Source organism: Oratosquilla oratoria, chromosome 9 (assembly GCF_046742065.1).
Source record: "Oratosquilla oratoria isolate Oo_2021 chromosome 9, ASM4674206v1, whole genome shotgun sequence".
Taxonomy (NCBI): Eukaryota; Metazoa; Arthropoda; class Malacostraca; order Stomatopoda; family Squillidae; genus Oratosquilla; species Oratosquilla oratoria.
In genome coordinates, this window is record NC_134785.1 from 78,870,665 (window position 1) to 78,942,753 (window position 72,089).

The 72,089-nt window shown below is 40.7% G+C and overlaps 2 protein-coding genes across 3 annotated transcripts in view; one reads left to right on the forward strand and one right to left on the reverse strand.

Moving 5' to 3' along the window:
- The first annotated feature begins 717 nt into the window (after positions 1–717).
- LOC143028636 (UPF0046 protein T07D4.2) lies at positions 718–45,086 on the forward strand. The gene is made up of 7 exons (XM_076191048.1): positions 718–1,514; positions 6,516–6,643; positions 13,059–13,203; positions 13,902–14,015; positions 22,385–22,544; positions 35,026–35,252; positions 37,104–45,086. Exons 1-7 carry the CDS (start codon positions 1,505–1,507, stop codon positions 37,226–37,228), a joined length of 909 nt encoding a protein of 302 aa, XP_076047163.1. The 5' UTR covers positions 718–1,504; the 3' UTR covers positions 37,229–45,086.
- A 26,272-nt stretch (positions 45,087–71,358) lies between these two features.
- LOC143028637 (integrin alpha-IIb-like) overlaps positions 71,359–72,089 on the reverse strand; it is a 641,228-nt gene continuing 640,497 nt past the window's right edge. For both annotated transcript variants that reach the window (XM_076191051.1, XM_076191050.1), the window contains exon 26: positions 71,359–72,089. This exon is cut by the window's right edge and continues 1,034 nt beyond it. The gene's annotated coding sequence lies outside the window, so the exon portion shown is untranslated.

A 72,089-nucleotide genomic window follows, 5' to 3' on the forward strand; every position in this document is an offset into this window, starting at 1 on the left:
CTTCCCCTTCTACAACTACCAATCCCGCGCGATCGGGTGGTCTGTCCTAGGTAGTCCATAGTTTAATAGAACAGTTTCTTCACCAGCAACAACAATAACTCGTTTAACTCCAAGACCTTCTCTCTCCTAGCTTCGGATGGAGGACCTACAAGCCCAAAACCTTCTCTCTCTCCCAACATCGGATTGAAGACCTCCAGCTCCAGACTTCAGGCTCGCCACATTCTCACCTGACTCAACCAATAAAGAGAAAGACACTGTTTTTATTTCATTCCTTGGTTGCCCTCCATCAGTAACGTGCACACACATTGCAAGGGGCAGGTAATTTGGGCTGGAAATTGGGCACTTCACTCTTTTGTATTATTCGTATTTGGCAACTATCCGGTAGGGTGCAACACCATTTTCCACATAGTAATTTCAGAATGGTGAGAAAATGGAAAAAGCCTGTGAGAAATAATTTTTCATTCATTTTTATATATTTTTGTGAAGGGCACTTTTGAGGCACAGGGCAAAGGGGTAGGTGCTCGGGCAGCCCCAGCACCCCCCCTCCCTCCCTCTGCACGGGCCTGCTCTCCACACCAGAACACACGTGTTTTTCTAAATTTGCCACAGTTAAAGTGTCGGCTCCTACATGCTATTGATTTTTGTGTTAGATTGAATTGGAAATGGGTTTAACAGAAAGTATAATTATGACAAATACCACACATAAAAAACGCACCAAGATATTTTGGCCAGTAGTGAAATATAACGCAGTCGAATGCAAAAAGCGAAATAACGAACAGGTTGTTAGAAGGTAAATGATAAACCAGTGAAAATTACATAACAATGCGACGTATGATCCAGGCGACGTACCATGACTGCCGAGAACTCCGAAAATAAAAACGCACAGAAAACGTATTGACCGCATAAAAATAAGTAATAAATTGCATACGCAGGGTTACCCCGTTGGAAAGGGTGGGGGGACTCGTTAGCTGTGTAAGGTATTTCCTTCAGCTTAATATACATGCATAGATATTTAGTTATACATTATTGACAAAGGAATAAGTATAGTAGGCATGAATAACAGTGGCATATTTAACGAGGATACGTTAGTATCCTACTAGGGGCTTCTCGTCGAGATGGAAATACTCAGCGGCAGCCACAACAAATGAAAAAGATTAAGTTAATTCTAATATCCCAGCAAGTTATGCAATTATTCAAATACAACACTATTACAAGAATGAGTAGCAGTTGTTCTGTTTATATCTTTATTGTTTACAATAACTAATCGATTTTTTCTTGTTCTTTAATACGCGGCTTCAAGATGCACTGATTTTTGCAGGAACTATCACGATCTAAATGAATGGATCTGATGAAAATGCTTACACTAGTACAATGATATAACGACAGCATCAGTTCATTCACAGATGTCATCCTACTAACTCGTGACGTCATTGCTGCAAGCTTGCAGCGTCCAGGACTGGTTAGAGGTTCCGGGCCGCCTGACAGCACACAATTCAAACTTAAAATGAGTGGAAGTAAGCATTAGATTTTTTCATTGTTATATTTCGACACTTGAGTTGCGGAATTATTGTATAGGACCTGGTTTGCTCCAGCATATAGACATTGCTTAGAAATTTAGGAGTTGAAGTGATGCAAAGACTGACATTAAGACCAACTATTTACTATTACATTGACTATTTGTCATAAATGATTCTAAACTTCCTCATAAATGTGTGGGCTTTTTCACTGTATGCATGTAAAGTGTTTTGGGTTCTTATTCGTCACTTGACTATATCCAACTGATTCAATTACATAACCTAATCTAAATAATAGATTATGATTATCCCTGCCCCTGGCTTTATCTAGTTACTTATATTTTGAAATGAAAGGTCCTGGTGGAAATAAACCAGAGACATATATATGTATCATAGAAGATTATGGGTGTTAGACAGTAGGCCTAATTTGGTTGTATATTTAGTGATACTAGAGGTTGGTGTTAATGACTTAGCATGAGATGTTGGATTTACACATCCATCAAATACCTCATATTTTACCTTCTGATATGATTGAGTAAAAATCTCTAAAGCACATGCTCAACAGATAAACTAGGGTGTTCGGTATAATGTAAATTGATAATCAAATTGGAAAATATGAGTAGTGAGAGTGATGCTGTGCCTGTGGTCACTTGCAGTCAGATTATTATAATTATTACTTATTACCATTTCACTCCCATCCACCACCCTTTCCTCCCTGTCATCCATGAGGAGCTCAGATGAAAGGGAGGAAAGGATGGTGGATGGGAGTAGGGGATAAAGCCCTTGGTATATAGATAGATTATTAGTGATTGTGTAAGTATGCCTAGTAACTAGTTATCCCCAATAGTGAGAAAATTACTCTTTCCATGTGTGATTCATCATGGTAATAAATTTTGGTGTGTGAAACATGTTTCTAGCCAAAGCATAGCCAAATATGATTCTAGATGTGAGGAACAGTTTAAAAGAATTTGGGCTATATGCTGTAATGAAAATGGTATCCAACACTGTATCAGATGACTACATGCTCAGAGGAAGCACAGCCATTATATGATTATTCACAATGGTGTATCAATTTGAATACTGCATTTTCATTAGTGCAAATACTGTAGTAGCAAGTCCAGTATAAGGCTGTGTACAGTAGCCAGTTTCATTTATTTTATTTTTGTTTTTTAAGAGCTAATATTTTTTCTAAGAAAATTATTTTCACTAACAAATTATCAGAAGTGACCAATATCATGACTCTTATCAAGTTTCTAAGTTCATTAAATTGATAACTTAACCACTGTTTATTCTTGAGACAGTAGTCAGTTTTACCTTTTTTCCTTGTTTGCCCCTAAGAGATTTATTTATTACAAGGAAATTATTATTAATAAGAATTGTTGAAAATTATAACAACATTATTAATTAATTTGTTTATTTATTTTTCAACAAAAATGGTAAAACTTTGGCATTTAACAGCTTGGGTATTTTTCTTCATGTTTATGCTTATACAAGACTTTCCTCCATTTCTCTAAATAAAGTTAGGATGAAAATAGGTGCTACTCTACAGAAGAGAATGGTATACAGCATAATCTAGAGTATATGCCAGTCAGGGCCATATCTAGGTTTGTGGGGGCCCTAGGCAAGATGCTGTTTGGGGGGCCCTAGATAGATAGGTATGTAGGGACTTCATTTATCCCTGAGGGGTTTGTCAAACATTGATGAAGTGATTCCTAGCCCTTTAGATGGTCTACTAAGATGCAAGAAACTATTACATTTTACATTTATTTATTTTACATCTATTTCAAAGTGCAAAGATAATATAAAAAAACACTTAAAATAATGCTTAATCAACATCACAGTCACACACAAGAAAAACAACTAATAATTCACATTATTCACAGTAACATTGTATTGTCCTCAAAATGTGTGCTTCCTGGATTTTTTACTTGCAAAGTCATCAATGATGTCCTCATATGACACCTGCTTGCCCACCTCTTGGTTGATGCCGATTGTTGCAAAACCAGTGAGTCGATCCTGTCCTGTGGAAGACCTTAGATAGGTCTTGATGAGCTTCGAGAAGCTCCTCTCTGCTGAGGCCACAGTCACAGGGAGAGTGCAGGTGATTCTCAGGGCAACTCACAGATTGGGATACAGTTCCTCCAAATGTTTTTTGTGAATAAAGGTGAAGAGCTCCAGCAGTCATGTCATCTGAGGGTAAGCTTGGCAAGTTTTTGCCTTCCACAGCCAGTTCCTTTCCATCAATGTCACTTACATTTCCAGTGCTTAATGTCATGGGGAGGTTGTCATGCTGGTTACTCAATGCCTGATTGTCCAGTTTTTGGAAATTGAGCAGCACTCCAAATCTGTCTCTCACTTCACCCAGTGTTTCAAACCTATCAGTTATGGATTGAATGGCTGTGTCAATAACAACAATAAAGAATGTGGTGCCTAGCCTCTTCATGGCATCTGCAATGGGCTCATCTGGGGCTTCATAAGAAAAGTATTTTTTTTTTTTATTCTTAATCTTTTCTCTGAGTACAGCCTCTACATTCATTTCCTCACACATTTCTTTAGCAGAGGCCTGAGCTGAAGTGAAGCCAGTTCTTCTGTAGTTAGTCAAAGATGTTTTTGCTTTAGTGAGAAGGTCAACTGCCACATCAAGCTGCATTTTAGGAGACTGCAGGAGCTTGCTGTAGAATGTCATACCATACGACTGTGCAAATGAGAAATTCATATGACCCCACCACTTCTGCCAAACTTTGGGCTTCAACCTTGATTAGAGGATCCATTACTTCCCTGGTCTTCAGCAAAACTTTCCTTATATTAGAGGCCTGGTACCACACAGGCTCTATGCTGTTAATACAGCTCTCCCACTTTGTGTCACTCCAAGTCTTGAGTGCAACAGTGACATGATCCCGTAGGATTGCCCATCTTTGTGGTGATGCTGAAAAAAGCCTGTACAGTTTCTGTACATTGCTGAAATAGCTGGTGGCATCTTTTGAGCTGTTGCTGCATTAGATGCCATCAAGTTTAGGGAATGTGCCCCACATGGAACATAAAGTGCATGAGGGTTATTCTCAATAAGTCTGGCTTGAACTCCTTTGTTCCTCCCTCTCATGTTGGCACCATTATCATATGATTGCCCTCTGCAATGATGAAAGGGAATATTCACCTTCATCAGTTTCTTCAAAATCAATGATGACAAACCAAGACCTGTTGTTTCAGAAGCTACAAGAAATCTCATAAAATGTTCTTTGATTTCTGGTGTTTTGTCCATTTTGACAGTCCTTATGATGACTGATATCTGTTCTTGGTGGCTTACATGGGGAGTACAGTCCAAAATGACTGAATAATATTTGGACTTGTTAATATCAATCACTGCTGTGTCCAATATTTTCCCACTGATTGAGGTAATAAGTTCATTTTGGATGATATTTCCAAGATAGCTGGAATGACTGAACTGGCCACTCTCAACAAGCTCAATGTGCTGCTTCATGACAGGATCAAATTTAGCAAGCAGCTCTACCTCTTTTAAAAAATTCCCATTATTTTGCTGGTGTAACGTGTTTGATAAACCTCTAAATGCAAGATTTCTCCCAGCTAGAGATTGGATGATGGAGATTAAGCGAGTCAGGACATCTCACCAGCGCCTCTTTTCAGCCTCCAGTAGTGTCCTTTCTGCCTGGTCTATTGTCTTTCCTGTTTGCAAATGGAGCTGTAAATCTTTCCAAGTCACCATGTATGATGTGTGTTCTGGACTGCTTTCATGACTTTTCAAAAGTGCACCTAAGTTTTTCCAGTCTGTCAGTCCTTCTGTCACTGATTTGTGTTTGTTTGTTGAAAATAATTTACAACAAAAGCAGTAGAGGGCATTTTTTGTTTTTGAGTAGATAAGCCAAGTCCGCTTTATCTTTTCCCCATTAACCAATGTTCTGTGAAAATAATGATGATGAAAACTTCTGTCGTCTTCTTTTTTGGGGAATGTGAAATCAGAACTAATCTGAAATGACCCTCTGCCTACTGCATCAGTCCTGAATGAATCGGACAGAATTGGTGCTCAGTCAGCTGGATCTACTGGCTTAGAAAAACAGGCAGCTGAATATGTAAATGTGCAGATGATACTTCATGAGGTATGTGATGGTCCTAGAGCTTCCTTGATAAAAGGAGGTTCTGAAGAAAGCCTCTTGGTCAGGAAGTTCATAAGATCCCTCTGGCTCAATGTCTGGAGCTCCAAAATATTTTAGAATTGCTCCTGCAAAGACAAACTTTATTAGGCTATCAAGCAAAAATAGATCATGAGTGCATATTCCTATTTGACCATTACAGTGATGTTGCAGACTGCAGTTATACAGAAAATTGCAATTGATTTGTTTTTATGTTAAACTTTTTTTTTTATTTTTTTATACAGGTTTTCTTTAAAGCTTGAATCAGTCACAAAGTTGTCACTTTTAAAAGTTTTCTGCATTAGTAAATACATTACACTATTTAAAGTAATAAAACTAAGCTAAATGATCCATTACCACAATAGTCTAAAATAATCAACACCATTCCAAATATTCAGAAACCATATAGAAAGCAAATGTTTAAAATATTTCTTTAAATTATAAAATAAATGATTTACCTTTAACATTTGACCATTTTTCTTTGTCAGTTTTCTTTTTCTTTCATTTTTCTGTGCTGCTGGGATTTGCTCTGTTTAATCCTCTTTTTAACAAGAATCATGGGTCTAACTTGGCTGTATGATTCACTGTGTTCGACTTGTGTAGTTTCAGCTAACCCAATTCAACTGAACCACAATTTTCAAATAGAAATTTCAACTTTTTATCAGGGCCCCTGGTAGACTGGGAATTAAATTTCTTCCAAGCTACTCCGGGGGCCCCTGGTTGTCTGGGGGCCCAAGGCAATTGCCTAGCCTGCCTACAGCTAGAAATGGCCCTGACGGTAGTTCAAGAATTTTTCTCATTTAATTTGGAATTGCAACTTGAATTGCAGTTTTCAAATTTATTAATTTTAATTCAGCAGGTATGGTGATCCCTCTCCATCCCATGACCAGTGATCCTACCTTAGCATGGGAGGAGTTACGACAAAAGCAGAGAGTCATTAAACTCAATGTTAAGTCACCCACAGAACCTGTCAAACCTGACATGGCAAGTATTATTACAATTTTCATTGTATCCATGTTTTATGTGAGTGTAAACCATTTTATTCATTCAGTGATTGTTTTGTGCTAGATGGTGCTTATTTTACCTTTACTAATAACTTTTCAGTAATCTATTTTATTGTAAATATGAAAGGTAACAAACTAGTGACAGAAGTAGCTTGGAGGTAATGGTGAAACTAATGTGATCTTTAGTAAAGTTCAACCTTTTGCTGGTAATAGTGACATGAAGAACCAGACCTAGTCTCTCATACTTCATCTCACTTATTGACTTTTTTACTTGGTTTGTTGTTGGGAATGGATGCTAAGAGGAGACTATATGAAGGAGTGATTGTGCCAACAGCACTGTATGGGGCAGAAACATGGAACATAAGAGAGGAAGAGAGAAGGAGTTTGAATGTGTTTGAGATGAGGTGTCTGAGAAGTATGATGGGGGTTACTAGGCTGGATAGAGTGAGAAATGAGGAGGTGAGGAGGAGAACAGGGGTGGAAAGGGAGTTGGGAGAGACAGTTGATGAAAGAGTATTAGGATGGTTTGGACACATGGAAAGAATGAGTGAAGAAAGACTAGTAAAAGAGGTATGGAAGGCAGATGTGGAGGGAGTGAACATGAAGGGACATCCTAGGATGAGATGGATGGATGGGGTGAAGGGGGCTTTGGGGAAGAGGGGAATGTCTGTTGAGGAAGGACAGGAGAGGACAGAAGACATGGGTGAATGGAGAATGGTTGTATATGGATGATGTGATGCATGAGGTGGAAGGGGCAGGTGGATGGGGGGTGAGGTAGTATGTGTGAGCAAATTTTGACGCAGCCCGAAGGGATTTCTCCCCGTCTTCTCTATGCATGGGGAGATGGAGAAGGGGGATTGCTGATTTAATGAAGCGGCTTTGCTGTGGATGTGCTGTGTCTTGCGGCACTGCTTCTGACCCAGGGCAGTGGACAAGGTGCAGGGATGACCCATCATCCAGGAGGTGCTAAGATGAGAGGGAGGGTGGAGAGGTGTGGAGTGTATTCAGGGATGGAATGGGTGGGAATGATTTTATGCCTTTTCCTTTTTGGCTACCTTCCTTGTAAGGGGGAAAAAGCCTTGGTATATGTATGTATGTTATTGTGTCTACTGTATGAAGACTAATCTGGCATGCTCTTTTTCTATCAACACATAATGCATATTTAACATATTGCTTACTCTTTTAATGCCCTTCTAAGGCCTTTCTAGCACAGTAATGTGTGAGACTTTTTTATAGTTTTTTAATAATCTGTAGGTCCAATGACAGGTATGTGTTTGTGGTTGTCCTGTAACACAGAAATTAGGTGGAATTATTTCCCTGTTACTTGTCTTCAAAACCTGTCAATAATCAATTCAGTCCAGAGATGCAGCCCCAAGGGACTGACACTTGGCCTCTGCATTGGGCCAAAGATATCTATCAAAGCTGCAGTGGTGACAATGAAACCTTAGAAATTTTACTCAATTGTACATACATGTACCAAAGGCTTTTTTCCCTCTTACACAGGAGGTAGCCAAAAGATAAAGGCATTGAAACTACTCCCACTCATTCCATCCCCTATATACTCCACTCCCCTCTACCCTCCCACTTATCTTGGCACCTCCTGGATGATGGGTCATCCCTGCATCTTGCCCACTGCCCTGGGTCAGAAGCAGTGTTGTAAGACACAGCACATGCACAGCAAGGCTGTTTCATTAATTCAGCAGCTCCCCCTCTCTGTCCACTCATGCAGAAAAGGAGAAGATAGGGAGAAATCCCTTCGGGCTGTGTCAATTTATTTGTCATACATACTACCTCACCCCCCATCCCCCACCCAGTCCCCCTCTTGCATTACAGCATCATCCATACATAACTATTCAACCATTCTCCATTTACTCCTATCTTGTGTCCTTTCCTGTCCTTCCTCAACAGACATTCCTCTCTTTTGTGATGCCCCTTTTACCCCATCCATCCATCTCATCCTAGGTCACCCCCTCATGTTCATTCCTTCCACCTCTGCCTTCCACACCTCTTACTAATCTTTCTTCACTCATTCTTTCCACATGTCCAAACCATCCCAATACTCTTTCATCAGTCGTATCTCCCAACTCCCTTTCCACTCCTGTTCTCCTCCTCTTCTCATTTCTCACTGTGTCTAGCCTAGTAACCCCTATCATACTTCTCAGGCATTTCATCTCGAACACATGTAAACTCCTTCTCTCTTCCTCTCTTACAATTTTTATGCATGGCAAACATGTGTTAGGGCCAAAAGTAGTTGGCAAAGCAATGGTGAATACATATAGCAAATTAAAGTCTAATGTCACCTTATTTTCCATGCAAAAAAAAATTTATTTTTATTTTAAGCCATTGGTACTCTTCATTCAAAGATGAGGAAATTAACAGAAATACATAAATATACCAAGGTTTCTTCCCCCTTACAAGGGGGGTAGCCAAAAAGAAAAAGGCATAAAATCATTCCCACCCATTCCATCCCTGAATACACTCCACACCCCTCCACCCTCCCTCTTATCTTAGCACCTCCTGAATGACGGGTCATCCCTGCACCTTGTCCACTGCCCTGGGTCAGAAGCAGTGTCGCAAGACACAGCACATCCACAGCAAGGCCGCTTCATTAAATCGGCGACCCCCCCTCTCCATTCCCCCATTGCATAAAATGAGAGGACGGGGAGAAATCCCTTCGGGCTGCGTCAAATTTTGCTCACACATACTATCTCACCCCCCATCCACCCACCCATTCCACCTCATGCTATCACAACATCATCCATATACAACTATCCATTCACCCGTCTTCTGTCCTCTCCCGTTCTTCCTCAACAGACATTCCCCTCTTCCCCAAAGCCCCCTTCACCCCATCCATCCACCTCATCCTAGGATGCCCCCTCATGTTCACTCCCTCCACATCTGCCTTCCATACCTCTTTTACTAGTCTTTCTTCACTCATTCTTTCCATGTGTGCAAACCATCCTAATACTCTTTCATTAACCCTATCTCCCAACTCCCTTTCTACCCCCATTCTCCTCCTCACCTCCTCATTTCTCACTCTATCTAGCCTAGTAACCCCCATCATACTTCTCAGACACCTCATCTCAAACACATTCAAACTCCTCTCTTCCTCTTATGTTCCATGTTTCTGCCTTCATATAGTCTCCTCTTAGCATCCATTCCCAAATGTCTATTCCTTATTACACTTTTTAATCCACCAAGGCATTTACTCGCTTCTCTCAATCTACATTCTACCTCCACTTTCACTCCACCTTTCCCTGCCACATTTGCACCCAAATATCTAAAACTATCCACTTCCTCCAGTCGCTCGCCCTTAATGCTCACTTCCAGTCTACTGCCACTTTCACCCCTTGTACATCTCATCACCTTACTTTTACCCACATTTATCTTTAACTTTCTTCTATCACATACTCTCCCAAACTCTGCCACCAACTTCCTCAATCCCTCCTCCGATCCTGCCACAAGCGCAGTGTTGTCCGCAAACAACTGGCTCACCTCCCACTTTTCTCCATTTTCTTTAACCATCTCCAATCCCTTGCCCACTACCCTTGCATTTACCTCTCGCACCACCCCATCCATGTATAAGTTGAACAGCCAGGGCGACATAACACATCCTTGACGAAGTCCCACCTTTACCACGAACCACTCACTCTCCATTTCCAATCCTGACACAAGCTCTACTACTCTCATAAAAACTCTTGACAGCTCCTAGAAGCTTTCCTCCTATCCCATATATCTTCCTAACCTCCCATAGTGCCTTTCTGTCTACCCTATCATAAGCCTTTTCCAGATCCATAAAAGCCCAAAAAAACATCCTTCCCCTTTCCTATAGCTTTCTCACATATCTGTCTTACCACAAAGATCTGATCTACACAACCTCTACCCATCCTAAATCCACACTGTTCCTCACCAATTACTCCTTCTGTTCCTCTCCTAATCCTCTCAACCAAGATCCTCCCATAAGCCTTCCCAACTACATTCAACAAGCTAATCCCTCTGAAACTACTACATTCACACTTGTTCCCCTTTTACCTTGTAAAGAGGAACTATACAGGCACTCCTCCAGTCCTCCGGCACTCTACCCTCTCTCCAACAAATATTAAATAACCTCACCAACCAGTCCACCATCACTGTACCTCCCTTTTTCAGACATTCTGCATGGCATCCATCCAGACCAGGTGCCTTACCTGCTTTCATCATCTTAACAACTGCCTTCACCTCATCCTTCCTTATTTCTCCTCCATTCTCCTCATTCATCACTCTCATTTTCTTCGCACTTCCCACTGCAGCAATCTTTCCTTCCCTATCCTCCTTCACATTAAGCAACTCCCTAAAATATTCTGCCCATCTTCCCCTTACTGCCTTCTCTTCCATTATCATCTCTCCATCTGCACCTTTTACCTTTTCTTCTCTACTTGATTCGCCTCCTCTTCCTCTCTTAATTTCTTTCCAAAACATCTTTTTATTACTTTAAAATTTTTTCTGTCAAACTCTTACCCCATTTCACATCTGCTCTCCTCTTTCCAACCTTTACCTTTTGCTTTACTTCTCTTTTCTTTTCTTTGTACCTCTCATATGACTCCCTCGTCCTATTTTGTAACCAACCTGTGAAAGCTCGCTTCTTCTCTTCTACAACCTTTTTTGTTTCCTCATCCCACCATTCACTACCCTTTCTTCTATTTCCCCCTGTCCTTCTTGTTCCACACACCATCCTTGCACACTTTATGACTCCCTCCTTGAACCATCCCCATTCCTCCTCCACACCCAGCTCTCCTCTCTACCCTTTACTCCCTCCCACTCCTCCTTCAGCTTCTTTCCGTACTCCTTCTCCTTTTCCTTCTCATTCAAAGAGTTCACTCTAAGAACCTCCCTACCTTCTGTCCCTTTCCTCTTCCTCCATCTATCCTCCACTTTCAGTTTACCTTCCACAAAAAAATGATCTGATATTCCCCCACCCTCTCCCCTTAGCACATGTACATCCTTAACTCCTCCTATCATAATCCTATTTACCACTACATAATCCATTAGCATTCTATCTACCACCCTTCCCTCCACCACCCTCTCCCATGTGTACTTATGCTTGACTTTCTTCCGAAACACTGTATTTGCTATCATCAACTCTCTTTCTTGACACATTTCCACCATCAACTCTCCACTACGATTCTTTCCTGGAACTCCACATTTCCCAACCACTCCATCGATTGGACCATTTCCCACCCTAGCATTAAGGTCTCCCATTACTATCACATTGACATTTCTTCCCAAATCCTCTATGCACTCATTTAGATCTATCCAAAAGGCCTCCCTTTCTTCTACACTCTTCTCACTGCTAGGTCCATATGCACTTACAAAGACCCACATCTCCTTCCCCAGTTTCACCTTCATCCACATTATCCTTGAGGAAACCTCCTTCCACTCCACTACCCGTTTACCTATCTCTTCACTTACTAGAATGGCCACACCTTCCCTCCCTCGCCCTCTCTTCACTTCTGATAACCTCCCACTTACACTCACCCTTCCCTTTCAACTTTTAGTTTCACTCAAAGCCAACACATCCATCTTTCTTCTCACAAACATACTACCTATCTCTTCCCTTTTACTCTCATCTGTACCACATCCACGCACATTAAAAGACCCAAACCTTAGGGTGCTGGTCTGAGGCTTTCCAGCCCCTCTTATGCCTTCTTTTCTTTTTTTAGGAATTTCCCCTGTGGGGCTACAAGGAGAAGGATGCCTAGTCCCAATCCCTGTCCCTTTCTTCTCGCCTCTTATGATCCAAGTGGGAATACTTGGTGGCAGTATTCTTTTCCCCTATCACAGAAAAGTAATACTCAGAGAAATGGTACAGGAAGCAACAAGGGGTTGGAGGACAGCATAACGGAGGGACAGTCATAGTATAAAAGTGTCATCATTTCTCTATGAACAGAGTTTTCCTCTATCATAGACAAAATGATGTGTGGCTCTGGTCTGTAGGGGCGCCCCATATAGACCCTAAAGTATCAACCGCATGCTACTTTGCCACAATAACAAGCAGCCAATACCCCAGATGGACATAACAAGCAGCCAATATGGTCTTTGTATTTTTTCATATGCATTATGCAGGACTGATTTTCATTATATGCAAGAATATTAAGGGTATGATTTATTTTAAGGCATGTCTCTTAAAGTATGTAGTAGGTCTGATCTCTTTAATTTCCTCTTCAAACATTTGTCACATTTATTTCTTAACATAGAGACTGTTAGGAAACAAACTCCTCATAACCATGTTAGTTGAAGGATGGGAACACATTTTGTTTCTTTTTACTTACACAATAGTATATTGAGTTGTGTTGTGTATGGATGAATGTGTGTTTGTATTGATTTGTCTGTTGGTGATATGTTTTTGGTCTTCACAGTTGCGGTTTGTGTGCATGAGTGACACCCACAGCCTCACTTCACATCTACAAATGGAAATACCTGATGGGGATGTCTTCATTCATGCAGGCGACTTTACGAGATGCGGGAACACAGCTGAAGTTGAGGAGTTTAATAGTTGGATAGGTACTCTGAAGTAGGGATAGCTATGTTTATTCATTATTTTTTAATCCCCTTCCTTTTCTGTATGCTTTTGATTATATCATCCCCTGACTTGGTGTGGTAGGAATGTCTAGGCATGCACAGAATAGTGGGTTTGATCCCCCCTCACCTTGAAATTGTATTGATGACTACAGGATTTATCTATCTCTTCAATTTCCTTTGCTTTATTAATACTTTTGTTTTGAACTTATTTATTTATTTATTATTACTTTTTTTTTTTTTTTTTTTTTTTTTTACAACACTTTGATCGTATGGTCCTTACATCTTCATAAGTTGCACACATGAGCCATTGGATTAACTATAGACAGCTAGTACCTTCTTTCAGTAGTTGAAAGTTTGAACGAGTTATATCATATCCCTTTTAACTAACTAAACTTATGATTAACCCAATGATGACCATGTAAACCTGGTGTGTAGATTGCTGAAGGTTAGAAGCACTATATATATTTTATCCATTTCTTGATTTATTTATATATTTATTATTATTTTTTTAAGCAACTCAAATGAGATTAGAGAAGGTATCAAGCTAGATAGCAAGAATGTTTAAGTAATCTGTTTGAATGCTGATGCTAAGGTTAAGGATTTGATGTTTAATTAAGAGTAGATATTGTGTTGCATAACTTTGATAGCATTACTATAATTGATCAATTATTTAATTTCAGGGTCATTACCACACAAGCATAAAATAATCATAGCAGGAAATCATGAACTCAGTTTTGACTCACGTTTTACTTGCAAAACTGTATCTCCTCATCAGCACAAAGCAGCTCACACAGGTAAGTAATGATTTGTTTATATGGTATATAGGATAGAGGGGTATTCATATAGAACCACAGCCTGACTGCTGTATTATAAGAAAAAAAAAAAACAAGACATGGATGTAATCACATTCATAAGACCTGAAACATATAGGTCTACAGGGTCTAACAGATAAATCCGTACAAAATTTGAAGAGGTTTTAAGCACTTAAAAAGTAACATATGGCAATTCTGATTGTTTCCAGATACTTCCATTTGTCTAATAATTTAGCCAGTTGTATACTAGCACCGGTGCAATAAACACTAAGCAATGGAACAAGCCAAACGTTCAGCCATATGCGAACTTCGTCGCGCGGGTCACACTCCTAGCGCCATAATAAGGATGCTAAAATACTCCAGACAAACTGTTTATGATGTTTGTAAACGTTTTGATGAGACCGGCGAAGACCAACGAGCGGCTCACAAGCCCAGAAGGGGCAGAATTCTAACACCTCGCTTTTTAGCTGGTCTCAAGAGAAGTGTCAATGCAAATCCAGCCTTACCATTATCGACATTGGCAAAGAAGAGAGGTGTCAGCACAATGACAATTCACAGAGCATTAAAGAAATTGGGATTAACCTCATTCTCACAAGGAAAAAGACATCTTTTGACACGAAAAATGAAAGAAATCCGCTTGACCAGGTGCCAAAAGCTGTTGAACTGGATGAAGTCGAATGGCTCAGTCATCAAGTTTTTTTCCGACGAGAAGATTTTCACGGTTGATGCGACTTTCAATAAGCGGAATGATCGCTGGATAGCCTCCTCATCCTCAGAGGTTCAACACAAGACAACGACGAAGAAACCAGCAAGTGTCATGGTGCTCTGTGTGGTGTCAACTGAGGGGGACGTCTTCACTCACTTCTTCAACAACAAGGAGAAAGTCAATGCCGTTGTCTATTGCAAAGTTCTAGAAGAGAAAATAATACCCTGGATGAAAGATAAGGCTAGTGGCAACCAGTTTGTCTTCCAACAAGACTCGGCTCCAGCCCACACAGCGAAGAGGACCACCAACCTTCTCGAAGGGTCAAATGTGCAGTTCTGGAACAAAGAGTTGTGGCCCTCAAATTCGCCAGACCTAAACCCTTTAGATTATTATTTTTGGGCGCGAATTGAGGCCAAGGCATGTGACAAGCCACACAGAAGTATAACAACCCTGAAGACAGACATCAAGAAGGCTGTGGGTTCATTATCAAAGTCTGAGATCATCAACGCTGTATCCAAGTTTCGTAAACGCGTTGAAAGCGTCATAACAGCTGAAGGTGGTTACATTGAATGAAATCATTGTTCTTATTGCCTTTTCTAAATATACTGAAAATTTCATAACTCTCTGTTTATTATAACCCGAGATATTAATCTTAAAACATGTGATAAGAAGTTGTACGGATTTATCTGTTAGACCCTGTAGTAACAAAAAAGCTCTGGCATATCTTCAACCTTTCCTGATTGCACAATAACATCCCAAAAATCTAGAAAAGTGCATATATAATTCATATCTTGAAATGAAACCCAGCACCCTACAGACGTATCTCTCTTCTCTATACATGGATTCAAAGAACGCCTTTCCCCCAGCACAGTACTCAAAATTCACCTAACAAGTACTGAAAGACTTCAGTAAGAAAATGCCACCTGACAGACCAGTAAGAATGGATATAAATAAGTCTTTTGACACAGTCCCAAGATCCATCATGTCAAAAATCAGTTAATCAGTCCATTGCCCCTGTTCTCACATGCAGAAGACCTGCGGCCTCAGGCAGGTCCACAAGTCATTCGGAGAAGATGTAGTGTGTTGTTGTCTAGGGATTGTTAGTATGGGGCATTGTAATATGGGGTGGTCTGTGTCCTCTTTGTTGTAGTTGCATCTGAGGCAGTTTGAATTTGTGGCCAGGCGTATTCTCTGTTGATACTGTTTTAATGTTGGATGGTGTCCTGAATACAGGTGTGCTAGTGTCATTCTTATCAGGAATGGGAGGGTTTTCTCTGTGGGGCTTTATATAGGGGTTGTTGATGGTGTATTGAGGTTAGTCATCTGTCTTGAAGGGTTTGTTTAGTGAAGTGAGTGTATATTTGTTTTTGTGGGAATGTTTTGTATGTTATAGATTGTAGGTTGATATAGATGTTTGAGTAGTCTATCTATACCAAGGGCTTTTTCCCCCTTACCAGGGAGGTAGCCAAGTCAAAAGGTATATACCCACTCCCACCCATTGCACTCCCCTCCACCACCCTTTCCCCCTCTCATCTCTCCTCATGGATGATGGGTCATCCCTGTATCCTGCCCACTGCCTTGGGTCAGAAGCAGTGCATCAAGACACAGTACATCCAGAGCATAGCTGCTTCACTTAATTAGTGACCCCCTCTCTGTCCCCTCATGTAGAAAAAAAGAAGTTTGAATAGTGCTTGAATATATATATGATGATGATATGGTTTAACGTCACAAACTCCCACCTATCGGAAGGCTAGGATGGCGCTCCTCACAGAGGGCTTTGTAGTGTGGAATTTAATGAACCATGCCCTTGGTTCAACTTCTCCAGTGGCAGGATTCGAACTGCCATCCCCTCGACTTTCGCCACAAGTAACGTCGCCCTGTCATGAGAACTGAAATACATATAAATGAAAAATAAAAAGGTTGACCAACTTCTTAGCTGGCAGAAAAATGCAGAGTATCTGTGGTAGGGCCTAGGGACTGTTACCAGCTGCTGTGGGGCTATGAATATTCCACATAGTGAAAGTTAACCTCTTCACTCCAGGGCACATCACACGTCTGGCAGCATTAGCTGCCCGACATGCGATGTTGCGTCATAATAATCGCATTATAAAAAATAAAGTCAGTGCTTAATCGTTCGTTCTCTTTCACCCGTGAATTTTTATAACCATAGAAAATATGATGAAGCCAGTTTAGAGAGAATGGAGGTTACGTAGGTACGACTACAATTAATATAATCAAGACGCCGACGTCGGCATCATCGCATACCCACTTGCTCCTCATGACGCCTACGTAAGCATCACCATATGGAAGTGGTTAAGGCCTATGTGTGAATGATATTTAGACACAGCCTAAAGGGATTTCTCCGTCTTCTCTTTTTCTGCATGAGGGGACATAGAGGGGCTCACCAATTAAGTGAAGTGGCCTTGCTGTGGATATACTGTCTTGCTACATTGCTTATGACCCAGGGCAGTAGGCTGGATATATGGATGACCTGTCATCCATAAGAAGCTAAGATGAGAGGGAGGAAAGGATGGTGGTTGGGAGTGGAATGGGTGGGAGTAGGTACATGTCTTTGACTTGGCTACCTTCCTTATAAGGGGCAAAAAGCTTTTGGTGTATATAGATAGAAACTGAAGGCAACAATTACTATCATTATGATGGGAATTATGTGTGTACTTTTCCAGATACTTTACTTTTACTTTTTTTAGGAATGTCCCCTTTTGGGGCTACAGGTAGCAGGACTCCTAATCCCATCCCCCATCCCTTTTTTTTTTTTTTTTTTTTTTGTCTCCATTTATGACAAGTGGAAAGACTTGGTGGTAGCATTCTCTCCCCCCCACCACAGGGTAGGCAAAAAAAGGAAATGAATATTCAGAGAAATGGTACAGGACAGTAACAAGGGGTTGGGGGACAGCATAACGGAGGGATAGTCATAGTATAAAATTGTCATCATTTCTCTATGAACAGAGTTTTCCTCTATCACAGACAAAATGATGTGTGACTCTGGTCTGTAGAGGCACCCCATATAAACCATAAAGTATCAACTGCATGCTACTTTGCCACAATAACATGCAGCCAATACTCCAGACGGGGAAAATGAGAGTGATGAATGAGGAAAATGAAAAAGAAATAGGGAAGGATGAAGTGAAAGCAGCTGTTAAGATGATGAGAGCAGGCAAGGCACCTGGGTTGGATGGATGCCATGCAGAATGTCTGAAGAAAGGAGGTATAGTTATGGTGGACTGGCTGGTGAGGTTATTTAATGTTTGTTTAAGATAGAGTAGAGTGCCAGAGGACTGGAGGAGTGCCTGTATAGTTCCGCTTTACAAGGGAAAGGGGGACAAGTGTGAGTGTAGTAGTTTCAGAGGGAATAATTGTTGAGTGTAGTTGGGAAGGCTTATGGGAGGGTCTTGATTGAGAGGATTAGGAGAGGAACAGAGGGAATAATTGGTGAGAAACAGTGTGGGTTTAGGATAGATAGGGGTTGTGTAGATCAGATCTTTGTGGTAAGACAGGTATGTGAGAAAGCTATAGGAAAAGGTAAGGATGTTTTTTGGGCTTTTATAGATCTGGAAAAGGCTTACGACAGGGTACATAGGAAGGCACTGTGGAAGGTACTGCAGATATATGGGATAGGAGGAAAGCTGTTAAGAGCAGTCAAGTGTTTTTACGAGAATAGTAGAGCTTGTGTCAGGATTAGAAATGGAGAGAGTGAATGGTTTGAGGTAAATGTGGGACTTCGTCAAGGATGTGTTATGTCGCTCTGGCTGTTTAATCTTTACGTGGATGGGGTGGTGCGAGAGGTGAATGCAAGGGTAGTGGGTCAGGGATTGGAGAGGGTTAAAGAAAATGGAGAGAAGTGGGAGGTGAGCCAGTTGTTGTTTGCTGACATTACTGCACTTGTAGCAGGATCAGAGGAGGGATTGAGGAAGTTAGTGACAGAGTTTGAGAAGGTGTGTGAAAGAAGGAAGCTGAAGATAAATGTGGGCAAAAGTAAGGTGATGAGATGTACAAGGGGAGAGAGTGACAGTAGGCTGGAAGTGAGTGTAAAGGGTGAAAGACTGGAGGAAGTGGATAGTTTTAGATACTTGGGTGCGAATGTGGCAGGAAAGGGAGGAGTGGGGGTGGAGGTAGAATGTGGATTGAGAGAAGCATGTAAATGCCTTGGTGGATTAAAAAGTGTAATGAGAAATAAACATCTGGGAATGGATGCTAAGAGGAGATTCTATGAAGGAGTGATTGTGCCAACAGCACTGTATGGGGCAGAAACATGGAACATAAGAGAGGAATAGAGAAGGTGTTTGAATGTGAGATGAAATATCTGAGAAGTATGATAGGGGTTACTAGGCTAGATAGAGTGAGAAATGAGGAGGTGAGGAGGAGAACGGGTGGAAAGGGAGCTGGGAGATAGGTTTGATGAAAGAGTATTAGGATAGTTTGGACACATGGAAAGAATGAGTGAAGAAAGAATAGTAAAAGAAGTGTGGAAGGCAGAGGTGGAAGGAGTGAATATGAGGGGGCATCCTAGGATGAGATGGATGGATGGGGTGAAAGGGGCATTACAAAAGAGAGGAATGTCTGTGGAGGAAGGACGGGAGAGGACAGAAGATAGGGGTGAACGGAGAAGGGTTGTGTATGGATGATGCTGTGATGCATGAGGGGGAGTGGGTGGGGGATGGGGGGTGAGGAAGTATGTATGAGAAAAAATTTGATGCAGCCCGAAGGGATTTCTCCCCGTCTTCTCTTTTTCTGCATAAGGGGATGGAGAGGGGGGGGTCGCCAAAATTATGAAGCAGCCTTGCTGTGTCTTGCGACACTGCTTCTGACCCAGGGTAGTGGACAGGATGCAGGGTTGACCTGTCATTCAGGAGGTGCCAAGATGAGAGGGAGGGAGGGGAGTGGAATGTATGGGAGATGGAATGGGTGGGAGTGGTTTCTATGCATTTTTCTTTTTGGCTACCCCCCATGTAAGGAGGAAAAAGCCTTTGGTATATGTATGCATGTATTTTCCAGATATTTGGAATATACATGTGGAGAGGTGGAAGATATCTGTGAAACCCTTTATTGCTGTTATGCTTAGGTGTTATAGATGGAAGTTTGATATCTCTCCTGGGCCTTCTCCTTGAAAGTGTTTCATGTCTTTTATTGCATTTTCTACTTCTTTGTTAGAAAAGTGAGGAGTGGCTTTTGTGTTTGGGTTTGTCTTGCATATCTTTTTGGTTATGTTCCTGTTTTCTGGAATTGTGGGAGTGGAGTTTGTTTTGGAAAAGAGCTTGTTAATGATGTTGCACTGTTGTTTTGGTGATAGGATTTTTTCCTTGAGGTAGTTGAACTGCTTCATGGGTGAGGGGTGAATTTAATCCAGTTACTACCCCAGTACAGGTAAATACAATTAAGTAGCTCCAGAAAGTCTCTTCACTGGATTGGTGATTGTGGCCATTTTCCTGGGGCTGCAAGTCTCCTGCAAGAGAAAACACTGGCAACAAATATATTGTTTGACTGCTTTGTCACAATTAATCTCTCAAGAGTAATAGGGAAGAGGAAAAGGAACCATCCCTGACTGAAATAACCATTAATAATAATTAGTGCCTCAACTCTGCTTGGAAACCTGCTGCTCCACAATGACTGGCAATGGTCCTTAGGCCCCCTTGCACATCTCTCTAGGAAGATACTTTGGATCACTGTTTGTGTTGAATAAGTCGGGGTCAGTTCTTCCAACTCTGCCTTGTAGTGTTAAGAGGGGAATTGTTGCCAGTTGTCAGCTGTCCTTATGTCAAAAAGTGGAGGAAATACAGTTAGAGTTGATAGATTGGAAAAAGTACAGTGGGAAGCCACAAAACTTATTCCAAATATAAAAAATAAATCATATAAAAATCAACTAAAACATATGAATTTGTTTTCCCTAAAAAAGCGTAGAATCAAAGGTGACTTGATAGAGGCCTTTAAGATTCTAAAGGGAATTGACATCAAAAGTGACAAAAATTTTCACACTAAATGAGAATCAGACAAGAAATAATGGTCTCAAACTGTCAGGAAATAGATTTAATTTGGAAGTGGATAGAAACAACTTCGCCAACCGTATAGTTAATGAATGAAATAAACTTCCTGCAGAGGTAGTGCAATGTAGTTCAGTTCAAAGCTTTAAGATTCGTTTAAATAAACACCTAAGCAAGATGCTGTAATGCCTGCCATTTATTTTATATTATTTATTTGTTATTATTTGTATATGCAAGGGGGGACGGAGAGGGGGGGTCGCCGATTAAATGAAGCGGCCTTGCTGTGGATGTGCTGTGTCTTGCGACACTGCTTCTGACCCAGGGCAGTGGGCAGGGTGCAGGGATGACCTGTCATCCAGGAGGTGCTCAGATGAGAGGGAGGGTGGGAGGGGTGTGGAGTGTATTTAGGGATGAAATGGGTGGGAGTGTTTTTATGCCTTTCCCTTTTTGGCTACCTCCCTTGGAAGGGGGAAAAAGCCTTGGTATATGTATGTATGTTATTATTTGTCTTTTTGTTTATTATTATTTGCTTGATTTTCATTTATCATTTGTCTGTCTATTATTATTTACTATTTATGAGTTTATTATTTAACTATACCTATGCATTTATTTATTATCATTTATATTATTATAAAGGCAAAGGTGGAAGAAGTGAATATGAGGGGGCATCCTAGGATGAGATAGATGGATGGGGTAAAAGGGGCATTACAAAAGAGAGGAATGTCTGTTGAGGAAAGATGGGAGAGGACAGAAGATAGGGGTGAATGGAGAAGGGTTGTGTATGGATGATGCTGTGATGCATGAGGGGGAGTGGGTGGGGGATGGGGTGTGTGGAAGTACGTATGTATGAGAAATAATTTGACCTAGCCCGAAAGGATTTCTCCCTTTCTTCTCCTTTTCTACGTGAGGGGACGGAGAGGGAGGGGGTCGCCGAATTAATGAAGCAGCCTTGCTGTGAATGTGCTGTGTCTTGCGACACTGCTTCTGACCCAGGGCAGTGGACAGAATGCAGGGATGACTCGTCATTCAGGAGGTGCCAAGATGGGAGGGAGGGAGGAGGGTGGAGGGGAGTGGAGTATGTATGGGATGGAATAGGTGGGAGTGGTTTCTATGTTTTTTTCTTTTTGGCTACTCCCCGTGTAAGGGGGAAAAAAGCCTTGGGTATATGTATTATTATAATTTTTTTCACATCTGACCTAGTTATGGATCAAAAGATCTCCTATTGGCATGCTCCTCCTTTGTAATATTAATTCTCTCACATACATCTTTTACAACCAGCGCTTGCAGGTACTTGTCTTTAGTCCCAACAAGCTGTTACCATAGCATGAAAACAATCCACTGCTCTTCATTTTTTTTTAATGTCCTTGATGATGTAAATTTCAAAATTATGCCCAGACATGATGAAATACTTTTAAGTGTAATTGAAGATTTTAAACTCTTTCAGCCTAGTGCCTTCTTTATCATTTTGTTCTGGCAGATATAACACTAACTTGTTCACATGAGTGGGAGCCTCTGACCTGGCTGAGTAAAATTTTCTAGTGATCCTTCATTTGTATTATTATTTTTTCTGATGAAGGGGCACTTAAAGACTGAAAAGGCTTCACATTTTATGAGATTGCTTATGTGGATAAAATATATCTTTTCTGAAGGTAGCAGTGGTTTGATTAACGAGATACCGGATCTAGGGATTGCACGGGAGGAGCTCAAAGCTGCAGTGGCAACTGATACTTCAGGAGTGATCACCAATGCTGTTTACTTGCAGGACAAAGCTCATAATATCTGTGGAATAAAACTTTATGGAACACCATGGTAAGATGAGCAATAGTATTGGTATTCTTGTAGTAAGGGTAATGGGACATCAAATATAAGTTTTTTTTTTTTTTTTTTTACATATTTCAGAGAGTGGCAAAAAAGGTTGAAAAATAAGTACACACATATACTTTTTCACCCCTTACCAGGGAGGTAGCCAAAATAAAGAAACATAATTCCACTCCCACCTATTTCATCCCTACCCATTTCACTCCCATTCATCACCTCTCCCTCCCCCTCATCTTGGCTCCTCATGAATGATGGGTTATCCCTGCATCTTGTCCATTGCCTTGGGTCAGAAGTAATGCAGCAAGACACAGCACACATCAAGGCTGTTTCATTTAATCGGCACCCTCCCCCCTTTTGTCCCCTCATGCAGAAACATTGAAAACAGAGAAATTCCTTCAGGCTGTGTCAAAATATCATTCACACATAACCACTCCTTAACAACTTCAGTATGACTCAAATTCTTGCACGCAGCATCGGCTGCCATTTGTAATTTGCATCACACTACTATGCATTCTGAAATATAAAATCACTGCTGCATTACTCATTCTCTTTTACTCTAAGTAATAATAAACACAGAGAATGTAATCAAACCAGTTTACAGAATCTGGGGGTAACTCTTGTACATACATATACCCAAGGCTTTTTTCCCCCTTACAAGGGAGGTAGCCAAAAAACAAAGGCATAAAAACCACTCCCACCCATTCCATCCCTAACATACTCCACTCCCCTCCACCCTCCTCCCTCCCTTTCATCTTGGCACCTCCTGGATGACGGGTCATTAGTGCATCCTGTCCACTGCACTGAGTCTGAAGCAGTGTCACAAGACACAGCAAGGTCATTTCATTAAATCAATGACCCCCCTCTCTGTTCCCTCATGCAGAAAATGAGAAGACAGGGAGAAATCCCTTTGGGCTGCGTCAATTTGTTTCTCACACATACTCCCTCACCTCCCATCCCCCACCCATTCCACCTTATGCATCACAGCATCTCCATTTACCCCTATCTTCTGTCCTCTCCCATCCTTCCTCAACTGACATTCCCCTCTTACCCAATGCCCCATTTTACCTTTCCATCCATCTCATCCTAGGTCGACTCCTCATGTTTACTCCTTCTACCTCTGCCTTCCACACCTCTTTTACTAGTCTTTCTTCACTCATTCTTTCCATGTGTCCAAACCATCCCAATACTCTTTCATCCAGCCTATTTCCCAATTTCCTTTCCACCCCCATTCTCCTCCTCACCTCCACATTTCTCACTCTATCCAGCCTAGTAACCCCTGTCATACTTCTCAGGCACCTCATCTCAAACAAGAAACAGTGAATGCTAGAACTATACATGATTTTAAGAACAAACTGGACGTGAAGAAATACGAAAACGGTTCACTATGAGCATAGCCCTTGTCCCGTAAAATACAACTAGGTAAATACAAAAATATTGAAGAAAGTAAGAAGAGAAGAGGACTGTGATTCATTACAATCAGACCTTGATAAAATCTGGAAATGGACTCAAAGGTGGGAAGCGAACTTCAATATTAAGAAGTGTAGCATAATGGAGTTTGGAAAAAGTAAAAACAGAATTTCAAAAAATTATAAAATTGGTGAAGAAGAAATCAAGAAAGTGCACTCAGAAAGGGACTTTAGAGTAATAATCAGCAAAGACATGACACCGGATAAACATATAAACAAAAGTTGGAGAAACCTTCAACCTATTAACCCCTTCCATACGGTGCCGCACACGTAGGCGTCATGGGGAGCGAGTGTATTCGCGAGGCTGCCATATCGGCGTCTTAATTATATTTATTGTAGTCGCCCCTCCATAATGACATTCTTTCTAATTCTTTTGTAATCGCATTTTCTATGGTTATCAAAATTCACGGGTGAAGAGAGAACGATCGATATAAGCGGTGACTATATTTTATGATGCGAGTATTATTATGACACATCGTACGGCTGGCATTGGCTGCTGCCACCGAGATCCAAGTCCATGATGTCTACGTGTGCGGCACCGTATGGAAGGGGTTAAGGTCAATTGACATTTGATTACTTGAATGAAGAAATGATTAAAAAAATATTAGATACATTGATTAGACCAAAACTGGAATATGCAGTGACACTATGGACACCCAGTACTAAAAAGAATATAAGGTAACTAGAAAGAATACAGAGAGCAATGACAAAGTTGGCACCAGCTCTTTCTAAATTAACATATGAACAAAGATTATCGAATTGGAACTACCAACACTGGAGCAGAGGAGAGAAAGAGGTGATCTACTGACTATATTTAGAATCATGAAAGGAATGGAAGTCCTTGATAGGAATGATTTACTAAAAAATGACACTGGGAAAACAAGAGGTCATGAAAAGAAACTCAAAAATGATAACTATAGAAGAGATTGGAAAAAGAATAGCTTCCCACACAGAGTGCTGGATATCTGGAATAACTTAGATAAAGAAACAGTGTGCAAAAACTATTGAAGATTTTAAGAAAAAACTTGATGTTGAAAGATACAAAGACGGGTCACTACAAGCATAGCTCCCTTCCTGTGTAATACAACTAGGTAAATATATTCAAACTCCTCGCTTCCTCCCTTATGTTCCATGTTTCTTCCCCATACAGTGCTGTTGGCACAACCACTTCATACAATTTCCTCATAGCACCCATTCCCAAATGTCTGTTTCTTATTATACTTTTTAATCCCCCAAGGTATTTACTCATTTCTCTCAATCTAAATTCTACCTCCACTCCTCCCTTCCCTGCCACATTCGCACCAAAGTATCTAAAACTATCCACTTCCTCCAGTCTCTCTCCCTTAATATTCACTTCCAGTCTGCTACCACTTTCTCCCCTTGTACATCTCATCACCTTTTACCCACATTTATCTTCAACTTCCTTCTTTCGCACACCTTCCCAAACTCTGTCACTAACTTCCTCAATCCCTCCTCTGATCCTGCTACAAGCACAGTGTCGTCTGCAAACAACAGCTGGCTTATCTCCCACTTTTCTCCATTTTCTTTAACCATCTCCAATCTCTGACCCACTACCCTTGCATTTACCTCTCTCACCACCCCATCCATTTATAAATTGAACAGCCAGGGCGACATAACACATCCCTGACGAAGTCCCACCTTTACCTCAGATCACTCACTCTCTCCATTTCTAATCCTAACATATGCTCTACTACTCTCATAAAAACTCTTGACTACTCTTAACCTCTTCACTCCGGGACTTAAATCTCGCAGGCAGCAGCCAATGCCAGCCGTACGACGTGTCGTAATAATACTCGCATCATAAAATATAGTCACCGCTTATATCGATCATTCTCTCTTTCACCCGTGAATTTTGAAAACCATAGAGAATATGATTAAGGGCATATTAGGGAGAATGTTAAAACTCAGGGGCGACTACAATAAATATAATCAAGACGCCGATATGGCAGCGTCGCGAATCCACTTGCTCCTCATGATGCCTACGTGTGCGGCACCGTATGGTAGGGGTTAAAAGCTTTCCTCCTATCCCATATATTTGTAAAACTTCCCATAGTGCCTTCCTGTCTACCCTGTCATAAGCCTTTTCCAGATCCATAAAAGCCCAAAAAACATCCTCACTTTTGGATCACATGAAGAATCGTCACCCCAGACTTTAACAGGATGACAATTCTTCATGTGGGCTCTCCTAGGGTGACAATTCTTCATGCGGGCCATCCTGGGTTTACGATTCTTCATTTGTATAAGTTGACGACAGTAAGCATAACCCTCATTCAACCTAACCTAATCTTTATTCCACTGTTGATATTTGGCATATGGGGTGACAGTTCTTCAGGTGGGATCTCATGGGTGACATTTCTTCATGTATTTACCTAGTTTACCTAGTTGTATTTTACAGGACGAGAGCTATGCTCGTAGTGACCCATTTTTGTATCTCTCCACATCCAGTTATTCTTAAAATCATGTATAATTTTGGCTCTCGCTGTTTCTCTGTTTAGTTTGTTCCAGACATCAATCACTGTGGGAAGCTATTCTTTTTCAGGTCTCTTCTGTAACTGTCCTTCTTTAGTTTCTTTTTTTGTCCTCCCGTTTCTCTTCTGTCCCATTTTAATAAGTCATCTCTATCGAGAATTTCCATCCCTTTTATAATTCTGAAAATGGTAAACAAATCACCTTTCTCTTTTCTGTTCCAGTGTAGACAGATGTAATTTCTCCAATCTTTGTTCGTATGTCAGATTTGACAGTGTAGGAGCCATTTTTGTCACTGCTCTTTCTAATTTTCTTATGTTCTTCTTTGTGCTAGGTTCCCACATTGTTGCAGCATATTCTAGTTTAGGTCTTATCAGTGTAACCACTATTTTTTCAGCCATATCCTCATCCATGTAGTATAAGGCCACTTTCATTGATCTTAATATGTTAAAAGTCTCTCCAAATAATTTATTGACATGTTTATCAGGTGTCAAGTCACTTAAGATGATTACTTTCAAGTCCCTTTCTGAATTGACTTTTTTGACTTCCTTGTTTCCAATTTTGTATTGACCTGATACTCTATTTTTGCTTTTTCCAAATTCCATTATGCTACATTTCTTAATGTTGAAGTTTGTCTCACATCTCTGACTCCATTCCCATATTTTGTCTAGGTCTTCTTGTAGTGATCTACAATTTTCTTCTGTTCTTACCCTCTATAGTAATTTGGTATTGTCAGCAAAGAAGTTCAAGTAACAATTTACTCCCTCATCCATATCATTTATATATATGGCAAACATTAAAGGAGCCAATACAGAGCCTTGCAGGACGCCACTCTTCACATCTTCCCAGTTCGAATTTTTGTCTCCAAGTACCACTCATTTTTCTCCCTATTAAGAAATCCTTCATCCATTCTAGCAGCTTGCCTTGTATTCCTATTGTTTCTGGGCATTCTGGGGTGACAATTCTTCATGTGCCCCTTACTTTTTCCTATAGTGTTCTCACATATCTGTCTTACCACAAAAATCTGATCTATGCAACTCCTACCTGTCCTAAACCCACACTGTTCCTCACCAATTACTCCCTCTGTTCCTCTCCTAATCCTCTCAATCAAAACCCTCCCATAAGCCTTCCTAACTACACTTAACAAGCTGATCTCTCTGAAACTACTAGTCACACTTGTCCCCTTTTCCATTGTAAAGTGGAACTCTACAGGCACTCCTCCAGTCCTCTGGCACTTTACTCTCTCTTAAACATTAAATAATCTCACCAGCCAGTTCACCATCACCGTACCTCCTTTTTTCAGACATTCTGCATAACATCCCTCCAACCCAGGTGCCTTACCTGCTCTCATCTTAACAACTGCTTTCACTTCATCTTTCCTTATTTCTCCTCCATTTTCCTCACTCATCACTGTCATTTTCTTAGTGCTTCCCACTGCAACTACCTTTCCCTCCCTATCCTCCTTCACATTTACCAACTCCCTAAATTACTTTGCCCATCTTCTTACTGCCTTTTCCATTATCATATCTCCATCTGCACCTTTTACATTTTCTTCTCTACTTGATTTGCCTCCTCTTCCTCTCTTAATTTCTTTCCAAAATATCTTTTTATTACTTTCAAAATTTTCTGTCATACTCTTACCCCATTTCACATCTCTCCTGTTTGCCTCCTTTATCTTATGCTATACTTCTCTTTTCTTTGTACCTCTCATATGATTCCCTTGTCCTATTTTGTAACCAATCTGTGAAAGCTCACTTCTTCTCTTCTACAACCATATTTGCTTCCTCATCCCACCACTCACTACCCTTCCTTCTATTTCCTCCCATCCTTCTTGTTCCACACACCATCTTTGCACACCTTATGACTCCCTCCTTGAACCATTCCCATTCCTCCTCCACTCCTAGTTCTACTCTATCCTTCATTCCCTCCCACTCCTCTCTCAGCTTCTTATACTCCTTTCTTTCTCATTCAAGCAGTTCACTCTAAGTACCTCCCTGCCTTTTGTCCTTTTCCTCTTTCTCCATCCATCCTCCACTTTCAGCTTACCTTCCACCAGAAAATTATCTGGTAATCCCCCACTCTCTCCTCTTAGAACATGTACATCCAAAACTCTTCCTACTATACTCATGGTAACCACTATATAGTCCATTAATACACTATATACCACCCTTCCATCCACCACTCTCTCCCATGTGTACTTATGCTTGACTTTCTTCATAAACACTGTATTTGCTATCATCAACTCTCAAGGCACATCTCCACCATCAACTCTCCACTATGATTTTTTCCTAGAACTCCACCTTCCCAACCACTCCATCTATTGGTTCATTTCCTACCCTAGAATTAAGGTTTCCCAATACCACTACATTGACATTTCTACCTAATCCCTCTATGCACTCATTTAAATCCATCCAAAATGCCTACCTTTCTGTATCTTTCTACCTACCCAACTGATTCCAAATATAGAAAATAAATCATACGAAAATCGACTAAAACATATGAATCTGTTTTCCCTAAAAAAGTGTAGACTCAGAGGTGATTTGATACAGGTCTTAAAGATTCTAAAGGGAATTGACATCAAAAGTGACAAAATTTTCACATTGAATGAGAATCAGACAAGAAACAATGGTCTCAAACTGTCCGGAAATAGATTCAATTTGGAAGTAGGTAGAAACAACTTTGCCAACTGTGTAGTTAATGAATGGAATAAACTTCCTGCACAGGTAGTGCAATGTAGTTCAGTTCGAAGCTTTAAGAATCATTTAGATAAACACCTAAGCAAGATGCTGTAATGATTATAATTTATTTTATATTATTTGTTTTTGTTTTGTTATCATTTGTCTGTTTGATTTTCATTTATTATTAGTTATATGTCAATTTATTATTATTTACTATTTACCTGTTTTGTTTATTATTTAACTATACCTATGCATTTATGTATTTTATTTGTTATTTACATTATTATAGTTATTATTTATTATTTTAATTTTTTTTTTTTTTCGCATCCGACCTATGGACCAAAAGGTCTCCTGTCGGCATGCTCCGCCTTTGTAATCCTCTTCTCACTACCAGGCCAATGTGTACTTACAAAAACTCACATCTTCCTTCCTAGTTTCACCATCATCCATATCAACCTTGAAGAGCTGCCCAGGATGTAACACTGCACCCCATACCATACAACACATAATGGAAGACTGCATTATACACAATCATGCATGCAAACAACACAACATACACTCTATAAAGGATTTGTGGGAAAACCCAGTTTCGGCAGTGGCATTCCTTGGGGAGACGGGACTGCTCGGACAGACAGTCTAGGGAACGACAACAACAACAACCTTGAAGAAACCTCTTTACACTCCACTACATGCTTACTTATCTCTTCACTTACTAGTATAGCCACCCCTTCTCTCCTCATCCTCTCTTCACTCCTGAGAACCTCCCAACTACACTCCGAAAATTACACTCGCCCCTCCTTCTCAACTTAGTTTCACTCAATGCCAACACATCCATCTTTCTTTTCACAAATATAATGCCTATCTCTTCCCTTTTAATGTGTGTGGATGTGGTACAGGTGAGAATAAAAGACCCAAATCTTAGGGTACTGGTAGGAAAACTCCTAAACCCTTTCATGCCTTTACTTTTTTAGGAATGTCCCCTGTGGGGCTACAGGGAGAAGGATGCCTATTTCTAATCCCTGTCCCAGTTTTGTTGCCTCTTATGACTCAAGTGGGAAGACTTGGTGGCAGTCTTCCTTCCCACCACCACAGGGGGGAACTACAAAAAATATATAATCAAGATGCCGAATTCGGCACCCTCATTGTATCCACTCACACCTCATGACACCTATGTAGGTGTCATCGTACAGAAGTGGTTAACCCCCCTTATCCCCCACCCACTCCCTACCATGCATCACAGTATCATCCATACACAGACATTCTCCACTCACCCCTATCTTCTGTTTTCTCCCTTCCTTCTTCAACAGACATCTCCCTCTTGCTCAAAGCCACTTTCACCCCATCCATCCATCTTATCCTCGGGCACCCCCTCATATTCAATCCATCTACCGTATTTTTCTGACCATAAGGCGCGGGCAAAATCCTTAAAATCGGCCAAAATTGGGTGGTGCGCCTTATGTGTGGCTTCATTGCAAAAAAAAATGCCTTGGACAGTGTCAAACTATTTTCACACGTTTTGTAGCTAGCCTGCCAACGGCGACAGTGCATAGGCCTAGCAAAAGTTACAACCAAGTTATAACCATAATGCATGTATCTTGACAAAAAAAAACAATAATAATAAAAAATAAATAAATAAATACAGGTAGTCGTCGATTTACGACCGAGTTCGGTTCCGACAGACAGGTCGTAAGTCGATCTGGACGCAAGTCGGACTTTATATATATACAGTATATACTACCCTTTAAATATTATTTTTGTTACTGTATACATGTATATTCTATATTATATATAGCATACTGAAATAATCTTAGCATTGAACTATGTTGTATAGTATTTTTTAAACCTTTTTTATAATTTTATCTGATTTTCTTTGGGAAACGTAACCTAGGCCTAAGCATACTGAATAAAATCCTATCATCTCTGACCTATGATATTTAATACTGTATTTTTTAACATTTTTATTATTCTATCATCAGACTTTCTTTAGGAAACGTATGCATACTGAATGAAATCTTATCATCTTTGAGCTACGTTGTTTAATATTCATTATTCTTTTTATAATTGTCGTTAGGAAACGTAGCCTAGGCCTACGCATACTGAATAAAGTCCTGTCATCTTTGACCTACAAATACTTTTTTGTTGGTTAAATTAAAATCATTCTACTGTATAGTTTACATCTTATTAATTGCAAAACATTAAAAATACTAAATGCAAGGCAAAATTAGGAAAAAAATGATTTCAAAACACATTGAAATTATTTTTGTTTACGTACTGTACCGAAAATATTGTTATCGACAACAGACTAGGCTTAAACAAAGTTTACTGTTACGTTTTATTAATTGCAAAACATAAAAATACATAATGCAAGGCAAAATTAGGAAAAAATATTTCAAAACATTTGTTTCGTTTACGTACTATACCGAAAATATTGCAAAACATAAAAATTTAAAATATAATATGCTGTACCGAACATATTGTTATCGACAACAGACTAGGCATAAAAAAGTTTTACTGTTACATTTTATTAATTGCAAAACATATTAAAATATAAAATCCAAGGCAAAATTGAGATCCTCTCTTTGTCTTTTAAAATTATCGACACTGTAGAATGTGATAACTGAAGTTCACGTGCTATCACATTAACTTTCTTCCCTCCTTCATAATGTTTTATCACTTTCATTTTCGTGTCAAGATCAATAACCTTTCTTTGTTTCTTGGCAGGCTTGGAAATATCGAAAGATAATTTTCTTTTAGACATCGTCATGGGGGTTTGAAGCAAAAAATTCAAAGATATAATCCTTGTCATGAATGAAGTCAGAAATACCACATGCTCCTGAATGAGAGGGAAGCTGACACTGCCGGTAACCTGCCAAAACTATCGTACTCGCGTCTCGCGGCGTGCAAAGTACTGCACTGCCAGGCATAACATTGCAATTCTATTACTCTATTAAATGTTAAATATTATTGCACTATCTCGTGGTCGTAAAGTCGATCAGTCGTAAGTCGCATAGGTCGTAAGTCGACGACTACCTGTAAATGCAAAAACTTCGACAGTTTTCGAGTCCATGCCACCGCATTCATTCACACTATCATGGCTATGACATGATAGCGTCCACAACAAAGACAGCCATTTTGCATTGGTCTAGTCTTGCTCCACTTAGACTGTAGTCATTTAGGTATTTTTTTCAGTTTCGACCATGGGCGCAATATAGCAATAGAAAATTAATTTTTAATTTTGTAAATTAAAATGTATCAACGTAATATGCAAATTTGTGGCCGGAAATGAAAAAAAAAAAAAAAAAATACCTTGCTACAAGCAAATATGCTAATGAACGAAGTCGGTAGAATAAGAACTTTGTATACCCCGCAAGCTGAGAGAGTGGTTGAAAAGCCCACCTACGTCTATCACAACGACGACGAGTTGGATGACATTTAATTTGCAGTTAACGATTTATTAAACACAGGTTAGGTTAGACGAATTTATCACCCTTTCATTTCTTCGACGTCGGCATCTATCATAACAAACTTGGCGTACCATTCGTCCGACAAGACTTCGTTACTTCCGAAATCTGTTTTAGTACCTTTTTTGTTTTTTATTTCCGCTCACAAAATTGCATATTACGTTGATACATTATAATTGACAAAATTAATAATTAATTTTCTATTGCTATATTGCGCCCATGGTCGAAACTAAAAACTTGCCTTCATTTGTAATCTTGTGTTTTTAAGTGAATAGAGAATTCCGGGAATAAAAGTGCTAATGTTGGTTTTATTCCCCACAATTCCCGTAACGTGTTTATATTGTTTTTAGGGGTAGTGGTAGGGCAGACCGTCCATGGAGGTGGTCTGATTTCACTGACCAGAGTAAAAAAAATATGTCATTTATTTTTGTAATATTGCTAAATCCCAACAGATTTTTCTCATTCAACAATGAAAATGTTCAGTTCTGAATGCACTCACATATGCATGATTATCCGATAACGAAACCAGCTGCGCCTTATGGTCAGGTGCGCCTTATGTAAGGACGGGGAATAGAAAATTGTGGGTGCGACTTATGGTACGAAGCGCCTCATGGTCCGAAAAATATGGTACCTCTGCCTTCCACACTTCTTTTACTAATCTTTCTTCACTCAATTAGTAAACAAATGAAATAACTGCAGAAGTCTGCACAGGAAAAAAGAAAATTGACAGTCAATGAAGGTGGCATCTGTAATTTTAAGAGAGAGGGAGGGAGCCATTTTTCTCAACTCCTGAAGGAGAATGTATGTACTAAAGGCTTTTACCTCCCTATAAAGAGGATGGCAGTGTTATGGGGGAAAATGCTGGAAGAAGGATTCCCAATCCCCTCTCTCCATCTCTCCTTTAGTCACCTTTTTATAGGAATACAGTGGTTGGATTTTTATCTCTCATCTTGATAGCATGAGGAAAGAGGTGGAGTCCTAGGAGTGGTAAAGGAGTGGTTTAAGAACAAGAAATAAGGGATAGTATGTATATGTCTGCTGTAGATTGTCTGATTGCTATCTGGTGGAAGGGAAGTAGAGAAAAAAGAAAAAGATGTAGAGAGTAAGTTGAGCAAGAAAGTGAGCAAGTTTGAATGAGAAGAAAATACTAAGTGAAGTTGAAAACAATATGGTATGTCTATCTTTCAATATCCAAAGGGGCTTTTTCTCTCTTATAAGGGAGGTAGCCGGTCAAGTCAACCCATCCATCACTCACTTGTTTCCCTTTTATCTCATCGCCTCATTTGTCACAGAAATGCCTAGTGTAGGCCTTATGATTGCTTGCAGTCTCCTTCATTCTTATGTTCTTTGTAGGGTCATCCCTGTCCCTCACCCACTGCCTAGAATGTGGTATGTAATGAAAGATTAAAGTGGAAATGGGAATAACAAAGAATAGATATGACAAGGCTATAGAAAAGAGGAGATATAAAGTACATGGAAAGAGATGAAAACTGGTAGAGCACCTTGGTTAGATGGTTGTCATGTGAAATAGCTGAGGAAAGGAATAGTTATAGTGGAATGGTTGCCAAGATTGTTTATTGTGTGTTTAAGGATAAGTATGTTGAAGTGCACATACAATTCTAGTACACAAGGGAAAAGAGGACGAGTATGAGTGTAGTTTTAGAGGGATCAGTCTATTAAATGTAGTTTGTAAAATGTGTAGGAGAGAATTAATAGAATTAGGAGGGAAACAGGGAGTACTTGAGGAAGAGCAGTGTGGTTTTAGGAGAGGAGGGTTTATAAATCAAAATTTTTGTAATGAGACATAAGAGAAATTTTTAGCTAAGGATGATAATGTGTTTTGGGATTTCATAGGTTTTGAGAAGATGTACTGCAGGGTTGACTGAAATGTATTATGGAGTGTAGAAAGTCTGTTGAGGTGAAGGTGAGGTTGTCCCAGGATTGTGGTGTCAATATAGTTGTCAAATTTGCATGTGGATGGGGTGGTCAATTAATCCATCAATCCATTGCCACAGGTCTCTTTTACAGGAGATCCACAGCTCCCAGATAGTTGGCAACAGCCATTCGATTGGGCCACAGTTCTCTCAGGGAAGAGATATTGTGTTGTCTGGGAATGATCCAGGGTAATCCAGGATGAGGTGTTGGGTGTCTTCTGTGTAGTGATTCCTTTACTCCCACTCCTCCATTCCCTGCTGCATGTGACCATAAATACCTAAAACTCTCCACTTCTAGCCTCACCTTTGTAAAAGAAAATAGAAGCAAGAGAAGTAATTATATAGACCACCAGAATTAATATTTAATATCAGTGATAAAATTTAATCTTTACCTTTTCTAATAAATCTAGTTTAAATTGGAATCAGAACCTGTGTCTCTACCTCAGGCAACCAGAGTACTGCAATTGGGCCTTCAACCTTCCACGGGGAAAAGCTTGTTTAGAAAAGTGGGAAGCCATTCCTGATGATACAGATGTCCTGATCACCCACTCCCCACCCATTGGACATGGTGATTTATGTTGTACAGGAGTCAGAGCAGGATGTGTTGAACTTCTCTCAACAGTTCAACAGCGTGTCAAGCCCAAGTACCATGTTTTTGGACACATCCATGAAGGTAGGTAATGAAGAGAGGTTGTATGGGATAAAGGGAAGCCTGTTCAGGGCAGTCAAAAGTTTGTACATGAGTAGTAGAGCTTGTGAAAGGGCAGAGAAGGAAGAGAGTGAGCAGCTTGAGGTGAAGGTGGGGCTGTGCCAGATTCATGTAATGTTACCATGGTTGTTCAATATTGAAATGGATGGGGTGGTATGGGAGGTAAATTCAAGGGAGATAGGCCTAGCACTCTTGCTTTCCCCCTCTTACCACCCCATCAATCTACACATTGAAGAATCATGGAGAACCCACACACCCCTGATGTAACCCAGCATTTACTTCAAATAATTCACCCTTTTTCCTGACTTTCATGCATGGTGTACTACAAGTCCCATCAGTGATCAAAAGTCATTACCATTTGCTAAATCTGTCTGTATACCAAAAGGCCTCTTCCTTTCAAAGGAGGTAGCCAACCAAAGAGTGTTCCCACCCTCTACCCATTAATTTTTCCTTTAACTGAGCTCCTTGCAGAGTTAATTTATTTTTCACACATACTCCCTCACTGCCCATCCCCTGCCCACTCCCCCTCATGCATCACATCACTACTCCATACACAACCATTCTCCCATCCTTCTTCAACAGACATTCCCCTCTTGTCTAATGTCCCTTTTACCCCATCCATCCATCTCATCCTTGGTCACCCCCCCCCCTCATATTCACTCCTTCCACCTCTGCCTTCCACACTTCTTTTACTAATCTTTCTTCACTCATTCTTTCCATGTGTTCAAACCATCCCAACTCCCCTTCCACACCCGTTTTCCTCCTCATCTCATTTCTCACTCTATTCAACTTAGTAACCCTTATCATACGTCTCATGCACTTCATCCCAAATACATTCAAACTCCTCTTTTCCTCTCTTATGTTCTATGTTTCTGCCCCATTTAGTGCTGTCAGCACAATCACTTCTTCCTACAATCTCCTCTTAGCATCCATTTCTAAATGTCTATTTCTCAATACACTTTTTAATCCCCCAAGGCATTTACTCGCTTCTCTCAATCTACATTCTACCTCCATCTCCAATCCCTTTCCCGCCACATTTGCACCCAAGTATCTAAAATTATCCACTTCTTCCAGTCTCTCTCTGTTAATACTCACCTCCAGTCTGCTGCCACTTTCTCCCTCTATACATCTCATCACCTTACTTTTACCCACATTTATCTCCAACTTACTTTTTTCGAACACCTTCCCAAACTCTGTCACTAACTTCCTCAATACTCATACATACATACATATACCAAAGGCATTTCCCCCCTTATCAGAGAGGTAGCCAAAAAATGAAGGCATAAAAACCACTCCCACCCATTCCATCACCAACATACTCCACTCCCCTCTACCCTCTTCCCTCCATCTTATCTTGGCACCTCCTGGATGACGGGTCATTCCTGCATCTTGGCCACTGCCCTGGGTCAGAAGCAGTGTCGCAAATTACAGCACATCCACAGCAAGGCCCCTTCATTAAATTGGCGACCCCCCCTCTGTCCCCTCATGCAGAAAAGGAGGGGACAGAGGCTGTGTCAATTTATTTCTCATACATACTCCATCACCCATCCACTCCCCCTCATATATCACAATACCATCCATACACAACCCTTCTCCATTCACCCCTATCTTCTGTCCTCTCCTGTCCTTCCTCAACAGACATTCCCCTCTTTCCCAATGCCCCTTTTACCCCAACCATCCATCTCATCCTAGGTCAACCCAAAGTAAGCTTTTGGAGCATGGAATTGGTATTATTTACCAAAAAATATATTGATTGGAGAACACATATTTTTGCTAATTTTTATGGTTCTAATAGTTTTGTTACTTTTGTTTCAGGATATGGTGTGACAACAGATGGTAAAATTATCTACATAAATGCATCAACTTGTAATATCAACTATGTGCCTGTTAACCCTCCTATTGTTTTTGATGTGCCCCTTCCCCCTGGGAATGTCAAGTAGCCAAAGAAACACAAAACTGATTAACAGAAGTAAGACCAATGTGTTTCTCCGAAGAATAGACGAGTTTGAGATTTTTAAGTTGCCACAGAGGTAACGGCCTTAACAAGCATGGTTATATGGGTTGTATGGGCTGTAGACTTAGCCAAATAAATTGTAGGTTAATATGAGATATAGATCCTTGGAGTGAGATTTGGGCTGCTGTGAAAACTAGCTTTAAAAAGATAAATTACGAGTTTAGATAAAGCTGTGATTTCTTGATGGAATCTTTTATATATTTTATATTTATGTCCAACGACATGAGTATGCTCATATATATATATATATATGAGTGTATGTAAACATAAATGCATACATATACTAAAATGCTCTATCCCCTTACAAGAGGGGCTGTTTCTGTGTTACCAGCTAGGAGGGGAATAGTCACTGGCTGTCAGCTTTCATGTAAAAATGTGGAGGAAGTATAGTTATGGTTAAGAAAGAGATCCCAAATGTAGTGCAGAGATGGGTGTCAGCTCATTGGGGCTGCACCTCTAAATGGAGGCGAGGATATTTACAGACAGAGCTTAAGATTTCTCTTTCAACTTCACCTTTTTACACAAGGAGGGCTGACAATTAGCAACTGTTCCCCTCCTCCTCATACCACACATATCTGATGACATGGAGTCCCACACCAATACAACACAAACAACAGTCCAAAGTTTCTTCCCAGAGAGAGATGTGGGAAGGCCTAATGAATATTTCTAGACAGTGTGGTTACGATTTTCCAGTCAATGGATATTGAAGCAACAATTATTGTATATCGTGTAAAAGTAAGATTTTTTTGGTACAATTTTTTAAACTGAAATTGGAGGGTCAACTGTTACACATGTTCTGTAGAGGAATCCAGAACTAAGGGATAAGCTGTATAGGCAGGGAAGATACAGCTTTGGAAAGGCAAACTTTTTTATTTTTTTATTTTTTATTTATTTATTTATTTATTTTTGGGTGGATAGACTGGAAACAATTCTGGGACTCTTAAGGTATATAGCTTAAATTGGACATTTGTAAGCATATATGCATTGTGAAAGTGAACATTTTGTACCACAGCTAAAAGGAAAAGAATTATGAAGAAAAGAATGGTTTTACCAAGTATTTGTTACTACAAAAATGGGCTGAAAGATGGAGAAAGAGAGGAACTACAAGATTGAGGAAAGCATACAAGGGATCCAGGAATAAATATTTCAGAATAAGAAAAAAAAAAAAGTTTAAAAAGTATACATATGTAATGACAAACCAAAACTATTACCAATTCATTAGTGATAAACTGAAGCATAGGAAAGGAATAATTAAATTGAGAGTAGTTAAATGATGTACAAAGATGCCAAATTTCAAGCAGAAATATTTAACAGTAACTTATACAACCACTCCTCGTTGAACGACCTACTCGGTTAACGACAACACGGAGTAACGATGGGCTTTATGACGGACCAATATTCGTTTAACGTAAATCTCCCGAAGTTACGACGTCGTGTACGATAAGTTGGCTGAGGCAAATTTGTATGATGTTATAAATGAACTTGTACGGTGGATATTAGCTGTGAGGTAAAGTGTTCTGAAGCTTAGGTCTACATTACCATCCTGCAAGCTGCAAAAACTACCTGGGGTACAGTACAACCACTCCTTGTTTAACGACGACAATTGGGACCAGCGTGTCGCTGTTAACCGAATTGGTCGTTAAGCGAAAGTGTATATATATACGTACATGTACTGTATGTACAATGTCCAGCAATACATGTATCTTTATTTTCTTGTATTTTCCCTCTTTTATACAGTACAGACGCTCCTCAACTTACGTTTTAGTTACGTTCCGAACGGCCGAACGTAAGTTGAAAATGAACGCAAGTTGTTACTGTACTATACATCCATAAATTCTATTAACGTATCTTATAAAACACCCCTAAATCATTAATTATACACATAACATTGTTAAATAATAACATTAATTTCAAACAAATTAAATTCAAGCAACATTAATTGAGATGGTGGAGGAGGAGGAGGCAAGGTATGTTCAGTCTGTCGTTTGTGCCATGTAAACAATGGACGCAGTGTCATCCATAAGTATCGTTTGAACTACGGAGAGCGCGCTAAACTAAAAAATTCACTCAATTTTTTTTTTCTTTTTTTTACAGTCGGTTCAAACATAAAAAAAAAAAAAACGTAAAACGAATGAACGTAAGTAGAGGAGCGTCTGTACATTAAAGCTTTATTTACTGTTTATTTACCGTGGTTAGGTTCCTGAAATTACTGTATATGACCAAATCCGTGTATGCTGACATTCCATATTAAATACCGGGGTATTTTTTTTAGTTTCGACCATGGGCGCAGTATAGCAATAGAAAATTAATTATTAATTTTGTAAATTAAAATGTATCAACATAATATGCAATTTTGTGGGCGGAAATGAAAGTAAAAAATACCTTGCTACAAGCAAATATGCTAATGAACGAAGTCGGTAGCATAGGATTGGGACGCCATCTTGTCGTCTGTTAATTGACGGCCTCTGTACTTCCGACTACCTCGCCAGGTATATTTTCTTGAAGGAATGTTATGGTGCAGAGATACATACATTCCTTCAAGCTGCAAGAACTTTGTATACCCTGCAAGCTGAGAGAGTGGTTGAAAAGCCCGCCAATGTCTCTCACGACAGCGAGGACGAGCTGGATGACATTTAATTTGCAGGTAATGATTTATTAAACACAGGTTTTTCTTTTTTTTACAGTCGGTTCAAACATAAAAAAAAAAAAAACGTAAAACGAATGAACGTAAGTAGAGGAGCGTCTGTACATTAAAGCTTTATTTACTGTTTATTTACCGTGGTTAGGTTCCTGAAATTACTGTATATGACCAAATCCGTGTATGCTGACATTCCATATTAAATACCGGGGTATTTTTTTTAGTTTCGACCATGGGCGCAGTATAGCAATAGAAAATTAATTATTAATTTTGTAAATTAAAATGTATCAACATAATATGCAATTTTGTGGGCGGAAATGAAAGTAAAAAATACCTTGCTACAAGCAAATATGCTAATGAACGAAGTCGGTAGCATAGGATCGGGACGCCATCTTGTCGTCTGTTAATTGACGGCCTCTGTACTTCCGACTACCTCGCCAGGTATATTTTCTTGAAGGAATGTTATGGTGCAGAGATACATACATTCCTTCAAGCTGCAAGAACTTTGTATACCCTGCAAGCTGAGAGAGTGGTTGAAAAGCCCGCCAATGTCTCTCACGACAGCGAGGACGAGCTGGATGACATTTAATTTGCAGGTAATGATTTATTAAACACAGGTTAGGTTAGTTTAGTTTAGGTTAGACGAATCTATCATCCTTTCATTTCTTCGACGTCGGCATCTATCATAACAAACATGGTGTATCATTCGTCCGACATGACTTCGTTACTTACTAAATCTGTTTTAGCACTTTTTTGTTTTTTATTTCCGCTCACAAAATTGCATATTACATTGATACATTATAATTTACAAAATTAATAATTAATTCTCTTGCGCCCATAGTCGAAACTAAAAATTTACCAATACCGGTATATACTGTACTCCAGGTAGTTTTTGCAGATTGCAGGATGGTAATGTAGACCTAAGCTTCAGAACACTTTACCTCACAGCTAATATCCACCGTACAAGTTCATTTATAACATCATACAAATTTGCCTCAGCCAACTTTATTATCGTAAATGACGTCATAACTTCGGGAGATTTACGTTAAACGAATATTGGTCCGTCATAAAGCCCGTTGTAACTCCGCGTTGTCGTTAACAGAGTAGGTCGTTAAACGAGAAGTGGTTGTATACAGTATACCGTTATTGGTAAATTTTTAGTTTCGACCATGGGCGCAATATAGCAATAGAAAATTAATTATTAATTTTGTAAATTATAATGTATCAACGTAATATGCAATTTTGTGAGCGGAAAAAAGGTGCTAAAACAGATTTCGTAAGTAACGAAGTCGTGTCGGACGAATGGTACGCCATGTTTGTTATGATAGATGCTGACGTCGAAGAAATGAAATGATGATAAATTCGTCTAACCTAAACTAAACTCACCTAATCTGTGTTTAATAAATCATTACCTGCAAATTAAATGTCATCTGGCTCGTCCTCGTTGTTGTGAGAGACGTTGGCGGGCTTTTCAACCACTCTCTCAGTTTGCGGGGTATACAAAGTTCTTGCAGCTTGAAGGAATGCATGTATCTCCGCTCCATAACATTCAAGAAAATGTACCTGGCGAGGTACTATCGGAAGTACCGAGGCCGTCAACTGACAGACGACAAGATAGCGTCCCGATCCTATGCTACCGACTTCGTTCATTAGCATATTTGCTTGTAGCAAGGTATTTTTTATTTTCATTTCCGCCCACAAAATTGCATATTACGTTGATACATTTTAATTTAAAAAATTAATGATTAATTTTCTATTGCTATATTGCGCCCATGGTCGAAACTAAAAAAAATACCTCGGTATTTAATATGGAATGTCAGCATACGCGGATTTGGTCATACACGGTAATTTCAGGAACCAAACTACCGCGCTATTTGAGGGCTTTCCGTACTATCAAAACAGTAAATAAAGCTTTTATGTACTGTATAAAAAAAGGAAAATAAATGAAAATAAAGATACATGTATTGCTGGACATTGTACATACAGTACATGTACATATGTGTAACTTTCGCTTAACCACTTCAATACGGGACTTAAATCTCGCGGGCAGCAACCAATGCCAGACGTATGACGTAACGAAATAATATTCGCATCATAAAATATAGTCGCCGCTTATATCGATCGTTCTCTCTTTCACCCGCGAATTTTGAAAACCACAGAGAATGGGATTCAGGGCGCATTTGGAAGAATGTAAAAACACAGGGGCGACTACAATAAATATAATCAAGACGCCGATATGGCAGCGTCGCGAATCCACTTGCTCCTCATGACGCCTACGTGTGCGGCACCGTATGGAAGGGGTTAACGACCAATTCGGTTAATGACGGCGACGCTGGTCCCAATTGTCATCGTTAAACGAGGAGTGGTTGTAGTCCATGTTTACCAAAGAGAGCTACTTTGGGAGAAATGGGGAATTTCCAGAAGTAGAGGGTTGTATGACATTAAAGTGGAGGTGCAAAACCTACAGCGGATGTGTGGAAAGCCACAGGGCCTACAGGATCTCAAGTTGAATACCCAAAGAATGTCAGGAACAACTTTAGACAAACGTCCACCAGTTGAAGGGAAAGTGACAAATGAATGGAAACTGGCTATGTTGTGACATTTTATAAATGGGGGTAACTGGGAGGTTGTCTTAAGTGTGGTAGTGTGTGAGCCAGTCAGTCTCTGCACCCTTAACCTTTTTCTACCTGATTCATTCCTCCCTTCCTCTTGTCATTTCCATCAAAATTCTCCATCAAACACCTATCCCATTTTACATCTACTCTCCTCTTTTCCTCCCTCACTTCGCATTTATCTTTTCTGTATATCTCAACTACTTAGTTCTACTTTGCAACCTATCTTCAATATTCACTTGTTTTCTCTATATGTATATGATATATATATATATATATTTACCTAGTTGTATTATATGGTAAGGGAGCTATGCTCATAGTGACATGTCTTTGTATCTTCTAGCATCAAGTTTGTTCTTAAATTCTTGAGTAGTATTTACACATATTGTTGCTTCATCCAATTTATTCCAGATATCCACCTCTCTGTGTGGGATATTTTTTTTCCAGATCTCTTCTATAACTATCCTTTTTGAGTTTCTTTTCATGTCCTCTTGTTTTTCTATTGTCCCACTTTAATAAATCATCTCTATCTAGAACTGAAAATTGTTAGTAGATCTCTTCTTTCTCTTCTTTGTTCCAGGATTGGTAGTTCCAATTTGGACAATCTTTGTTTGTATGTCAATATGGAGTGTTGGTGCCATCTTTGTCATTGCTCTTTGTATTCTAATTCCTTTATATTCTTTTTAGTACTAGGTGTCCATAGTGTCGCAGCATACTCCAATCTTGGTCTTATCAGTGTAACTAATATTTTTTTTGCCATTTCCTCATCCAAATAGTCAAAAACCACTTTCATTGACCTTAGTAAATTGAAGGTGTCTCAGATTATTTTGTTGATATGCTTGTTTGGTGACATATCTTTGCTGATAATGACTCCTATGTCCTTTCCCGTGCTCTTTTTTTTTTTTTTTTTTTTACTTCCTCTGTACCAATTTTGCATTTCCTCAATATTCTATTTTTACTTTTTACTCTATTATACTACATTTCTTGATGTTAAAGTTCACTTCCCACTTTTGACTCCATTTCCAGACTTTAAGTCTTTCTGTAGTGATTCACAATCTTCCTCTGTACTTACATTCTTTAATACCGTATTTTTGCATCATCTGCAAAGAAGTTCATATAACATTCCACACCTTCATGCATGTGTGAGGGTGGAATATTACATGCCATAGTTGGCAATCTTCCTTGTGAGAGGGAAGTAGAGTTTGATGTGTAATATATATATATATATATATATATATAAATGAGAGGGCATTAACTATGTAGTGGTATCCAAAAGGAGAATTGGAGGGATTCTGAAAGTAAACCATGCATTTATCATAGCCTTTCCCCTACCTAGCTCAACATATGATCAGCAACATTAACTTTGCATCATTTTAAAATCTACCTCATGCCTAAGCTAATTCTGAAAATGATGTGCATACAAGCTTATCTACTGAAAATCATATATTCTTTCACCCCTACAAATATGTATAGAAACAAAACAGAATAAAAAGAAATTTACAGAAACTCATTTTACATATATATGTACGAATATTATTAGATGTCATATTCAGTCTTAACTTGTTATCCTACTGATTATTTCATGATCTATAGTCATATGTTTTGTGGGAATATGATTCTTACAATAATTTTAAGAATTCAGCAGTTGTAACAAAAGATATTGATCATCCAAATTACCTGTAGTAACTAATGTTACCTAGGGTGCTGTTGGTGCAATGGAATTTGTATTTTATACAATAACAAGATAACTTCTTTTTCTTTTCTTACATTCTTTATTATATAATATAATGTCTTTGTTATTTTCTTTTTAATTCATTCCATGTGTAAGAGTTGAACCCCCAAATTTCATTAAAAAAAAAATATATATATATATATATAGATATATATGTGTGTGTGTGTATATATATATATATAAATTCTATTATTACACAAAAATACATGTGCAATGTGTGTGTACAAATATGTATGAAAACCTGTACATAAATTGATATACATATGTGCATACATGTGTGTAGATATGTTTGTGTACATACAAGGTAACACCAAAGATTTTGTTTTTTCCACTCTTAGGCTAAGACAATGTAGGATTTTAGCATATTTATATATTTATTTCTTGTATTCTGTGATGATACCAGGCAGTAGATCATCAACACGGTTGTATTAGGTGAGCTTGATTCACTTCTCATGAAAAGATACATCCAGAAACACGATCAAGTTTTTAGTCACAGTAGTTGGCATGCAAGTATTTTTGCATTTATTATTTTGACTTCCTGCATACTTAAAGGAACAATACCACAAGGCCACACTATGAAAAATCTCATTTATTTTCACTTTGCTAAATATAATCTCGTCAAGATTACAATATGTAACATTATATTCAGACTAAAAGAAAATATGGCAAGTACTTCCACCAGTAACATATCTGTCAATTACAGAGGAAAGACTCCCAAGGAATTTTCTATTGGTACCCAGTAAGGGGAAGTGTATATGCACCCACAAACTTAAATTAATTCTAAATAAATGCTTCAAAATTACTAGACCTTTATTAGAATCCTGATTATAGAGTGAGGAATGTGGAGAGAGAGAGAGTGGGGATGAAAAGAGTATGACAGGTAGATCAAAGAGTGGTGAGATGTTTTGGGGATAGGGAGAGAATGAGCAAGGAAAGACTATTAAATAAAATGAGGAAAGCAAAAGTGGTTGGACTGAACTTGAAAGTAAGACTATGAATGAGGTGGATGAACAAGGTAAAGGGATCATTGGATGTAAAAGTGTGTTGTGAAGCAAGGAATAACAAAAGACTGGGAGCATGGAGAGTGGTTGTAAATGAAGAAATTATATAGCCTGAGGGGAAGTTCTCTAGTCTTCTCCTTTTTCAAGTCAGAATCGTTGTATAATGAAATAGCGAGGTTAAACTAGTTTTGGCTGTCAAGCCCTGCTGTGGAAGTGCTGTTGTACTGCTCTGATTTTGACCTCAGCAGTGTGGACCCTTCATCTACCAAGATACATACATATACCAAAGGGTTTTTCCCCATTACACGGGAGGTAGCCAAAAAGAAAAAGGCATAGAAACCACTCCCACCCATTCCATTCCCTACATATTACACTCCCCTCCACTCCATCTGCACCTTTTACCTTTTCTTCTCTACTTGATCTGTCTCCTCTTCCTCTCAATTTTTTTTCCACATCTTTTTATACATACATACATATACCAAAGGCTTTTCCCCCCTTACACAGGGGGTAGCCAAAAAGACAAAGGCACAGAAATCACTCCCACCCATTTCATTTTCCATATATTCCACTCCCCTCCACCTTCCTCCCTCCCTCCTATCTTAGCACCTCCTGGATGACGGGTCATCCCTGCATCCTGTCCACTGCCCTGGGTCAGAAGCAGTGTCGCAAGACACAGCACATCCACAGCAAGGCTGCTTCATAAATTCGGTGAACCCCCCCCCCTCTCCGTCCCCTCATACAGGAAAGGAGAAGACGGGGAGAAATCCCTTCGGGCTGCGTCAAATTTTTTCTCATACATAATTAATCACCCCCTATCCCACACCCACACCCCCTCATGCATCACAGCCTCATCTATACACAACCCTTCTCCATTCACCCCTATCTTCTGTCCTCTCCCATCCTTCCTCTACAGACATTCCTCTCTTTTGTAAAGCCCCTTTCACCCCATCCATCCATCTCATCCTAGGAGGCCCCCTCATATTCACTCCTTTCACCTCTGCCTTCCACACTTCTTTTACTAATCTTTCTTCACTCATTCTTTCCATGTGTCCAAACCATCCTAATACTCTTTCATCAACCCTATCTCCCAGCTCCCTTTCCACCCCTGTTCTCCTCCTCACCTCCTCATTTCTCACTCCATCTAGCCTAGTAACCCCTATCATACTTCTCAGACATTTCATCTCAAACACATTCAAACTATCTCTCTTCCTCTCTCATGTTCCATGTTTCTGCCCCATACATTGCTGTTGGCACAATCCTTCATATAACCTCCTCTTAGCATCCATTCCCAGATGTCTATTTCTCATTACACTTTTCAATCCACCAAGGCATGTACTTGCTTCTCTCAATCTATATTCTACCTCCACCCCCACTCCTCCCTTTCCTGTCACATTCGCACCCAAGTATCTGAAACTATCCACCTCCTCCAGTTTCTCACCCTTAAGCTCACTTCCAGCCTACTGTCACTCTCTCCCCTTGTACATCTCATCACCTTACATTTGCCCACATTTATCTTTCTTCCTTCTTTCACACATCTTCTCAAACTCTTGTCACTAACTTCCTCAATCCCTCCTCTGATCCTTCTACAAGTGCAGTGTCATCAGCAAACAACAGCTGGCTCACCTCCCACTTTTCTCCATTTTCTTTAATCATCTCCAACCCCTGACCCACTACCCTTGCATTCACCTCTCGCACCACCCCATCCATGTAAAGATTGAACAGCCAGGGCGACATAACACACCCCTGACGAAGTCCCAACTTTACCTCAAACCATTCACTCTCTCCATTTCTAACCCTAACGCAAGCTCTACTACTAATAAAAACTCTTGACTGCTCTTAACAGCTTTCCTCCTATCCCATATATCTGCAGTACCTCCCACAGTGTCTTCCTGTCTACCCTATTGTAAGCCTTTTCCAGATTCATAAAAGCCCAAAAAACATCCTTACCTTTTAATATAGCTTTCTCACATATCTGTCTTACCACAAAAATCTGATCTATACATCCCCTACCTGTCCTAAAACCACACTGTTCCTCACTAATTACTCCCTCTGTTCCTCTCCTAATCCTCTCAATCAAGACCCATAAGCCTTCCCAACTACACTCAACAAGCTGATCCCTCTGTAACTACTACACTCACACTTGTCTGCCTTTCCTTTGTAAAGCAGAACTATACAGGCACTCCTCCAGTCCTCTGGCACTCTACCCTCTCTTAAACAAATATTAAATAACTTCACCAGACAGTCCACCATAACTGTACCTCCTTTCTTCAGACATTCTGCATGGCATCCATCCAACCCAGGTGCCTTACCTACTCTCATCATCTTAACAGCTACTTTCACTTCATCCTTCCCTATTTCTCCTCCATTTTCCTCACTCATCACTCTCATCTTCTTAGCGCTTCCCACTGCAACTACCTTTCCCTCCCTATCCTCCTTCACATTTAGCAACTCCCTAAAATACTCTGCCCACCTTCCTCTCACTGCCTTCTCTTCCATTATCATCTCTCCATCTGCACCTTTAACTTTTCTTCTCTACTTGATTTGCCTCCTCTTCCTCTTTTAACTTCCTTCCAAAACATCTTTTTATTACTTTCAAAATTTTCTGTCATACTCTTTCCCCATTTCACATCTGCTCTCCTCTTTGCTTCCTTTATCTTATGCTTAACTTCCTTTCTCTTTACTTTGTACCTCTCATACGATTCCCTTGTCCTAATTTGTAGCCAATCTATGAAAGCCTGCTTCTTCTCTTCTACACCCTTCTTTGCTTCCTCATCCCACCACTCACTACCCTTCTTTCTAATTCCTCCTGCCTTCCTTGTTCCACACACCATCCTTGCACACCTTATGACTCCCTCCTTGAACCCCATTCATCCTCCACTCCTAGTTCTACTCTATCCTTTACTCCCTCCCACTCCTCTTTCAGCTTCTTCTTATACTCACTCTCCTTTTTTTCCTCATTTAAGCAGTTCATTCTATGTACCTCCCTACCTTCTGCCCTTTTCCTCTTTCTCCACTCTCAATATACCTTCCACCAGGAAATGATCTGATATTCCCCCACTCTCTCGCCTTAGAACATGTACATCCTTAACTCTTCCTACCATACTCCTGGTCACCACTATATAGTCCATTAATTAATGCTCTATCTTCCACCCTTCCATCCACCACCCTCTCCCATGTGTACTTATGCTTGACTTTCTTCTTAAACACTGTATTTGCTGTCATCAACTCTCAAGACTCATCTCCACCATCAATCCTCCACTACGATTTTTGCCTCAAACTTCATACTTCCCAATCACTCCGTCAATTGGTTAATTTCCTACCCTAGCATTTAGGTCTCCCAATACAACTACATTGACATTTCTCCCTAATCCCTCTATGCACTCATTTATATCTACCCAAAATGCTTCCCTTTCCTCTATGTTCTTCTCACTACCAGGCCCATACGCACTTACAAAAACTCACCTCTCCTTTCCCAGCTTCACCTTCATCCACATCAACCTTGATGACACCTTCCACTCCACTACCCGCTTACTTATCTCTTCACTTGTATAGCCACCCCTTCTCTCCCTCGTCTCCTCTTCACTCCTTAGTACCTCCCAGCTACACTCCCAAACTCACAGTTGCCCTTTCCTTTCATTTTAGTTTCACTCAAAGCCAGTACATCCATCTTCTCACAAACATACTGCCTATCTCTTCCCTTTTACTCTCATCTGAACCACATCCACACACATTAAAAGACCCAAACCATAGGGTACTGGTTGGAAAACTCCCAGACCCTCTTATGCCTTTTCTTTCTTTTTTTAGGAATGTCCCCTTTTGGGGCTACAGGTAGTAGGACTCCTAATCCCATCCCCCCTCCCTTTTTTGTCGCCTTTTACGACTCAAGTGGAAATATTTGGTGGCAGCATTCTTTTCCCCCACCACAGGGTAGGTAGGCGAAAAAAGGAAATGAATATTTAGAGAAATGGTACAGGACAGTAACAAGGGGTTGGGGGACAGCATAATGGAAGGACAGTCGTAGTATAAAAGTGTCATCATTTCTCTATGTACAGAGTTTTCCTCTATCACAGACAAAATGATGTGTGGCTCTGGTCCATAGGGGCGCCCCATATAGACCCTAAAGTATCAACTGTATGTTACTTTGCCACAATAACATGCAGCCAATACCCCAGACGGGGATCTTTTTATTACTTTCAAAAATTTCTGTCATACTCTTACCTCATTTCACATATGCTCTCTTCTTTGCTTCCTTTATCTTATGCTTAACTTCCTTTCTCTTTACTTTGTACCTCTCATATGATTCCCTTGTCCTAATTTGTAACCAATCTATGAATGCCTGCTTCTTCTCTTCTACACCCTTCTTTGCTTCCTCATCCCACCACTCACTACCCTTCCTTGTATTTCCTCCCACCCTCTTTGTTCCACACACCATCTTTGCACACCTTATGACTCCCTCCTTGAACCACCCCCATTCCTCCTCCACTCCTAGTTCTACTCTATCCTTCACTCTCTCCCACTCCTCTCTCAACTTCTTCTTATACTCATTCTCCTTTTCTTTCTCATTTAAGCAGTTCACTCTAAGTACCTCCCTACCTTCTGCCCTTTTCTTCTTTCTCCACCCTCAATTTACCTTCCACCAAGATGGAAAGGGGAAAAAATGGGTTTTGGAGAGTCACCCACCCTTTACAAGGGGAAAAGGACTTTTGGCATGTGTAGACAATAATTGGAAAGAAGTTATGCACTGGGGTTCTGTCTTTTACTTTATAATTGCCCAAGTGTTAAATTCATGTATGGTTCCAGCTTAAGCTATTCTCTTAGGCTATTCCAGGAGTTTAGGTATCAATGAGAAAAATTAAAATTCTTGCACAATTCAATCACTTATTCTCCAGTTATCATAGCTCATTTTAAATTCATGTATGTTTTAGACTTGTGCTCTATCAGCATCTATGGTATTCCAGTTTATACGTCCATGTGGAGAAATGAAAAATTTCATATCCTACAGACATACGGACTTTAACTTGTACAGTATTTACTTAGTTGTATTTCATGGGATGAGAGCTATGTGTTTCATGACCTAATGCCCTTATATCCCAAATCAAGAGATCTTCATCAAACGTGTCCACCCCTTTCAATGACCTGAAAACCAGTGCTTTTAGCATTTCATATGACATCTGCAAGATTGGGAATAATTTTGTTTATTACTCACTGTTCTTTCAATCTTGCTTTTTTATACAAGCCCCATTTTAATGCATTGCAAATAATTATGTAAACAGGAAGGAAGCAGCAACAGTCCTCCCAAATACAAAAGATCACCTGTAATGTGCCTATAACCAACTCAGTGATACTTCCCCATCAATAGAACAGTGAGGTCTTTCTGTGTATCCAGTATTGTTCTATCACTATATGGTGAGGAGTACGGCATTCCTCAAAATGAAGAAAAGAATCACTGCTGCCACTGCAATAGAATGACCACTGAGTTATAGCCAATGATCACTATTTTATTCCTGCTTAATGACCATTCCCAGACTTCCTCTGCCTCATCCAGTTCCCATCTCAACTCATACAGAGATGAAGTGGAATCTGCTTGGATTACCCAAGATTCTTAGTCCTCAACACTACTAGTAAACCATTTCTTGCAACACATCTCTTTAAAGTGAATAGTCTTCTTTACTTCATGAGGAAAATCCTGCCAAATGTGGCCTAAAGCAAATGTATTCCTAGAATCAAGAACCCAGCACAATAAAATTCAGTAACCTTTGCTAATACCTCAGTAACTGGCAATGGTCCTTAAGCCCTCCCACAGACCTCTCCAGGAAGAAACTTTGGACGTGTATATGTTGTATTGGTCTAGGACGTTTTCTATGTCATTGGCTGATGATAATAAAAAGAGGAAGGGAGAAGGTGCCAGTTGTCGGCTCTCCATTTAATGTTATGTAGATATATATAGTGCTGGAGTTTTCTTCTTTACTGGAAATTAGGAAATATTGAGAAACTTACATAAACATGGCATCACAATGCTTTTACCCATTCATATATTGGGTAATTTAGACATGGCGAGAAACCAATTAGCATGAAATTTTCGGGTCAACCTACACTACGGTGGTCATACAAACCTGTTTTATTTATGTCTGCCAAATAGTATTTCACTTATGTTACACATTTCAAGATACATTCAAGTAAGTGAATGTTATCCAGCCTATACACAGACAGAATTACCAATGTAAATAACTTTAAACTGTAACCACTTTGAAATCAAAGATGTCTAATTTTACATGTATTAGTAATGAAATATATAATGAGAAATAGACATTTGGGAATGGATGCTAAGAGGAGATTGTATTTACCTAGTTGTACCCAGTTGTATTATACGGGAAGAGAGCTATGCTCGTAGTGACCCGTTTTTTGTATCTTTCAGCATCAAGTTTGTTTTTAATTTCTTGTATAGTTTTTACACACACTTTTGTCTCATCCAATTTATTCCAGATATCCACCACTCTGTGAGGGAAGCTATTCTTTTTCAGACCTCTTCTATAACTATCATTTTTGTGTTTCTTTTCATGTCCTCTTTGTTTTTTTCTTATCCTACTTTAATAAATCATCTCTGTTGAGGACTTCCATCCCTTTCATAATTCTCTAAATGGTCAGTAGATCTCTTTTTCTTCTTTGTTCCACGGTTTGTAGTTCCAATTTGGACAATCTTTGTTCATATATCAATTTGGAGAATGTTGGTGCCATCTTTGTCATTGCTCTTTGTATTCTTTCTAATTTCTTTATATTCCTTTTAGTACTGGGTGTCCAAAGTGTTGCAGCATACTCCAATCTCAGTCTTATTAGTGTAACTAATATTTTCTTTACCATTTCCATATCCAAGTAATCACATGCCACTTTCATTGCTCTTGGTAAATTGAAGGTTTTTCAGATTACAGTCGAACCTCGAAAGCCCGGACTAATTGGGGGGAAGGGTGGTCTGGTCATGCCAAACGTCCGGTCATCGAAAATATCGCCCTAACACCCGTAGATTTTCATAGCGGTATACGTATAGGTAATGTATGATATGGCATAGAAACACACAAGAATAATACTTTAACACTGTAATAATAACAATACTGTAATAATAATGCTATAATACTAATAATTCTGTAATAATAACTGTAATACAGGCATGTAAATGTACTGTATATACAGTGTACTGTACTGTATTATTATTACGTACACTGAAAATATCGGAAGATATGCACGCGGGACAGTGGCGGCGGCCAGGGTTGCCACGTTTTCTACACTGCCGTGTAGAATGGGAGTGTTGCCATACCGGGGCATACATTTTTCATGGGCGTGTGCAGACTTTCATAGCAAGATATACATGTCAAACTTTGACAAAATGTTGGTTCTAGTTTTTTTTTTTTTTTATTCTTGAATGTATATATGCCCTAACATATTCAGGAAGATATAAAAAATATTTTTTATAGTATTATCGCTAAAAGAAAGCTGAAACTTTAACGTAAATTTTGTTTCTACACGGTAAAAACGTATCTTTTGGGGTATAATATTCTATAAGTAACACAATTACCAATAAAAGTCATATTTTGATGTACCATTTATTATTTGATAACTAGTTCTATGATTTTTAAACAAAAGTTTGAGTTTTTGAACGTTTTTAACAGCCCGCTGATATGTAGAAAAATTTTCCTCATGTCCTTGTGCAGTTGCCACATGCTGCTATTTTACTACGTTTTGGTACAAAATTCTACGAAACGGCAGCTCTGGTGGCGGTTTGACTGGGCCGGGTTTGAGTACACGTGTACGGCCGTCGCTGCCACCTACCGGACAAATAGAGAACTTTGCTTGAAAAGTCCGGCCTTTATTCATTTCGACCGGTCATACGAGGGTCCGGGCATTCGGGGTCCGGACTTTTGAGGTTCGACTGTATTTTGTTGATATGCTTGTCTGGTGATATGTCTTTGTTAATAATTACTCCTATGTCCCTTTCCGAACTAACTTTTTTTTTTTAACTTCCTTTGTACAAATTTTATATTGCCCCAATATTCTATTTTTACTTTTTCCAAACAAAGGTAGTGGGTCAGGGATTGGAGATGATTAAAGAAAATGGAGAAAAGTGGGAGATGAGCCAGCTGTTGTTTGCGGACGACACTGCGCTTGTGGCAGGATCGGAGGAGGTATTGAGGAAGTTGGTGACAGAGTTTGGGAGAGTATGTGATAGAAGAAAGCTAAAGATATATGTGGGTAAAAGTAAGGTGATGAGATGTACAAGGGGTGAAAGTGGCAGCAGACTGGAAGTGAGCATTAAGGGAGAGCGACTGGAGGAAGTGGATAGTTTTAGATACTTGGGTGCAAATGTGGCAGGGAAAGGTGGAGTGAAGGTGGAGGTAGAATGTAGAATGAGAGAAGCGAGTAAATGCCTTGGTGGATTAAAGAGTGTAATGAGGAATAGACATTTGGGAATGGATGCTAAGAGGAGACTGTATGAAGGAGTGATTGTGCCAACAGCACTGTATGGGGCAGAAACATGGAACATAAGAGAGGAAGAGAGAAGTTTGAATGTGTTTGAGATGAGGTGTCTGAGAAGTATGATGGGGGTTACTAGGCTAGATAGAGTGAGAAATGAGGAGGTGAGGAGAACAGGGGTGGAAAGGGAGTTGGGAGATAGGGTTGATGAAAGAGTATTAGGATGGTTTGGACACATGGAAAGAATGAGTGAAGACTAGTCAAAGAGGTATGGAAGGCAGATGTGGAGGGAGTGAACATGAGGGGACGTCCTAGGATGAGGTGGATGGATGGGGTGAAGGGGGCTTTGGGGAAGAGGAGAATGTAAGTTGAGGAAGGACGGGAGAGGACAGAAGACGGGTGAATGGAGAATGGTTCTATATGGATGATGTTGTGATGCACGAGGTGGAATGGGCGGGGGGATGGGGGGTGAGGTAGTATGTGTGAGCAAAATTTGACGCAGCCTGAAGGGATTTCTCCCCATCTTCTCCTTTTATGTAATAGGGGGACGGAGAGGGGAGGGTCGCCAATTTAATGAAGCAGCCTTGCTGTGGATGTGCTGTGTCTTGCGACACTGCTTCTGACCCAGGGCAGTGGACAAGGTGCAGGGATGACCCGTCATCCTGGAGGTGTTAAGAAAAGAGGGAGTGTGGAGGGATGTAGAGTGTATTCAGGGATGGAATGGGTGGGAATTATTTTATGCCTTTTCCTTTTTGGCTACCTCCCTTGTAAGGGGGAAAAAGCCTTGGTATATGTATGTACTTTTTCCAAACTACATTATACTACATTTCTTGATGTTGAGGTTCACTTCCCACTTTTGACTCCATTCCCAGAATTTATCCAGGTCTTTCTGTAGTGATTCACAGTCTTCCTATGTACTTTCTTTTGTAGTTTTGCATCTGTGAAGAAATTCATATAACATTCCACACCTTCATCCATGTCATTTATATATATATATATGGCAAACATTATTGGAGCCAATACAGAACCTTGTGGGATTCCACTTATCATTATTTCCCAGGTTGAGTTGTCTCTAAGTACCACCCTCATTTTTCTCCCAGTCAAGAAATCTTCCATCCATTTCAATAACTTTCCTTGAACATCACCTATTGATTCATTTTTTCTCAGTAGCTTTTTGTGTGGTACTTTATCAAATGCTTATTGTAGATCTAGGAAAGCACAATCTGCCCATCCATCCCTTTTTTGCATTGAAGGAGTGATTGTGCCAACAGCACTTTATGGGGTAGAAACATGGAACAAAGAGAGGATAAGTTTAAATGTTGTTATATTTTAGTTTTTCCATGCGTGTCAATCAGTTTCACTGTATATAACCTTAAATTAGGAAGGATAAACCAAACATGTGTCAATCAGTTTCACTGTATATATCCTTAAATTAGGAAGGATAAACCAAACATGTGTCAATCAGTTTCACTGTATATATCCTTAAATTAGGAAGGATAAACCAAACGCATGCTTACCACAACACTGTCTATATTACACTGTCTTTGTTTATATCATGGCACTCAAAGCATGTGAAAACATCAACAAAACAAAAGCAAAGGGGGCATACTGCCATGAACCTAAACATGGTTTTAATCTGAATACACTACAAATGTGTTTGAGATGAAATACCTGAGAAGTATGGTAGAGGTTACTTGGCTGAATAGAGAGAGAAATGAAGAGGTGAGGAGGTGAACAGGGGTGGAAAGGGAGTTGGGAGATAGGGATGATGAAAGAGTATTGGGATGGTTTGGACATATGGAAAGAATGAGTGAAGAAAGAGTAGTAAAAGAGGTGTGGAAGGCAGAGGTGAAGGGAGTGAACATGAGGGGGGACCAAGGAGGAGATGGATGGATGGGGTAAAAGGAGCATTGGATATGTCTGATGAGGAAGGGGAGAAGACAGAAGATAGGGGTGAGTGGAGAATGGTTGTGTATGGATGATGCTGTGATGCATGGAAGGGAATGGGTGAAGGTAAGGGGGTTGAGGGAGTATGTATTTACCTAATTGTATTTTACGGGACGGGAACTATGCTTGTAGTGACCTGTTTTCGTATCTCTCCACATCCAGTTTATTCTTGAAATCGTGTATAGTTCTGGCATTTACTGTTTCTCTAATCAGTTTGTTCCAGAGATTGATCACTCTATGTGGGAAGCTATTTTTTTCAGGTCTCTTCTGTAATGGTCTTTCTTTAGTTTCTTTTCATGTCCTCTTTGTTTTTCTTTTGTCCCATTTTAATAGGTCGTCTCTATCAAGAACTTCCCTTTCATAATTCTGGAAATGGTCAACAAATCGCCTCTTTCCCTTCTCTGCTCCAGTGTTGACAGCTGTAATTTCTCCAATCTTTGTTCATATGTCAGATTTGATAGTGTGGGTGCCATTTTTGTTGCTGCTCTTTGGATTCTTTCTAATTTTCTTATGTTTTTTTTTTTTTTTTTTTTTTTTTTTTTTTTTTTTTTTTTTTTTTTTTTTTTTTTTTTTTTTTTTTTTTTTTTTTTTTTTTTTTTTTTTTTTTTTTTTTTTTTTTTTGTAGGTGCCCACAATGATACAGCATATTCTGATTTCGGTCTTATCAGTGTAACAATTATTTTCTTAACAGTGATGGTGGACTGGCTGGTGAGATTATTTAATGTTTGCTGGAGAGAGGGTAGAGTGCCGGAGGACTGGAGGAGTGCCTGTATAGTTCCACTTTATAAGGGAAAAGGGACCAAGTGTGAATGTAGTAGTTTCAGAGGGATTAGCTTGTTGAGTGTAGTTGGGAAGGCTTATGGGAGGATCTTGATTGAGAGTATTAGGAGAGGAACAGAGGGAGTAATTGGTGAGGAACAGTGTGGATTTAGGATGGGTAGAGGTTGTGTAGATCAGATCTTTGTGGTAAGACAAATATGTGAGAAAACTATAGGAAAGGGGAAGGATGTTTTTTGGGCTTTTATGGATCTGGAAAAGGCTCATGATAGGGTAGACAGAAAGGCACTGTGGGAGGTTATGCAGATATATGGGATAGGAGGAAAGCTTCTAGGAGCTGTCAAGAGTTTTTATGAGAGTAGTAGAGCTTGTGTCAGGATTAGAAATGGAGAGAGTGAGTGGTTCGAGGTAAAGGTGGGACTTTGTCAAGGATGCATTATGTCGCCCTGGCTGTTCAACTTATACATGGATGGGGTAGTGCAAGAGGTAAATGCAGGGGTACTGGGTCAGGGATTGGAGATGGTTAAAGAAAATGGAGAAAAGTGGGAGATGAGCCAGCTGTTGTTTGCTGACGACACTGCGCTTGTGGCAGTATCGGAGGAGGGATTGAGGAAGTTGGTGACAGAGTTTGGGAGAGTATGTGATAGAAGAAAGCTAAAGATAAATGTGGGTAAAAGTAAGGTGATGAGATGTACAAGGGGTGAAAGTGGCAGTAGACTGGAAGTGAGCATTAAGGGAGAGCAACTGGAGGAAGTGGATAGTTTTAGATACTTGGGTGCAAATGTGGCAGGGAAAGGTGGAGTGAAGGTGGAGGTAGAATGTAGATTGAGAGAAGTGAGTAAATGCCTTGGTGGATTGAAGAGTGTAATGAGGAATAGACATTTGGGAATGGATGCTAAGAGGAGACTGTATGAAGGAGTGATTGTGCCAACAGCACTGTATGGGGCAGAAACATGGAACATAAGAGAGGAAGAGAGAAGGAGTTTGAATGTGTTTGAGATGAGGTGTCTGAGAAGTATGATGGGGGTTACTAGGCTAGATAGAGTGAGAAATGAGGAGGTGAGGAGAAGAACGGGGGTGGAAAGGGAGTTGGGAGATAGGGTTAATGAAAGAGTAATGGGATGGTTTGGACTCATGGAAAGAATGAGTGAAGAAAGACTAGTAAAAGAGGTGTGGAAGGCAGATGTGGAGGGAGTGAACAGGAGGGGACGTCCTAGGATGAGGTGGTTGGATGGGGTGAAGGGGGCTTTGGGGAAGAGGGGAATGTCTGTTGAGGAAGGACGGGAGAGGACAGAAGACAGGGGTGAATGGAGAATGATTGTATATGGATGATGTTGTGATGCATGAGGTGGAATGGGTGGGTGGATGGGGGGTGAGGTAGTATGTGTGAGCAAAATTTGATGCAGCCCGAAGGGATTTCTCCCCGTCTTCTCCTTTTATGCATGGGGGGACTGAGAGGGGGGGTCACCGATTTATTGAAGCGGCCTTGCTGTGGATGTGCTGTGTCTGGCGACACTGCTTCTGACCCAGGGCAGTGGACAGGGTGCAGGGATGACCCATCATCCAGGAGGTGCTAAGATAAGAGGGAGGGTGGAGGGGTGTGGAGTGTATTCAGGGATGGAATGGGTGGGAATGATTTTATGCCTTTTTCTTTTTGGCTACCTCCCTTGTAAGGGGGAAAAAGCCTTGGTATATGTATTTATGTATCTCCTCATCCATGTAATCGAAGGCCACTTTCATTGATCTTAATAGATTGAAAGTCTCTCCAAATGATTTATTTACATGTTTGTCAGGTGTCAAGTCACTAATGATTATTACTCCTAGGTCCCTCTCTGTTTTTACTTTTTTGACTTCTTTGTTTCCAATCGTATATTTTCCCGAAACTCTATTTTTACCTCTTCCAAGTTCCATTATGCTATATTTCTTGATGTTGAAGTTCATCTTGTGTCTCCGGCTCCATTACCATACTTTATCCAGGTCATCTTGCAGCGATCTGCAATCTTCTGTTTTCACTCTCTTGAGTAATTTGGCATTGTCATAATATTTTGACACAGCCTGAAGGAATTTCTCCCCATCTTCTCTTTTTCTGCATGGGGGATTAGAGGGGGGGGGGTCACCCATTCAATGTAGCAGCCTTGCTGTGGATGTACTGTGTCTTGCTACATTGCTTCTGACCCAGGGCAGTGGGCAAGATACAGGGATGACCCATCATCCAGGAGGAGCCAAGAAAAGAGGGAGGGAGGGGTGGTGAATGGGAGTGGAGTATTGTGGGGATGAAATGGGTGGGAGTGGATTTATGCCTTTGACTTTGGCTACCTCCCTTGTAAGGGGGAAAAAGCTATTGGTATATGTTTTTAGTATTTACCAAAGTTGATAATAGCTAAATAAATTATATATATACATACACCAAAGGCTTTTTTCCCCCTTACACGGGAGATAGCCAAAAGACAAAGGCATAGAAACCACTCCCACCCACTTCATCCCCTGCATACTCCACTCCCCTCCACCCTCTTCCCTCCCTTTTATCTTGGCACCTCCTGGATGACAGGTCATCCCTGCATCATGTCCACTGCCCTGGGTCAGAAGCAGTGTTTCAAGACACAGCACATCCACACCAAGGCCGCTTCATTAAATTGGCTACTCCCCCTCTCATCCAGAAAAGGAGAAGATGGGGAGAAATCCCTTTGGGCTGCGTTAATTTATTTCTCATACATACTCCCTCACCCCCCTTCTCCCACCCACCCACACCCTCATGCATCACAGCATCATCCATACACAACCCTTCTCCATTCACCCCTATTTTCTGTCCTCTCCCATCCTTCCTCAACAGACATTCCTCTCTTTTCCAGTGCCCCTTTTACTCCATCCATCCATCTCATCCTAGGATGCCCCCTCATGTTCACTCCTTCCACCTCTGCCTTCCATACCTCTTTTACTAATCTTTCTTCACTCATTCTTTCTATGTGTCCAAACCATCCCAATACTCTTTCATCAACCCTATCTCCCAACTCCCTTTCCACCCCTGTTCTCCTCCTCACCTCCTCATTTCTCTATCTAGCCTAGTAACCCTTATCATACTTCTTGGGCATTTTATCTCAAACACATTCAAACTCCTTCTCTCTTCCTCTCTTATGTTCCATGTTTCTGCCCTGTACAGTGCTGTCAGCACAATCACTTCTTCATACATGTGCACCCACACACCTCCGTCGCTGTTGTCGTCGTCGCGGGACCAAGAAGAAGAGGATTTACGACGAAAAAGGAAACCTGGTTTGTATTGCAGGGGTGGGGAGTGATCGTGAGTGTCCAAAATGATATCTCTGCAGTGCTAGTCAATTGTATTAACACGGAATTAGCAAAAATAAAAGAAAACAATGACTAAAAAGCCAATCACGAACCAGAGCCATCTGGCGTCAGTCTATCAAACCGCGATGTAAACAAACATTCCCGAAACACGTGTATCAACAAAGACAAAGAAGATTTTCCAGGATTTAGTAAGTATGAAAGCAGGAAATTAAGTTTATTATTAGAGATAGAAAGGGATACGAGCAAAAATAGGATATGGTGGGAGAATGAAGTTATGGACTTAAGAAAGGATATCATTGGACTAATGGACTGCTTAGCACAAGCGAATCATGAAATTTCTGACCTAAGAAAAACCAACTTGGATCTTACAAATGAGATTAAAGAAATGAAAAGGGATATAAAGGAGCTGAAGAGTGATAACAAAAAGAAGAGAATTAATGATAACAATAGCGAAAACTTAAAGAGGTGAACAATAAATTATCAGAAATGACGGAAAAAATCGAAGAGAACCTAGGTGAAAAAAGTATTCAGAAAATTAAGTGGAAGGAAAAGATTGAAAGTAAGGAAATTGCTTTCAAAGAAATAGTTAAGCAGCAAATGCAGGATAATGCAAAAGACACAATTATCCAAGTGATTAATGAAAAAGCAAATTGGGTCAGAGATACAGCAGATAGGGAAAAAATGTATTGTGGTATATGGACTAATAGAAAAACAGGGATTAGCGAGGTACATGAGAGAAAAAGAAGAAAAAGAGACAGCAGTAGAATTCCTGAATGAAATTTAGGGGGGGAGACCGAGATGCATGCAAAGACCTGGACGAGACATATAGAATCGGTCGCTATTCTGATAGAAATCGACCTCTAAAGATAAAATTAAGGTCACAGATGGTAGTAGAAGACATATTTTAAAAAGTAGGTAACTTGGCAAGGAGTGAAAAGTACAATAAGATATGGATAAAAGGAGAATTGAATACTGAGGAATTAGAAAAAGAAAAGTCACTAAGAGAAGAAGCAAAGGAAAAAAACGCGATGAGAATAGAGACAGAAAGCAAGGAATTCCATTGGAGAGTAATCGACATGAGATTGAGGAAATGGTACATCAAAACGAAAAAACCAAAGACAGAAAAAATAATGGAGGAAGAAGAAAATTAAAAGTGGCCTATACTAACATTGACAGATTAATTTCAGGTCTGAACGAACTCAATGATTACTTGTTTGAAGAAAAACCTAACATAATGGGAATTGTAATGACTCAACTAAGAGGTGAAATACCATCCATCGATATTGGACAAGGACTATATAATTACTGTATAAAAAAAGAGGGACAAGAAACAGGGAGGAGGAATAATGTTCTTGGCCAAGAAAGACTTAAATGTGACAAAAATTGCGGAGGGCAAAGGTAATGTTGAACTGATCATGATAAAAGTCGAAGACAAGAATATGAAAAGTAGAAAGTTTGTGGTGACCTATGTGCCCCCAAAAATGAACGCTTGGAAAGAGAACGAACATACAAAATGCTAGAAGATACAAGGAAATCATTAAACGAGATACTAATGGGCAGGGGTAATCTGGTAATTATGGGGGACTTCAATTGCAAAGAAATTTGTTGGGAAAACATGACAATGCGAGGAGGAGAGGACTTGTGGGGTAATGTACTGCTGGACACCATGGAATACACAATGACCTAATGGGTCAGTGAAAACAACAGATACAGAAGTAACGAAGAGCCATCAAATCTAGATTTAATATTTACAACAGAACCTGAAATTGTGGACAAAATCCATTACAAGACACCAATTGGAAAGAGTGACCATATACTCATCAAAACTGTACTAAAGGAAGAAATAGACATGGAGAGAAATGAAAAGCATAGGCAAGGAAGATTGATGTACAACAAAACGGACTTCGCAAAACTAAAGATATTCTTCTGGAATGCAAACTGGGAAAAATTCTATATGGAAGAGACAAAAGTGGATGAGAAATGGAATATCTTGATGGAAAATTACAATGAAGGGGTAAACAGGCATGTATCAAGACAATAGCGAGAGAGTGCATCAAATGTTGGTTCAACAAAAGATGCAGTGAGGCAAAATACAGAAGGGACAAAGCTTGGAAAAGGTGGAGAAAAGATAAAAAACCTAGTAAATGGCAAATTTATATAAACTATAGAAATGAGTATGTTAATGTGAGAAGAGAGGAGAAAAGGAACCATGAAAAGGATATTATAGATAAATGCAAACATCAACCCAAACTATTCTATCGATATGTGTCTGAGAAGTATGATGGGGGTTACTAGGCTGGATAGAGTGAGAAATGAGGAGGTGAGGAGAACAGGGGTGGAAAAGGAGCTAGGAGATAGGGTTGATGAAAGAATATTAGGATGGTTTGGACACATGGAAAGAATGAGTGAAGAAAGACTAGTAAAAGAGGTGTGGAAGGCAGATGTGGAGGGAGTGAACAGGAGGGGACGTCCTAGGATGAGGTGGATGGATGGAGTGAAGGGGGCTTTGGGGAAGAGGGGAATGTCTGTTGAGGAAGGACGGGAGAGGACAGAAGACAGGGGTGAATGGAGAATGGTTGTATATGGATGATGTGATTGCATGAGGTGGGGGGTGAGGTAGTATGTGTGAGCAAAATTTGATGCAGCCCGAAGGGATTTCTCCCCGTCCTCTCATTTTATGCAATGGGGGAACGGAGAGGGGGGGGGGTTGCCGATTTAATGAAGCGGCCTTGCTGTGGATGTGCTGTGTCTTGCGACACTGCTTCTGACCCAGGGCAGTGGACAAGGTGCAGGGATGACCCGTCATTCAGGAGGTGCTAAGATATGAGGGAGGGTGGAGGGGTGTGGAGTGTATTCAGGGATGGAATGGGTGGGAATGATTTTATGCCTTTTTCTTTTTGGCTACCCCCCTTGTAAGGGGGAAGAAGCCTTGGTATATGTATGTATGTAAACTTAAAAACAAACAGGAAATGGTGAAACTACGCCAAGGAAATATAGTATACACAAAAGAATTAGAAGTGGCCGAAGTCATAAACAATCATTTTAAATCTGTCTTCACCAGAGAGAAAATACAAAATTGGGACAAAGGTAATAGCAAGCAATCTCCCACATGAGTGAGTTTACAACACAAAAAGAAATATCAGAACACCTATCAAAACTTGACATCAGAAAATCACATGGCCCGGATGGTATTGCAAATTGGATTCTAAAGGAATGCAAAGAAGAACTAATGGACAAAATACACAACATAATAAATAGCTCGCTCAAAGAAGGAAAGATACCTAAAGACTGGAAAAATGCTAACAGTGTACAAATATATAAAGGAGGAAACAAGGAAGAACCCACCAACTATAGGCCAGTATCTCTAACAAGCACTATAGCCAAAATTTGTGAGAAAATTATCAAGAATAGATGGGTAAAACATCTGGAAGACAACAACATAATAAACTGTTGGGTGGGTACAATACGTTTTCCCTCGGCGCCACCTATATAACTAGGTGTGCGGGCTCAAGCATTGCCCCGCAACTGCTTTTCTGAGGAGAGGGCCTCCGACAACATCTGAGGGTCTTGTGCGCCGCCTATGCAGCCACTTAAGTCTGTTTGAACTGCGTTGGCTGGTGGAGTGTCAGCCCCCCCTTTAATTTTCATATGTATGTTCATGTCCGGGAGGGTGAATTCATGGCGATGTGCATACGTATACTGCATGCCTATGCACATCTAATGTATGTATGAGTGTGTGTGGCCAAGGCCACACACACTCATACATTGAATCACCCCCCCACCTCCAATTTTTACATATATGTCTCTCTGTCCGGAAGGGTGATTCATAGCGATGTGCATACGTATATCGCATACGTATGCACATCTAATGTATGTATGAGTGCTTGTGGCCAAAGCCACACACACTCATACATTGAATCAACCCCCCTTCCTTTACATTATATACGTTAGATGTCATCACTAATATCAATATTCAGCTATATTTTGAAGGGTGCATTCATTGAGATGTGCATGCGCATTTTGTATGCGTGTGCACATCTTGTGAATGTATGAGTGTGTGGTTGGGCCCACACACACTCATATGTACAAATCACCCTCCAAACGGGCTCACTTTAAAAGCCCGTGGGAGCTTCACTCCCGAATTTAATAGACTAGACTAGCATTACCTGCCCAGTCACTGTACGTCCTTAGAGCAAGGACACAACATGGCGCAGTGAGTTCTCAAGTACCTACGATTGCTCAAGATCCCCGCGCAGCTGCGGGGGCAGGCGGCCTTGCGGGACGTGGCAGACCTGCCACTACAATGCCTCGGATCGTGCCGGTGCACCATATCCTTGGGCGGCCTTGCAGCAGAGCAAGACGTATACATCATACCCTCTGCTAAGTCGCTGTTCCTGTCGCTCAGCGCGTGCCAGGAGCTGGGATTAGTGCCCGCCAGCTTCCCCCACCACTCCCGGCCGGCCTGAGACAATACCATTTCCGTCACATGAGGAGCACGCGAAACGGTTGGAGGAGTGGCTGCTACAACACTTCTCGGCCCCAACCCTCAACACCACCAGGAATCCTCTACCGGTGATGGAGGGCGAGCCCCACCACATCCACCTGGCACCCAACGCCATCCCCCACGCCTGCCACAGACCGGCGTCGGTGCCGAGGCACTGGGAGGACGAGGTGAAGGCCCAGCTAGAAGACATCAGGCGGGGCGTCATCGAGCCCGTCCCGGCAGGGGAGCCCACGGAGTGGTGCGCCCGCATGGTGGTGGTGCCCAAGAAGTCTGGCCAACCTCGGCGCACTGTGGACTATCAGCGCCTCAACGCCGCGTGCCGAAGGGAGACGCACCACACCCCCGCTCCCTTTGACATGGTTTCTGGAGTCCCCAAGCACTCCTTCAAGACAGTAGCAGACGCCTATTGGGGGTACCACCAGGTTGAACTGGACAAGGAAAGCCGCAGTCTCACCACTTTCATCACCCCATGGGGAAGGTTCAGGTACTGCCGTACTCCCATGGGCCACTGCTCCGCCGGCGACGCGTACACCAAGCGTTTTGACGATGCCATTCAGGGCATTACGAGGAAGTACAAGTGTGTCGACGATACCCTCCTCTACGACAGCAGCATCGAGGAGGCTTTCTGGCACACTTACGAGTTCCTGTCGACATGTGCAGCCAAGGGGATTACGCTGAAGCCGGAGAAATTTCAGTTCGCTCGGAGGGAAGTCGATTGCGTGGGCTTCTGTCTGGGCTGGGATGAATATAAACCCACGGATGAATGCCTCGCGGCCATCAAGAACTTCAGCATGCCAGACAAGCCCTCCATCTCAGACATCAGGTCGTGGTACGGGTTCGTGAACCAGCTCGCCCCCTTCCTCACCACGGCCCCAATCATGAACGACATCAGGGAGCTCCTGAAAAAAACATGTGGCAGATCGGTATATTGGGACGAGCAACTGCAAGAAAAGTTTTGTCGAGCCCAGGACACCATATGCCAGCTGGCCAAGGACGGCCTGGCGTACTACGACAAGACACGCCCGACAATAGCCATCACGGACTGGAGCAGGGAAGGTATCGGATTCGTCATCCTGCAGCAGTACTGCCACTGCTCATCCGCTGTTGCCCCCTTCTGCTGCAAGGCGGGCTGGCGCCTGGCCCTGTGCGGCAGCCGCCACCTCACTGCTGGTGAGGCTGGCTACGCCGCAGTAGAGGGAGAAGCTTTAGCCGTGGGGTGGTGCCTCCAGAAAGCCAGGCTGTTCTTGTTGGGATGCCCGAACCTCACAATTGTCACCGACCACCGCCCCCTCACCAAGCTCTTGGGGGACAGAGCTCTGTCAGAGGCTCTTCCGGCTAAAGGAGCAAACGTTGCAGTACCGCTTCCAGGTCAAATACCTGCCCGGGAAGAGAAACGCCGCGGCGGACTTTCTATCCAGGTACCCGGCTCTCAGAAGCCCCCCATCGGACGTTGATGCGGACCTGGACGAGGACCTCGCCGAAGCAATTGCAGCTGCGGTGATTGCCACAGCCGGATACGAGGGTCACATCCTGGATGAGTCAGCGGTGAGAAAGATCGCCGCCAACGACCCCGTGTACCAACTACTGCTGGCCAAAGTGCTAGCCGCGGACTGGCACCAACACAAATCACAAGAGGTGACCTGCCTGCGCCCGTTCTATGGCGTAAGAGACAGGCTGGTAGTTATCCAGGACCTGGTGACGTACACATTCGAACAGGGGTGTGTACGCCTCGTGATCCCAGAGCCCCTCCGCCCACAGGTGGCTGCGAACTTACACGCCGGGCACCAGAGCCTAGACTCGATGCTGCGGAGGCCAAGGCAATGCGTATACTGGCCCGGAATGGAGGGAGACCTGCAGCACTACAGGGCATCCTGCACGTCATGCGAAACATACGCCCCCTCGCAGCCCGCGGAGACACTCGTCATCACACCGCCCCCGGAATACCCGTTCCAGTCTACAGTGGCAGACATGTTCCAGCACGAGGGAAACACTTACATGGCGTACGCCGACAGGCTCACTGGTTGGCTGGAGCTTACCCACTTCCCCTCCGGTGCCACATCGCAAAGAATCAAAACCCAATTGAGGCGTTACTTCACGCGATGGGGTGCCCCGGAACAACTGTCCACCGACGGAGGTACGAACCTGGCGAGGGAGGAAATGGCTGAATTTCTTAGGGACTGGGGCGTCACAGCACGCCTATCGTCAGCACAGTACCCCCAGTCGAACGGGCGAGCAGAGGCGGCAGTAAAATCAGCCAAGAGAATTATCAAAGCCAACACGGGCGGCGGTGGGACATTGGACACCGATAAAGCCTCCCTCGCTTTGCTCCAGTACCTCAACACTCCACTGCGAACAATAAACAAGTCTCCCGCCCAACTTGCCGCCGGCAGACAGCTGCGCGACGGGGTGCCCACGGCCCGTTGGCACCTTAGGGTGGACAGGCACTGGGGCGGAACGCTTAGCCAGAGAGAGGTGCAGATGGGGGAGGCTGGCAACACCCTGATGGCCAATAGCACACCCAGACACCTTCAACCCCTGGCCCCCGGTACCCGCGTGAGGGTTCAGAACCAGGCATCCGATGTGTGGGATCGCACGGGCCTGGTAGTGGAGGCGCTCCCTCACAGGTAATACACCATCAGGCTCGACGGGAGTGGCCGCATTAGCCTCAGGAACAGGAAACACCTTAGGCCTACTTCCGCGCGAGCACTACTAGAGGCACGGAACGAGGTGACCTTAACAACCGAGCCCCCATCAACTCCTCCCCCACCCCAGCAACGCATGAGAAGACAAACGAAGCGCCCAGGGTGGCTAAATGACTATTTCTAATGTAATGTATGCCCATTGTAATGTATAACGGACACTGTCCCGTTACACTCACAGTTTGTCACTGGAACTGTATTCTATTTTGTTTCTTTGTATACCTGGCCACTTTCGTTTCCTTGTGCCTTGTGGCCTGCGGTACGTAATATTCGTCAGCTCAATGTGTTCTTGTTAAGCACACATTATCTTGGAGGGGGGATGTTGGGTGGGTACAATACGTTTTCCCTCGGCGCCACCTATATAAGTAGGCGCGCGGGCATTAATTGGCCAGTCACTGTACGTCCTTAGAGCAAGGACCCAACATAAACCCAAGACAATTTGGGTTCAGACAAGGAAGATCATGCACCACAAACTTAATATGCTTCTACTCAAGACTAATAGACATAGTGCAAGAAAGAAATGGATGGGCTGATTGTGCCTTCCTAGATTTGCAAAAAGCTTTTGACAAAGTACCACACAGAAAATTACTAAAAAAAACTGGAACACATAGGAGGAATACAAGGGAACCTACTAAAATGCATGGAGGACTGGTAGAAAGATGAGAGTAGTGCTCAGGGATAAACATTCAGATCGGAAAGAAGTGATCAGTGGAGTACCGCAAGGATCTGTATTGGCACCAATAATGTTTGCTATCTATGTGAATGACATGGATGAGGATGTGAAATGTTACATGAGCTTCTTTGCAGACGATGCCAAACTGTTAAGGAAAGTAGAAACTGATAAGGACTGTGAAGCACTGCAGGAAGACCTGAATAAGGTATGGAACTGGAGTCAGAAATGGGAAGTAGACTTTAATACTAAGAAGTGTAGCATAATGGAGTTTGGAAAAAGCAAAAACAGAATATCAGGAAAATATACAATTGGAACCAAGGAGGTAAAGAAAGTAGGATCCGAAAAAGATTTGGGGGTAATTATCACAAATGACTTGTCCTATGATAAAGAGATTAACAGAATTGTCGGGGAAGTTTTCAACTTGCTAAGATCAATAAAAGTGGCATTTGCATACTTGGATGAAGATATGATAAAAGGTTACATTGGTTACATTGATAAGGCCTAGACTAGAGTATGCGGCGACATTGTGGTCACCCAGTACCAAAAAGAATATAAAGAAAATAGAAAGAATCCAGAGAGCAGCAACAAAAATGGCACCTGCACTTGCAAACCTATCATATGAGGAGAGACTGGCTAAACTGGAGTTACTGACGCTGGAGCAAAGAAGAGAGAGAGGTGACCTACTGACCATCTACAGAATCATGAAAGCCACCGAGATACTCGATAGAGAGGACTTACTAAACTGGGACAAGAGAAACACAAGAGGACATGGAAAGAAAATAAAAAAACATAGCTATAGAAGAGAACTGAAGAAAAACAGTTTTCCACATAGAGTTTTGGACACTTGGAACAAACTGGATAATGAAATAGTATGCGCAAAAACCATTCATGAGTTTAAAAGCAAACTAGACACTGCGAGATACAAAGGCGGGACACCACGAGCATAGCTCCCCTTCCCGCAAAACACAACTATGTAGGTAAATACAATCTCCTTTTAGCATCCATTCCCAAATGTCTATTTCTCATTACACTTTTTAATCCACCAAGGTATTTACTCACTTCTCTCAATCTACATTCTACCTCCACCCCCCACTCCTCCCTTTCCTGCCACACTTGCACCCAAGTATCTAAAACTATTCATTTCATCCAGTCTCTCTCCCTTAATACTTGCTTCCAGCCTGCTGCCACTCTCTCCCCTCGTACATCTCATCACCTTACTTTTACCCACATTTATCTTCAATTTCCTTCTTTCACACACCTTCCCAAACTCTGTCACTAACTTCCTCAATCCCTCCTCTGATCCTGCTATATGCACAGTGTTGTCAGCAAACAACAGCTGGATTATCTCCCACTTCTCTCCATTTTCTTTAACCATCTCCAACCCCCTACCCACTACCCTTGCATTCACCTCTCGCACTACCCCATCTATGTATAGATTGAACAGCCAGGGTAACATGACACATCACTGACAAAGTCCCACCTCTACCTCAAACCATTCACTCTCTCCATTTCTAATCCTACTCTCGTAAAAACTCTTGACTACTCTTAACAGCCTTCTTCCTATCCCATATATCTGCAATACTTCCCACAGTGCATTCCTGTCTACCCTGTCATAAGCCTTTTCCATATCCATAAAAGCCCAGAAAACAGCTTACCTTTTAATATAGCTTTCTCACATATCTGTCTTACCACAAAAATCTTATCTAAACATCCCCTACCTGTTCTAAAACCACACTGTTCCTCACTAATTACTCACTCTGTTCCTCTCCTAATCCTCTCAATCAAGACCCTCCCATAAGCCTTCCCAACTACACTCAACAAGCTGATCCCTCTGAAACTACTACATTCACACTTGTCCCCCTTTCCCTTGTAAAGTGGAACTATACAGGCACTCCTCCAGTCCTCTACCCTCTCTTAAACAAACATTAAATAACCTCACCAGCCAGTCCACCATAACTGTACCTCCTTTCTTCAGACATTCTGCATGGCATCCATCCAGACCAGGTGCCTTACCTGCTTTCATCATCTTAACAGCTGCTTTCACTTTATCTTTCCTTATTTCTCCTCCATTTTCCTCACTTATCACTGTCATTTTCTTAGCGCTTCCCACTGCAACTACCTTTCCCTCCCTATCCTCCTTCACATTTAGCAACTCCCTAAAATACTCTGCCCACCTTCCTCTCACTACCTTCTCTTCCATTATTATCTCTCCATCTGCACCTTTTACCTTTTCTTCTCTACTTGATTCGCCTCCTCTTCCTCTCTTAATTTCTTTCCAAAACATCTTTTTATTACTTTCAAAATTTTCTGTCATACTCTTACCCCATTTCACATCTGCTCTCCTCTTTGCCTCCTTAATCTTATGCTTTACTTCCCTTCTCTTTACTTGGTACCCCTCATACAATTCCCTTGTCCTAATTTGTAACCAATCTATGAAAGCCTGCTTCTTCTCTTCTACACCCTTCTTTGCTTCCTCATCCCACCACTCACTACCCTACCTTCTATTTCCTCCCGTCCTCCTTGTTACACAAAAACTTTATTTTATTTTCAATTTGAAATTACTGATCTTATGGCCAAAATGTCATCTGCTTTGGGTATTCTCATAAAATCTACCTGTGGTGCCTTCTACTCTGCAGTAATGTCACGAATTGTGCTCATTCTTCATGCATTGTCATTGGATTTACCCAGTTTTATCTAGTTGTATTATACGGGAAGGGAGTACTCATAGTGACCTGTCTTTGTATCTTTCAGCATCAAGTTTGTTCTTAAATTCTTGAATAGTATTTGCACACACTGTTGCCTTATCTAATTTATTCCAGATATCCACCACTCTGTGTGAGAAGCTATTCTTTTTCAGATCTCTTCTATAACTATCCTTTTTGAGTTTCTTTTCATGTCCTCTTGTTTTTCTCTTGTCCCACTTTAATAAATAATCTCTATCTAGGACTTCCATTCCTTTCATAATTCTATAAATAGGCAGTAGATCTCCCCTTTCTCTCCTTTATTCCAGAGTTGGTAGTTCTAAATTGGACAATCTTTGTTCATATGTCAATTTGGAGAGTGTTGGTGCCATCTTTGTCATTGCTCTTTTTATTCTAATTTTTTAATATTCTTTTTAGTATTGGTTGTCCATAGTGTCGCAGCATACTCCAATTTTGGTCTTATCAGTGTAACTAATATTTTCTTGACCATTTCCTCATCCAAATAGTCAAAAGCCACTTTCATTGACCTTAGTAAGTTGAAAGTTTCTCCAACTATTTGATGAATGGTGATCATGTCAAGTGCCTCAGACTATTTAACATAAAATTTAGAAATTATGAAAATGAAGAAAAAAACTACTTAGAAAAATACAGAATTGAGAAGAAAAGAGGCAGAGAATAATGATATATAAACAACATATAGAACTCAGAGAGAAAGGCAGAAGAAAGCTTATTATAACCACTCAGCAACAATGATATAATTCACATACAGAATGTATATGGGAGCTAAATTCTTACAATATTACAATAATAATAAATGGCCTTTTTTAAAGGCCATTTATATATATATATATATATATATATATATATGTATATATATATATATACATGTATGTATAACAAATTATGATTTTTTTTCTTAATTAAATTTGTCAGATCAATAAGCTTAAAATATAAAACCAGGAGAAATAATAAGTGAATAACAAAGAAATTACATAGAATAAATATAACAAAAGGGAAAATTAGAATAAATATAACACAAGGGAAAATAAAACAAAACAAGACAGAAGATTGGGTATGCAGTATAGGAATAATTGCAAAAAACACTTAGTCATTTACTGTAACACATTCATATGTTCTTAGAAATACTTGTAATGAAGCTTTCATTTCTATACAGTGTGTAAACAATCCAAAATAATATATCTAATAATTAGTTTTCCATGGTAGTAACAAATCACCATAATTAACTTTTTTATTGGCACACTGTATTACATTGTAGAAATAATTGTTTACGAAGGTTTTGTGACACTGAAGAAGCATAGTATGAATATAGAGTATTTTGTGTATGAGCACACTGTAAAAATACTGAATGTGTCACATATATTACTCTTGATTTTTTAAGTGCCCAATGATAGCATTGTAGAACCTAAATGTACATAAGTAAGTACCAATGATGCACCAATATGAAATCTTCTTCAGAGATATTTCAGTTCAAATTGATAGCCCATAAATATACTGTTTATTCACACATCTTGTCTGTTGTCAGAGATATTCAGGGAGTCAAGACTACTCACAAAAGACAATGAAATACTCTACATTGCTGAAGGAATTGTCTGTTTTGCTACAGGATGACAGTATTAACCGAGATGGCTTGGGTTGATACACAAACCATGATGTCATCAGAACCAATACCAAGAGATGGCACTGTATGCTGTGTTTTAGAATGCAAATTAGTAGAC

Coding starts and splice junctions, on each gene's coding strand:
- LOC143028636 (XM_076191048.1), top strand. Junction 6,644..13,058: donor AACCTGTCAAACCTGACATG/GCAAGTATTATT, acceptor TGGTCTTCACAG/TTGCGGTTTGTGTGCATGAG. Junction 13,204..13,901: donor GGAGTTTAATAGTTGGATAG/GTACTCTGAAGT, acceptor ATTTAATTTCAG/GGTCATTACCACACAAGCAT.